Genomic DNA, 72,089 nt, shown 5'->3' with positions numbered 1-72,089 from the left:
AAAGACTTGGAATCTTGACATGCCAAGGGCAATAATCAAACTAAAAAAAAAAAAACCAATAGACCTAGATGGTTTTCACTTCATCTTGGCACATGGGACAGCCCAGACCCCAGACCTCTTAGGCACCTTCATCTTCTTGGCGTGGAGTTTCTCCTCCTTCAGGTGCTCACGAAGAATCTCCCGATGATTCACCTCCTGCTCTTGAGCAAACTCACAGAGCGTATAGCTGCGCACAGAGTTATGGCGCTGGGCCATGCCCAGAGAGCTACCACCCTGGCTGGGCACACTGGTGAAGCCCTGGCGCCGGGCAAAGTAGTATACAGTCACCTGGTCAAAGCGCACATTCTTCCTCCGCAACTGCTTCTGCCGCTTCAGGATGGATGTGGCTGAGAAGGGAACACAGCAGGTTTACTAACCCCGAGATGGCCGGTTTGGGGAACTTGTTCTTTCTCATCCATCTTGCCTCTCAGCTCTTCTCTAAAGGTGCTCCCTGTACCTAGAGACCTAATTCTCAAACCATAAATGCACAGGTGGAAGGGACCCTGAACGCTGGTCCACACCACTGCCTCCAGATTGACTTCGCCCAAACAGATGACCACAAAATCTATTTTTAGACATCAGCTGGGAAGAGGATCTCTAGGTAAACCTTTCAAGATATAACAATCTATATAGCTTCACTGTCCTGTACAGCAGCTACTAGCCACCTGTGGCAATTTAAATTTAAGTTAATTAAAATGAAATAAAATGTAAAACTCAGCTCCTCAGTTACACTAATCACATTTCAAGTGCTCAATAGCCACATATAGCTAATGGCTACCATAGTGGATGGTGCAGATATAGAACATTTCTATCATAACAGAAAATTCTACTAGACAGTGTTGTATAGCAGGAGATAGCAAACTTCTTCTGTAAAGGGCCAGATGGTAAATATTTTAGGCTTTGCAGGCCATGAGGGCTCTGTTGCAGCTACTCAACTCTGCCATTTTAGCATGAAAGCAAGCAGACAATGGGTGTGGCTGTGTTCCAATAAACTTTATTTACAAAAACAGGCAGTGAGCCATATCGGCCCACAGGCAACCCCTGATCTATAGTATCAGAAGTTCTTTCCAAGAAACTAACTGAGCCATGAGAATTAAGAAATCTGGAGTTGCCCCAGTTGTCCACAAACTCACAAACCATAGTACAAGTAAAATCAGCTAGAATATATCAGACTTAAGTCTAGGATATGAAAGCAATGAGGTCCTCCAAAGAGCAAGGTTGAGCTAAGAGTGGGAAAGGTTATGATTAAGGGCAAATCCCCTAACTGGACAGAAGCAGCTGTTTCAAGAGCTGCAATGGGCTCTGAAGCTCAGGGGCTGTGAGTGTGGGCGGGGAGGAAGCGGCTCACTCACGTGTGAAGCTGGCAGTTGTGGGAGGATTGAGGCTGTCACAGCTGTCAGCACTGTCACTGCTGGAGATCTCATCATCTGAGTTGGAAACTGAGGAGCCCACATCCACATCATCAAACTTCCTCTTGAGACCCGAGCCCGTGAATGCATCCATTGGTTTCAAAGGGGTTTTCTTGGGGAGCCCACCACGTTGGCCCCAAAGCCCCTGCTCACCACCAGTTAGCCAGGTGCATTAGGATTCTGCCCAGGGGAAAAGAGGAATCAGCATTCCTGTCCTCAGACAGACCCCTCCCAAGTCTATATACATGGCTCTCCAACTGAAGAAAGTAAGCCCATGAGCTAGCACTGATGTCCGGTCTCTCAAGACTAGGTCATTTCTCTACTGATTCCAGCCAACATTCTACTTTTATTTCCCCTCAGCCCCTTAGGCTCAGTCCCTCTTAGAATAATGAGATGAGTAACAACAGCACCTTCCCAGTGGAGTGAAGGCCTCTGGTTCCAAGCCAGCTGGGCTCTAGGCTTCATTAGCCCCGGGATAACAGTGGCTGCTCTTCTGATCACACAGGAGAGCTCTACAAGGGGCCAGTAGGAGGGACTGGGGATCAAAGGCAGAATTAAGCTGTGCCTAAACCTAGACTAGATCCAATTATTTTTCCTAGTGAAAATATAGCTTGGCATTTCCCAAAGTGTATATATTAAATAAACTAGTTCCATGGATATTAATAGCTTTTACATGGAAATAGGACTGCTGTGTCAAAATAGTGTACAAAATGCTTATGGGAAGATCTGTTAGAGGCTTTTAATCCACTAATGAGCATGATGAAGGACAGGAGAAAACACAGAATACAGAGTTTCACACACCTGATTATGGAACCCTTTGTTTTCCAGAGTATTTTAGGGGGCAAATAATCTTTGGAACACGCTTTGGGAAATACCGTTCTAGGCTCTCAATTTCAGAGTACATCAGCAGCCAGGGAAATGCTTTATCCAGATCTTCACAAATGTAAAGTGTCTCACCAGGCTCCTAAAAAGGTCAAACTTGGTTCTAAAGAATGGACTGAAGATTAGAATCTGCTCTGGCTTCAAAACCCAGAATCTCTCCCAATCTCATACTGCTCCAAAAATAGGGCTTGGCTGGTCTATCCACATCCTTTGTGCAAGGAAAACTTAGCTTTACAATCTTTGCCCTCTGTAAAGAGATGAGCAAGGGGAAAACACATAGCAAAAGAAGTGACACTTTACTCTGGTTACATCAATATGGGAGGCAGCGTTTTCAACATGCTGTCACACAACCAAGGAAGGAGTCTGGGATAGTCCATTTTCCAGGTGCGCATCTTTCTCCTTCTCCGTCTTTGGACTTAAATTCCCAAGGATATGAATCTGCTCGGCAGAAATGCTGTCAGAGCCAGAGCCACATGTGATGATACGAACCTCCCTGCTTTGCCTCAGTAATGCCAGAATCTCCCCAGACTATGATCTCACTAGTTGCTAATTATGCAGCAGGAATAACAACACTGCCCAGAAAGACAGGGCTGCATTACTGCAGAGCAGCTACCAGAATATACTGTGGTGTCAAGAGATGCCGGCTACAGAGCTGTTTTTCTGGACTGTGTCTCTTGGAAGGATTCTACATAGTCAACCAGACCTAATAAGTACTTTAGAAAAGATATTTCCTAATCTATCTATCCAGATCTCATCCAAATTCTGCATTCAAGTCACAAGATGTACTTAAGAAACCTCAGCCATCATAGGTCTCAGACAAGCACATTCCTGAAATAAATTTGGCCAGGGAGGAAAAAAATAATCAAGTATTTGATAAGAATTGTAATTAAATTTAAAAATGAGCCCTAAGTATCAATTCTGTTCTTCAGGTTACTGATCTTACCATCAGAGGTCACATTCCTAGGACATGGTAAGAAAGAATGGAGAGAGCCAAGGACTTTTTATGGGTTAAGATTTCAGCTAGGTTTAAAGATATCTATTAATTAACAAATTTCTCATTCCATTCTATTATTGGGGTGGGAGGGGAAGCTTTGCAATTGAGTGCTTATGTGGATGGGATTAAAAAAATAAGAATAGGGGCCAGCCCCGTGGCCTAGTGGTTAAGTTCGGCGTGCTCTGCTTCAGTGGCCTGGGTTTGGTTCCTGGGTGCAGACCTATACCACTCGTCAGTGGCCATGCTGTGCTGGCAATCCACATACAAAATAGAGGAAGACTGGCACAGATGTTAGCTCACGGTGACTCTTCCTCAGCAAAAAAAAAAAAAAAAAAAAAAAAGTTGACCACTAAATTTAATTTTTCCTCCCCACTTAAAAACCTTATCAACCACATGAGAACTCAGACTGAGCTAAAAATCTGCTTTCTGAGAAAGGGCGTAAGTCCAGCTTCAGTTTTAACTGAGGTCCATTAGTGTTGCTACTAGAAGAGTAGCTTTTTCCTCAGCCTGGAAGCACTCAGGGATTTATGATCAGAAGCAAACGTGCACTCCGGTTCTTTCCTCGGCTGTCCCGCTGCTTCTGGTAGTACAGGTTCCCTTTGAATATTTCTCTTTAAGACCTGCATGAGGTTGGGTCTGGTCCAAAACCATCTTTATTATCAAAATTCTCCACTGTGTCAACCCAGCTGCCCTCAGGGCTATCATTTGTCTTCGGGTTACTTTCTGTGCACTCTGGTGCAGCAAGGATTGCTGGCTGCTTGTTCCAGTCTCCTTCACCCTTTTTTCTATGTCTTCCCCACTTCCACGTCTAGAATAGTGGTTTCTGGGCAATGACAGGAGGTAGGTAAGAAAGAAAAAAGATGTGAAACCTAGGAGAAAAAAATTTTCTTTAACATGCCTGAGAATAATCTATGGCTATATATGTAAATAATGTGCACGCTCTCTTCACCCTACCCAGGATCTGTTAACATCACACTTTCTCTGACAGTAACTCCTTTATCTATTATCAACAAAACAAAACAAAATCATCAATTCTGTCCTGACAACCAAAATAAGTTTAAATTTCAACGCAGCTCTCCTTGTCCAACTCTCTGGTGTGAACGTGACTTGTTAGATAAAGACGTTCACTGGGCACCAAGAAACCTCCACCCACTTCCACAGTGGCCTGAAGAGATCTTTCTTTGCAACAGCAACAACTAGAATAGGTTCCGCACTTCCCAATTTATCAAATCAACTTCCTTTCAAACCATAATTAGAAATCAGTCATTCCCACCTCGCTCAACCATTCAGTGGCAGATGATCAATGCTTTTGTTCAAGAGAAACACTTATAAATTATACTCCCAGCACTTAAACCCTTACAGCAATAATCCAGGTGAGACTGGCGATACAGGACATAACTAACAGTTAACTCTCAAAATGACCAACTCAGACAACAAATGCTTTTGGAGAAAATAATGCAAACCTCTATAAAAGCTTTTAAACGCCAGTAAAATGAAAGGTCAGCTGACACTTTCTGGCTATATGCCTTACAGTCTTTTCTCAAGTGTTTCTAGTTGAACATTTCCCAAAGGTATGTGAAATAATTCAGATCCACAGTACATAGAAGATATTAGGCCAGCACCAAATAAAATAGATCTACAGCATATGTGTATTTTAGTACTAAATTAAGCCTTTTCAGGCCTGTGAGGATTCCTTCAATAACCCCAAACACAAAAAACCAGCATATGTGAGACTAGCAAAAGAGGGACTGCCCCCACCCCCCTTTTTGTGGATGCAGAATATATTTGCAAAGTTTAGGTAATAAAAGCCTCTCTCTTAAATGAGTCCAAAATAATAAGACAAGGTACATCTCACAGGAGAAAGCTTCTCCACTCAACTGGAACTCAACCTTCTGCTAAAGGTCAAGGGACCAGAATCTCTAGTAAGATCATGAGGGCTACCATCTGTAGCTGGGTTAGAGGAAGGAAGGCTTGCTGCTAAGTGTTACGATAAACCTGAATAAAATGACCTGTCCTTTCTCCTTTTATAAGACGTGGTTGATTCTCAAATACTATGAATTTCGTGGATCCATGTGTCCTTGTGATTACCAGGATCATGAACTTATAAAGCGCTCAAGTGAAAACATCCTGTTTAGGGGCCGGCCCCGTGGCTTAACGGTTAAGTGCACACACTCCGCTACTGGGGGTCTGGGTTCAGCTACTGGCGGCCCGGGGTTCAGATCCTGGGCACGCACCGACGCACCACTTCTCCGGCCATGCTGAGGCCGCGTCCCACATACAGCAGCTAGAAGGATGTGCAACTATGACATACAACTGTCTACTAGGGCTGTGGGGAAAAAAAGGAGGAGGATTGGCAGTGGATGTTAGCTCAGAGCCAGTATTCCTCAGCAAAAAGAGGAGGATTAGCATGGATGTTAGCTCAGGGCTGATCTTCCTCACAAAAAAAAAAAAGAAAACATCCTGTTTAAACCAAGTATTTCGAGGAAGCCCCCGCCAACCCTCACTCCCTGGTTTTTACCCATTCACTGACACAAGGTTAGAATCTGGGTTTCCATGTCTAAACTACCGTCATATGGAGGACACAAGATCTTTGTGGGAGAACTGGAACATGATGCTGCAGGAACCATTAACTCAAGGATATTCAGTCATTTATAACTCTGGCACACACCAACATCCTCCTGGCTTTGGAGATTTGCAAGATGGAAAGTCAGTAAAGAAAAGGAAAATCTGAATCAACTATAGATTTACCTTGAACTGAAAACAGCAGGACAAGGGGACACTGTGTCTCTCGGGGATAACTTCTAACATTTCATATTGAAGAACGGTTTGTGTGTCACACTGCCTCTCTAAACCCCTCTAAAAGGATGAATCAAGACCATGGCACTAAAAGGGATGGATGGCAGTCAGCTGCGTGTTTGGGCCTGTGAAAAAAATCAAGCTAGGAACCAGGGCAAGTGATGCTTTCGTTTTCCCACACAACGCCAGAAAAATGGGAGACATCAGGAACCTGAGCTGAAAGGACATGTGAAGTCACCAGTTCCCCTTAATGGACACCCCCCCGAACTCGTCAGCTGCCGGCCCATTTCTCTCTGATTCCTGCTAACCTTCCCGCTCATTCCAATCGTCTGCAGCCCCTGCCCAGCATTCCCATCCCTTCCTGCCTGCTACTCACAAATTCCCAACCACTCCTCCCACATTTTCCTCTATTCCCCCTCCCCTTCCTTCACTTCCCTCCATCCTACATCATCTCCACTCCATTCCGAACTCAGCCCTCATCCGCAATCCTGCCGGCTTCCAAGCCGCCCATCGGTCTCCCTCGAGCTGCCCCCGCAGTCTGGGCCCGCGTCCTCCGTGCCCCTCGCTCCCACGCTTCTCCCGACTCTTTCCCTTCCCAGCGGCGCCCTGGCTCCCCGCCCCCCGACCGCTCCCGTCCGAGCCTCCCTCATTTCTGACCCCTCCATCCGCGCGGCTCAGGGTTGACCACTCCTCCACAGCCGCCCGAGGGCCGATCCCGAGAAAGGACGAGGCGGCACCCTCCGCCCCGCACCCCCAGGCCCATTACCGGCCCCGCCGCAGCTGCCTCCTCCCGTGATGGTCTCTGCCGCCCCCGCTGCCGCCGCCGCCCTACCCCGGGTGGGAAGGAAGGAGGAGAGAGCGACTCCCAGGCCCGCGGCGACGGTCGGGGAGTTCCCAGGGCGGCAGGGCGCGGAGGGAAGGCGGGTGGGCAGGTCGGCCGGCAGGAGGCGGAGGGCGGGCAGCTCCAGCAACTCGGGCGCCCCTGGCAGCAGCCGCCCAGAACCGCCCCGGCTCCGGCTAACAATAGGCTCCGGCTGCAGCGCTCTGGCTCTTATAGGCGCCGGCACGTCCTGCCCGAGCCCCGGGGCAGGCTGGGAAATGGAGTCTACGTGCGGGCCCCACTCCCACCGGCATGCCGGGAGTTGGAGGCGGCGACCGGCGCAAAGCAGAAACTCGCCTGCGAGCAAGCTCAGGAAGCGATGTCTCTGATGCAGCGGACCCTGGGAAAGCGAGTTTAGCGCCGCTGCAGCCTTTTGAAGAGGAAGAGGGGGGACCCTCAGCAACAGATCTTCAATACTAAACGAATTCTCCTCTAAAGCTCCCCTTTTCCTTTCCCCAGGCCCCATCCCATGCCCCCTTATCCTCGTTCATGGGATCTTAAACAGCATGACGTGCTGCAGCCTGCCCAAGGTATACAGAAGAAAATACAAGCAATGTATTGAGCTATCTCAATATGTATTGACGCATTGATACAAGCGTTTTCTTTCAAAAACTTTTTTACATGATCTCTGATCTTCACAATTCTGCAACTCATTTTTAAGATGGAGAAAAAGAAGACTCAGAAGTCAAGTTATATGTTATTTGCCAAGGACACCCAGCCTTGGTTTCCTATCTCACTCAGAATAGAAGTACATGTCTCTCCCTTGACCTTATAAGGCCCTACAAGATATAGGTGTATCCTCTGGCCCCACCAACCCCCACCCTATCTGTCATCTTCTCTCCTACTTTTCCCCTCCCTTACTCTGCTTTAACTCTGGCCTCCTTGCAGTCCCTTCAACAGGACAATCATGCTCTTACCTCAGGGCCCTTTGCCTGGAACACTCTCACCAGCTAGCCACCTATTTACTCCCTCACTTAATAGTTGCTCCAATATCCCCTATTCAGAGACCTTCCCTAACCATATTTCTAAAATGGTGCTTCCCCTTAGTCTCTATCCCCTTGCCTTAATTTCTTCTTAGCACTTACCATCTGACATATATTTATTATTTGTTTTTCAGTCTTATCCCACATGACTAAATTCCATGAGAGCAAAATATAGGTTTACTGTATCCTGAGCACTCAGTACAAAGCCTGCTATTTGACATTTAGGATCTCAGTAGTTATTTACTAGATATTTATTGGATGCATGGATGGATGGCAGGATTTAAATTCAGCTTAGGTTGATTCCAAAGCCTAGTGCACTTTTCACTGGAACCAAAAACTATGGGGCAGATCTACTGGCTACCAAGTTATCCCTTTTAGAACTGAGAGGGTGGGTGGCTTAGAAAAAATGCCAAGAATCCCAGTCCTCTTCCCTGGGTGACATCAGAGACTCTAAGAGGCTAGGAAACAGCACTGCAAAATGAAAAAGCAGCAGATCACAAAAAAGCAATCCTTAGGGTACCATGCACTGATCATCTCCCTATCTGCTGCAAGTTAGGTGTGATACGACATGATCAAGAGCATGGATCCTGGAGCCAGACAGACTGAATATAAACCCCAACTGCTCCACTCAATGGTGATGTGACTCTTGGTAAGGTACGTAACTTCCTTGTGCCTTAGCTTCCTTGTCTGCAAAATGGATATCTCATAGGGGTTTGTGAAGATTAAATAGTTAATATAGTATAAAATGTTTACAACACAGTCAGTGCTATGTAAATGTTCATGATTCCATTTTTCTTGGACACACAGAAGACAAAAAGGAAGAGAAAGCCCCAGACCACTCGGTAGAATCAGTGGGCTGAGAAACCAAAAAACAGCCTAACCGCCATGTTGGGTAGACTCAGAAAGTGTCTCATATGCCTGCACATCCAGAGTTTGAGCAGTCATGGAAATTTAGCAGGGTACCATCAGCCTCAATGCCCAAGCTTTGTTGGTTAATGACACCAAACTAGAAGATGGCAAAAGCAAAGTCAGCACATCCTTTGAGAAGACAGCAGAATCCAATTTGGCAATAAGCTCTAGATCAGTCATGAGATCATCTGGACCTCTAAGAAACATCACAACTACTTATCATAAGGTCACTTATTCACCATATTTCATTGTCGTGATAGAATCTCTAGGTAACTTACTACAATGATGCCAGTTGGCCCATAATAACTGCAGTTCTGCCTCCAGCCTAAGCAGGGTCTATGGAGGGCAAATGCAGTAGAAGGCAAAGGAAGTTCAAGTGCAGTAGTATAGAAACTACAAAGAAAAGTCAAAAGAAATGCTAATAGTATTAATATGTAAATAATAACATTGGATGTCCAATTCTAAACTTTACTGCTTTGTTCCAGACCATACTGCAACATATGTATGGACCAGCTCAGAATGCACAAATCACGGATGGGTGGTTTGTTTTAGGGACAAAAAAGTCAAAGCAGAATAGGAAGAAAAGACATACAATCAAGAACAGCAGGCACAGATGAAAACCAAAGGTCATATTTCACGTCCTGGGCAGTGTTGACACATCTGTCTTGCAGTTAGGTCTACGTGTAGAGTGATCTTGTAGTCAGTAGTATCCTAAATTTATGGAGCAACTGAGTAAGTGTATTAAGTAAAAAACAACTGTTTTATACTCATTATCCTTTTTAATCTCCCCAATAACCCTATGAAATAAGTATTATCTCCTTTTTATGATGAGAAAGTTGAGGTTTGAAAGATTATTTTGTCCAAGGTCACATCCAAGAAGAGGAAGATCTGGGATTTGAACAGAGGCTTATCTGAGACCAAAGTATACACTGTGTCGACTACTCTTTACCAACAAGAGATAAAAGAATACACCCTCCATGGGGGTTGAAAATTAATACGTCAGAGGATACTATGTGCTGAGCTTCTTAGAGAGTTAAGATAAAAACTAAGACATTGTATTTGTTTTTCTGATACAGAACTTGTAGATTTAGCCCTGAAGTTGTATGTTACTTTACTAATTTACATTTAATTATAATCCATATCTAGAGAGACAGGCACCTCTTTGTGATTAATTCCACACTAACCAAAAGAGATCAGTGTGTGCAAATCTGAGAAAAAGCCACAGCAATTTAAAAGCACAAACGAAGAAGCTGTGTGAGTTCTATCACGGAAGGTTTCAAAAAGGACATATATAAATTAATCTATATATGTGTATAACACACACACGTACATACACACACACAACAAGGCAAAATAACAACCAGGTTTGAGGAGGCGAGTGCAGGGGTGAGTTTAGAGAGGACAAGCTTAATAAAGCCTAAAGGAAGTGAGTGAAAGCTTGAAGCAAAATTATAATAAGATCTCTAGGGAAAGATATTAACTAAATCCTTAAATGAAAAATCAGACATCAGAACTCAGAAAGAAAACAAGAATCTGCAGTGATTAAATTGAGGAATGTGTCTTGGGGCGGGCCCGGTGGCATAGCAGTTGGGTTTGCACACTCTGCTTTGGAGGCCTGGGGTTTGCGGGTTCGGATCCCAGGCACAGACCTCCACACTGCTTATCAAGCCATGCTGTGGCGGCGTCCCATATAAAGTAGAGGAAGATGGGCACAGATGTTAGCCCAGGGCCAATCTTCCTCAGCAAAAAGAGGAGGACTGGCAACAGATCTTAGCTCAGGGCTAATCTTCCTCAAACACACAAAAAATTGAGGAATGTGTACCTCATCTTATGCAAATATATGAAAACATAGATTCATATAATAGATAAGCTAGTTATTACTCATGTCCCAGAAGATCCCATACAGTACAAAATAGTATATAATACAATAAATAATAGAATTTAATTTTTTTTTTTTTTTTGGCTGAGTAACATTAGCTCTGAGCTAACATCTGTGCCAATATTCCTCTACTTTATATGTGGGTTGCCGCCACAGCATGGCTGACAAGTGGTGTAGGTCTGCACCTTGGATCTGAACCCGAGAACCTGGGCTGCCGAAGTGAAGCGTGCTGAACTTATCCACTAGGCCATGGGGCTGGCCCCCAACAATAGTATTTTTTTTAAATAGCAAGTTCCCTTATAATTGACTTTAATCCAATTGAAAAATTTAATTTATATACAACTTTTAAACCTCTGAATTTGAGAATGTAAATGCTAGACTTAGTTGCAGTTTCCAAGGTGACTTATTGAATAGGCCTATGTTCATAAGGAACAACACAGGAGATCTCGTAGTGAAGAGGAAAAATGAAGAAAAAAAAAGGGCATGGAAATTGATGGAAGTTTCAGGTCAAACGTAAAATACCAGGTCATTAAAAGAAACAAGAAGGAGAAATAAAGTATTAACAATAAAGAAAAAAAAAGGTGCTGAAGGCATTAATCTCAAGTCACATAGGGCATCTTTTCCAGCTCATTCCATTTTGCAGTGGTAGTAAATTCTGCCTCATTTAAGCCTTGGAGTTTGTATAATGAAACAAAAATTTAATCACAAACTAAAAATAAATATTCTAGCAGGACAAGCCTTAGCCGACAACTAAGAAAATAGAGCATTTTGGGGAGAAGCAGAAAAGACGTGCGATTACTCTATATGAATTAGTATATAAATGACGCAGCTAGGTGGGGCATTTGTGCCATGCCTGTTGAGATTTGAGATTGGAGTTCTCATAACAGACAGTAGAGGCCATAACAGATCAAATTCCTATTGAGGAACCGTCTATGGCCAAGGAAGCCAACCAACAATTCAGAAAAATGATAAAATGGCTCAACTTCAGCTCTCCGGTCCCAAACTATCTAGAATTGTCAGGTACTGGCCAGAGAAAAAAGCTACTGTGAAGAGGGAGCAGCTCAGTCCTAACTTCAAATATTTGCACCCCAAATTTCTGTTACCTTCAAAACTGAATGCTAAAGCTTCATTCAGTTCTTCATGGGAGTTTGCAAGACAGCCCCAATCTCTGCAGCAACCCTACACAAAAGACTTCCTCAGAATACTTGGGGATACAGAAGGTTTGCAGAACAATCCTTCCTTAGGCATAAATTAGAAATGGCTGGTTCCGGGCCGGCCCTATGGCTTAGCGGTTAAGTGCGCGCGCTGCGCAGCTGGCGGCCCGGGTTCAGATCCCGGGCGCGCACCGACGCGCCCCTTCTCCTGCCATGCTGAGGCCGCGTCCCACATACAAGCAACTAGAAGGATGTGCAACTATGACACACAACTATCTACTGGGGCTTTGGGGAAAATAAATAAATAAATAAATAAAATTAAGAAATGGCTGGTTCCATTATGCGAAGCCTTCTTCGCTTGCCAGTTTTCCCCATGCTCCCCCAACTCACAGTGGTGAGGTGATGCTCTACCCTCACCACGTGCCCAGTGCCTGACAGTGTCTGACTTCCAGGACTCAGCATGTCTGCGCCCTCATGTGGACCTCACTTTCTCAGGTCTTGCAGGCTCTAGTTGTCTTGTACTTGTTGCACTGTAATCTCTTTCCAGACAATATGACCTTCCCCCTTTCCCCTCCCTTTATGTGGCTTCTTAAATAAATCATTTATGTGAGCAAACATTCTTATTGGGTCATAATATTGCTCAATCTTATTACTTAATAGCCACATTTCATGTAGTGACTAGTACTCAATTCTTAAGAGTCCTGCAATGACCTCCCTCCTTTTATTTCCCAATAACTCTCTTATAACTATCAAGTCTTTATACTGCAGATTCTTCTAGATGGAACCTATTATACTCCAAGGGAACAGTACAGACAATGCTAAGTCAAATAGGCTACTACTCCACTTCTCAGGAGGGCCTAAGATCTAACCATTCTCCTTCTCATATACTCTCACTTTTTTTTTTTTTTTGGTGAGATCAGCCCTGTGCTAACATCTGCCAATCCTCCTCTTTTTTTTTATTTGCTAAGGAAGACTGGCCCTGGGCTAACATCCGTGCCCATCTTCCTCCACTTTATATGGGATGCTGCCACAGCATGGCTTGCCAAGCGGTGCATCTGTGCGCACCCGGGATCTGAACCAGTGAACCCTGGGCCGCTGCAGCAGAGCGCGCGCACTTAACCGCTTGCGCCACCGGGCCGGCCCCATATACTCTCACTCTAATGGAAACATTAAACCATCTACTATATTTTAAATATCAATGTTCACGTTGTTCAAAGGTAAAATCCAGCAAATTTTACTTCTAGGAATGTATGTTAGAGATACATGCAAAAAACTTACAAAGATGCATGCTCAAATGGACTTAACCTAAATGGCATCTATAGAGAATGGCCATTTTTTAAAAAAGAATGATGAGCTTAACTATAAATTCTAATATAGAAAGGTGTTTAAGATGTGTTAAAGAAAGAAAGCAAATTGCAGATCATTAGTATTACCTGAGCCCATCTGTGTGTGTGGGAGAGAGAGAGACAGAGAGATGGGGGAGAGAAATCTTTTTTGCAATGAATGCCTCTATAGAGTGGGACTAGGAGGTAAGCAGAAAAAGTATACCCTTCTTTACTGTTTGAATTTATCACTTTGTGTATTACTTTCATAATGAAAAACCTAGTTTAAAATTTCATTTAATTGAAAGGATCAATAGTGAACAGATGCAATTTTTTAAAACAAGTTGAATCGATCACAGTGTTCTATCACTATACCAATTCTTACCAATTATATAGTATTGGCACTATAAATATATTTTGGAGCTAAAGAAAGCCTAAGAGATTTTCTGGTTAATTTAAGGATCTGTGCTTACAAACTTGTATAAATTAATTTCTATAAATTTGAAGACTACCCTAAAAAAACCCCCAACTCCAAGTAAAAATTACTCAGTGTAAATTTATAGGAAATATATTAACAGAATTCTGTGTATCATTCGCAGTGAACAAGAGTCACAGAGTCAGATTTAGAAGGGACCTTAAAAGTCATCTAGTCCAACCCTCCTAACCTAACAGACAGAATAGGGGGTAAAAAAAATAGCAGCCTGCTGGGGAGACAGCCCACTTGCCTGAAGTCAAGAACAAGTCCTAGGAACTTAGTACAACTAGAAATGTCCCCCCCAAAAAGGGGACATCTGATAATCATTCACTAAAAAAGTATTTTGGTAAAATACGCCAAGTTGCCCAGGTCAGTTTTAAACAAGTCATTTGACTTATTTTTCCAGTTTCAAAGTTTTCAATTTGTTTCAAACCAAAACAAATCAGACCATATTGTAGGTTGATTTTAATGAACAAAAATCTCTGTATAAAAACATTTAAACTTTATCAAATGCTTTAAAAACACACACACAGATCCAAATCCAATACAGAATCTTTCAACATTATCTTTTTTCACCGCAACATAATGTGTAAAGGGATTTCTGGATAAAACTTTACATGTGAAAAAAGAAGACCCATAGTCACACACGCACACACACACACACACACACAATCATTCTTTTAAGGAAGAACAAAAATTTATGCTAAGAATGTGAATGAGATCGGAATGAAGTTCTTATAAAGCTTATATAAAAGAACACTACATGAGTAAAAGGAATTCCTATCCCAGGAGAAGATGCAGAGAGAGGAAAGAGAAAGCAGGGGTTAGCCTAATTCATTAATAAACAGTTTGAGAAGGTCATTGAAGAACAGTAAATTTGGTCATTCAGATAATACCTAGTTTTCACCACCTCAAATTCTGTGAATCTGATAACTGATGATGCTTAAAAAGCATCTATGTTTTCATTTTTTGTAGGTCTTGGTCTGTTCACCATTATTTACGTGCGGTCTGTCCCTCTCGGTGGCTGCTTCCTCGGTTCTCACTCAGTGTCATGTCCTATTCGCCAGGAGCGCCACAGTGAGAAAGGACGGCAGGCGCAGGGCACTGCAAGGCGGGCAGGAACGGATGGCGGATGAGAGCCAGACTGCCTGCGTTTGGATTTCAGCATCACTACCTGCTAGCTGCCTGTGACTGAGCAAGCTACTTAGCCACTGTATGTCTCCATTCCTTATCTTCAGTTAGGGATCATTATTACCTACTTCATATAGAATTATTTAGAGGATTTAAATAAGATAATCTATTTAAAGAATTTATCACACTGCCAGGCACAAGTAAATGCTCAATAAATAAATGTTAGCTAAAATTACTATTAGTCATAATAGTACAGGGGGACCACAAGAAAAATTCTATTCTATCTCTGTATTTCTCCTCTTTGATGAGGTTTTCAGGGGCCAATTGTGGCAAAAAGCCAGTATGTTTGATGCAAAAAAGACTGAGGATCTAGTCTTATGAATATAGATGTACACTTTTTATATTAGAAAAAAATTACATGGCTCCATATCACAAAATTTAACATCTTTCCATTAAACATCACACAATTCTCATCATCATTATGCCCTACATATTCCCTAACTGATGTGGAGTTTCTACTGATATTCAACAACAACAGGGTCCAGAAATTTTAACTAAGAAATAGCTGCAGAAATGCATGTTGGGCCGTAATCTGTGTGTGCCACAAGAGCTTAGGCCAACACAGATGGCCGGGATTCTGCCTCCATGGCCTGGACTCCTCCACACACAGTCAGATGGGTCAGGTTCCTGCAGACTCTCAAATCTCCATGCGAGACCCTCTGCAGGAGGGAGTTTCCAAGAGGTGAAGGAAGCAGCAGCCACTGAGCATGGAAAGCCCCACACCTACTTCAATATGATGTGATAGCTATCATTGGTTTCTGCTGTAAAAAAAAAAAAAAAAAAAAAAGAATAATCTTTAGTCACCTATAAAATATGGTAGGAGGAAAAAAATATAAGGTTCTTCTGAGAAGGAAAAAAAACAAAGCAGGACAAAGGGCAGTATACTTATTAATTATCACAATACTTATAATAAATATGCATTATAAAACAACATGCCTCAGTTTCCTCATTTGTCCATGGAAGGTAGAAGAGAATGGCAGAAAGTCATCACTTATTTTTTGTCTACTTTGAAAATAATATCCCTTTCTCTACCTCAAATTTGGTAGTTGATACTTTCCCTCTCTCGTCAAAGAAGTAAAGTATGGAAAAAGTGCTTAAACTCCTTAGAGAGAAACATTTATCTTACTATTTTACCTTTCATTGTGTCCAGAATAAAACAGGCTTCTTCCTGAAAGTTCTGTATCATCTGAAAAAAGCAAGAAAATTTGCTAATTACTAAAAATTCTGATTTGCTGCATGTATTTTGACTATGTGGCTTTTTATTATATTAGATTTAAGTGAAAAATAATCCTTTGTTTTGTTTTCTCCCCTGTTTAGTTTTTTTTCTAAAGATTTTATTTATTTTAAAAAATTTTTCCCCCCAAAGCCCCAGTGGATAGCTGTGTGTCGTAGCTGCACATCCTTCCAGTCGCTGCATGTGGGACTCGGCCCCAGGATGAACGGAGAAGTGGTGCCTTGATGCGCACCCGGGATCCGAACCCGGGTCACCAGCATCGCAGCGCGCGCACTTAACCACCAAGCCACAGGGCCGGCCCTCCCCTGTTTAGTTTTTAAGTTTTAAAAGCTAAGCAGTCTAAAACAGTGATCTTAAAATTATAGTATGCATTTTCCTGGGTTAACTCCAAGACTTTCCAAGGGGTACACAGACACGGATAGGCCCATATGGGAGAACTGACTTCTAGGTCTTCAACTTCCATATGTATTCTTTCCTAAAACTGCCTGACAACCTCTCCAGTTTTCCTTTCCCACTTTCCCTTCTCAAACTCCCTTTTCCCATTTTAGAAAATAAAGGCATGAGTTTCACCCTCCTGAAATCCTACCAGGATGCACTGCCCCAGGTATAAAAGCCTCCAGGTTGCTAAAGTGTAACTGCAAATGTGAACTCTACTGACAAGGTAACAAGCTCTTGTGTGAGTCACATGGGGCCAATTCTTTCCTTTCACCAGAACTGAAGAGTGACCTAATCACAAAATGTCAAATGACAGGTGATTCAACATAACGTTTTATAACATCACTGTGTAATTTTTGGCACATAACTCAGAAGTTCAGAAAAATCCAGTGATGCTGTTATAACAAAACTCGATCCAACGAAAAACTTGATGAGATGGACTTAATAGATATATACAGAGCACTCCATTCAAACACAGCAGATTATACATTCTTCTCAAAGGCGCATGGAACATTCTCAAGAATAGACTATATGCTGGGAAACAAGGCATGCTTATATAAATTTAAGAAGATTGAAATCAGGGGCCGGCCCCGTGGCATAGCGGTTAAGTGCACGTGCTCCACTGCTGGTGGCCCGGGTTTGGATCCCAGACACACACCCACGCGCCGCTTGTCAGGCCATGCTGTGGCGGTGTCCCACATAAAGTGGAGGAAGATCAGCACGGATGTTAGCTCAAGGCCAGCCTTTCTCAGCAAAAAGAGGAGGGTTGGCATGGATGTTAGCTCAGGGCTGATCTTCCTCACCAAAAAAAAGATGGAAATCATAACAAGCATCTTTTCTGACCATAATGCCATGAAGCTAGAAATCAACTACAAGAAAAAAACCGGGAAAGTGATAACGCTGTGGAGACTCAACAACATGCTACTAAACAACCAATGGATCATCAATGAAATTAAAAGAGAAATAAAATCATATATGGAGACAAATGAAAATGAAATACACCATACCAACTCATATGGGATGCAGCAAAAGTGGTCCTGAGAGGGAAACTCATAGCAATATAGGCCCACCTTAACAAACAAGAAAAAGCCCAAATAAGCAACCTCAAACTGCGCCTAACAGAATTAGAAAAAGAAGAACAAACAAAGTCTAAAGTCAGCAGAAGGAGGGAAATAATAAAAATCAGAGCAGAAATAAATGAAAATGAAATTTAAAAAAACAGTAGAAAGGATCAATGAAACTAAGAGCTGGTTCTTTGAGAAGATAAACAAAACTGACAAACCCTTAGCCAGACTCACCAAAAAAAAAAGAGAGAGGGCTCAAATAAATAAAATTAGAAATGAAAAAGGAGAAATTACAACAGATAACACAGAAATATAAAAGAGTATAAGAGGGGCCAGCCCCGTGGTATAGCGGTTAAGTGCATGCGCTCTGCTGCTGGTGGCCCAGGTTTGGATCCCAGGTGCACACTGATGCACCGCTTGTCAGGCCATGCTGTGGCAGCGTCCCACATAAAGTGGAGGAAGATCGGCACAGATGTTAGCTCAGGGCCAGTCTTCCTCAGCAAAAAGAGGAGCATTGGCATGGATGTTAGCTCAGGGCTGATCTTCCTTACAAAAAAATAAATAAATAAAAATAAAAGAGTATAAGAGAATACTATGAAAAACTATATGCCAACAAATCAGACAATCTAGAAGCAATGGATAAATCCTTAGACTCATATAACCTCCCAAAACTGAATCAAGAAGAAACAGAGAACCTGAATAGCCCAATCACAAGTAAAGAGATTGAAACAGTAATCAAAAACCTCCCAAAAAATAAAAGTCCAAGACCAGATTGCTTCTCTGGAGAATTTTACCAAACATTCAAAGAAGATTTAATACCTATCCTTCTCAAACTATTCCAAAAAACAGAGGAAGATGGAACACTTCCCAACACATTCTATGAGGCCAATGTCACTCTGATACCAAAGTTAGACAAAGACAATACTAAGAAGGAAAACTACAGACCAATATCCCTGATGAACACAGATGCAGAAATCCTCAACAAAATATTGGCCAACCGAATACAGCAATACATTAAAAAGATCATACACCATGATCAAGTGGGATTTATACCAGGGACACAGGGATGGTTCAGCATCTGCAAATTAATCAATGTGATATACCACATTAACAAAATGAGGAATAAAAACCATATAATCATCTCAATAGACACAGAGAGGGCATTTGACAAGATCCAACATCGATTTATGATAAAAACTCTCAACAAAATGGGTATAGGAGGAAAGTACCTTAACATAATAAAAGCCACATATGACAAACCCACAGCCATCATCATTCTCAACAGGGAAAAACTGAAAGCCATCCCTCTGAAAACAGGAACAAGGCAAGGGTGCCCACTGTCGCCACGCTTATTCAACACAGTACTGGAGGTTCCAGCCAGAGCAATTAGGCAAGAAAAAGGAATAAAAGGAATCCAAATGGGCAACGAAGAAGTGAAACTCTTGCTGTTTGCAGATGACATGATCTTATATATAGAAAACCCTAAAGAATCCACTGGAAAACGATCAGAAATAATCAACAACTACAGCAAAGTTGCAGGGTACAAAATCAACTTACAGAAATCATTTGCATTTCTATATACCAACAATGAACTAACAGAAAGACAACTCAAGAAGAAAATCCCATTTACAATTGCAACAAAAAGAATAAAATATCTAGGAATAAATTTAACCAAGGAAGTGAAAGACCTATACAATGAAAACTGTAAGACATTATTGAAAGAAATCAATGATCACATAAAGAAATGGAAAAATATTCCATGCACTTGGATTGGAAGAATAAACACAGTTAAAATGTCCATACTACCTAAAGCAATCCACAGATTCAATGCAATCCCAATCAGAATCCCAGGGGCATTCTTCAAGGAAATAGAACAAAGAATACTAAAATTCATATGGGGCAACAAAAGACCCCAAATAGCTAAAGCAATCCTGAGAGGGGCCGGCCCCGTGGCGTAGCAGTTAAGCGCTCACACTCCGCTGCTTGCGGCCTGGGTTCGGATCCCGGGCACACACCGACGCACTGCTTGTCAGGCCATGCTGTGGCGGCATCCCACATAAACTGGAGGAAGATCGGCATGGTTGTTAGCTCAGGGCCAGTCTTCCTCAGCAAAAAGAGGAGGACTGGCATGGATGTTAGCTCAAGGCTGATCTTCCTCACACACAAAAAATAAATAAATAAAGCAATCCTGAGAAAAAAGAACAAAGCTGGAGGCATCACAATCCCTGACTTCAAAACATACTACAAAGTGACAGTAATTAAAACAGCATGGTACTGGTACAAAAACAGACACACAGATCAATGGAACAGAATTGAAAGCCCAGAAATAAAACCTCACATCTACCAGCAGCTAATCTTTGACAAAGGAGCTAAGAACCTACAATGGAGAAAGGAAAGTTTCTTCAATAAATGGTGCTGGGAAAACTGGACAGCCATTTGCAAAAGAATGAAAGTAGACCATCTTCTTTCGCCATACACAAAAATTAACTCAAAATGGATCCAAGACCTGAAGGTGAGACCTGAAACTATAAAACTCCTGGAAGAAAACATAGGCAGTACACTATTCGTCATCGGCCATGAAGGGATCTTTTTGAATGCCATGTCTACTCGGACAAGGGAAACAAAAGAAAAAATAAACAAGTGGGACTTCATCAGATTAAAGAGCTTCTACAAGGCAAATGAAACTAGGATCAAAATGAACAGGCAACTACCAGCTGGGAAAAAATATAAACCATATATCTGACAAGGAATTAATCTCCATAATATATAAGAAACTCACGCAACTGAAGAACAAAAAAACAAACAAGCTGATCAAAAAATGGGCAGAGCGGGGGCTGGCTTGGTGGCGCAGCAGTTAAGTGCGTGCCCTCCACTTCGGCGGCCTGGGGTTCGAAGGTTCGGATCCCCGGTGCGCACCGATGCACTGCTTGTCAAGCCATGCTGTGCCAGTGTCCCATGTAAAGTAGAGGAAGATGGGCATGGATGTTGGCCCAGGGCCAATCTTCCTCAGCAAAAAGAGGAGGACTGGCATCAGATGTTAGCTCAGGGCTAGTCTTCCTCACAAAAAAAATGGGCCGAGGAAATGAACAGATACTTCTCCAAAGAAGACATACAGATAGCCAAAAGGCACATAAAAGATGCTCAACATCACTAATCATCAGGGAAATGCAAATCAAAACCACACTAAGATATCATCTTACACCCGTTAGAATGGCTATAATCACCAAAACAAAAAACAATAAATGCTGGAGAGGCTGTGGAGAAATGGAAACCCTAATCCACTGCTGGTGGGAATGCCAACTGGCATAGCCTCTACGGAAAACAGTATGGAGATTCCTCAAAAAATTAAAAATAGAAATACCTTATGATCCAGCTATCTCACGACTGGGTATCTACCCAATGAACCCGAAATCAACAATCCAAAGAGGCTTATGCACCCCATGTTCATCACAGCATTACTGTCCCTCAACTGATGAGTGGATAAAGAAGATGTGGTATATATACCATGGAGTACTACTCAGCCATAAAAAAAGACAAAATTTTCCCATTTCCAACATGGATGGACCTGGAGGGTATTACATTAAGCAAAATAAGCCAGAAAGAGAAAGACAAACACTGCGTGATTTCACTCATACGTGGAAGATAAACCAACACACGGACAGATAGAACTGTTTGGTGGCTACCAGGGGCTAGAGGGGTGGGCGGTGGGCACAAGGGGTGAAGGGATGCATTTATATGGTGACTGACAAACAATAATGTACAACAAAAATTTCACAATAAAAAAAAAAAGATTCCCCAAAACTCCATCCATTCCTGTCTAGCAAGTTATGTGAATCAGGTTCCACAACACTTTATATCTAGAGGAAAAAAGCAGGATGGAATTGATACTGAACTCTACTTCATTCTAGCAATCAATAGGCAGTACTCATCTACAGATGAATTAATTGTGTACAGAGATGATGGTAGGGAATCAAACAATCCCATTCATCTCATTAACAGATGCACTTCTAATAAGTTTTTCTCTTAATGTTTAATAATTAATAAAACATAATACATTTGTTGTTTTAAATGATTGTATAATTATGATGATAATTCTATTCAGAAGAAATAATTTTTACTGAAACAAATTTTTGTTTCAAAGAAATATGGTAGGGTAGTGCCGGCCCCATGGCCGAATGGTTCAAGTTCCGCATGCTCTGCTTTGGCAGCCCGGGTTCGTGGGTTTGGATCCCGGGCATGGAACTAATGCTGTGGAGGCATCTCACATACAAAATAGAGGAGGATTGGCAGGGATGTTAGCTCAGGGCTAGTCTTCCTCAAACGGGGCGGGGGGAGGGGGGGAGGGATATGATAGGATAATTAATAAAACATGTTTGAGCGTAAAAATAGGTTATGGTAAGATAAAATTCTACAGGAGAAGTGAATGGAAATATGAGTTCAAGGAAACAAAGAAATGATATAAAAATTCTTTAAAGAAAAGTATATTCATGTATTTTTTTAAACAGATGATGGTAGTATTAAATCACCCCTGTATCTAGGTTACATGGAATACAGTTAGAATAGCGAAGTCTTTAAATGTCTTTAAATGTCTTTAAATGTCAGATGCCCAGAAACAACATCTTTTGCAACTATTTAAACTTAAAAAATTTTAAGTCAGCCTAAAAATGTGCAAGTGGATACATGGTTTTTAAGAATTATTTTAGGAAGCAAGCAAGCAAAAACGTTTGAAAACCTCTGATCTAGAAAACAGAGCACTCTGCCCCAATAGAACTGCTCTTGCTCCTGTCACACGCCCTGACACATCAACTGTCCTCTGGTAATTCAGCTGCACTGAAAATCCACCTCATCACTAATGAGCACATGGATTCCTGTTGGCCCCTGCTTGTAGATCTGGCTGATCTGGCGAGGGGAAATGCTGAAAAGCTGAGCAATTTTTTCTGTCAGTTCCACAGCTGTCAGTTCTTCGAGATAGATGGCATGGTACACTGCAAAAGGGAGAGAGCAATGGCGTCAGTACAAAGTTTCTCTGCTCTTAAAGGTAATCTGATCACTAGGAATGCCCACTATTCTGGACTCAGAGTCCGACTGCTGGAGTTCAAATCCTGGCTCAGCCAGTTGCTAGCTGTGTGACCTGAGGCAAGTTATTTAACATCCCTAAGCCTCATTTTCCTCATCTAAATGTCGGCAATAACAATAAAATCTGCAAAGAGGAGATACTAGTGGTAAAAATTAAAGCCTGGCACATATGAGGAACTCGATGAATGTTAGCAATTGCCATTATTTCTAGTAAATGCTGAATCTGCTGTTTGATAAATTCCCATCACACACGCTCATAAGTCATCTCTGCACCTTTCTCCATATCTGTCCTGGCCAGTCCAGAACGACCTACCAAAGAAAGAGCCATTTGAGTCTCCATCCTCATGCTTCTGCTGCTGTTGCTGCTGCTGTTGCTGCTGCTCCCTCAGCTGCAAGGACTCCTGACAAACATAAATGGTTAGCCTTGGGCGCACCATCCTAAGGAGGAACAAAATGAGTGTTAGTCTTACATTTTTCATGTAAGCACATTTTAAGGGAGAACTTGTGTGTCTACATTAATACTATAGAGCAGGGGTTGAAAACTGGCAGCCCATGGGCCAATGCAGCTCATTTGCTATGTTTTATTAGCTCCTCATTGGTGTGTGTGTTATTTTTCTAATCTGAATTTATTCCAACAGAGGGTAGCATATAAACCTCTGAATTTTTGGCTTTTCTTGAAAAATCAGTCTGGCAATCCAAGGCCCTCATTCTTTTTTTTTTTTTTAAGATTTTATTTATTTATTTATTTTCCCCCCCAAGCCCCAGTAGATAGTTGTACGTCATAGCTGCACATCCTTCTAGTTGCTGTATGTGGGACGCGGCCTCAGCATGGCCGGAGAAGCAGTGTGTTGGTGCGCGCCTGGGATCCGAACCCGGGCCGCCAGCAGCAGAGCGTGAGCACTTAACCGCTAAGCCATGGGGCTGGCCCCAAGGCCCTCATTCTTACAAGAAAACAGTCAGCTGGTCTTCTTGCATGTTGCATGCATTCCTCAGTTCACCCCAGACTTGACTGTCACTCATTGACATGTGGCCTTTGTAGTCATTTGAGTTTGTGACCTTTGATGTAAAGGTTAGAAATATTCAAAATATGTGAGCTACTGTTTTATGGGTCAGGTTTAAGGTATACCTTTTACTTAAAAGCACCAATATAGTAAACTGGAGAATCTTACTGCCCTTGTTACCTTCTCCTAAATAGCCTAAGCCTTCATTCTGTACTTACTTCTTAGACAATGATATTCAATTACCTCTTGATCAGATCATCTTATTCCTTCCTATGTCTAAATGCTCTTTGGATAATACATGAAAAAATGAAAGATCCATTATTTTTTCCCCAAGTCATCAACCCCTGAATTTCACCTCTTTATTTAAAATTTTCCTAGATTACAGCCAACCAAGAGATACAATATCTCTTGTAATGTACCCAAACACAAATACTTCACTATCTGTTTCATTAGTTAGTCAATGATTTGGTTCTGTGGTATAAACCTGTACCTTTTTTCCATTAACATTACCATTACCTATTTAAAATGGTAAATCCCACATAGGAACTACAAATTACTCTGTATAACAAGTTAATATTTTTAAGCAGACACTTAAGAAATTCCTACCCAAACTTAAGAATGACGTCTTCTCCAGTTGAAACTGACTCAGGGACTTTGTACCTGTTATTTCTTCTGCCTAGAACACTCTTCCCTCACATGACCCCATAGCTTCCATCCTTCTCATAATTCAGTTTAAATATCCCCTCCTCAGAGAGGTCTTTCCTGACCATATTCTGGATACTCTATAGGGCACAACCCTGTTTTTATTTATTTGTTTGTTTTGTTTCCCTTCGGAGTACTTATCACTATCCAAAATACTTATTGTTCATATCTCTACCTCTCTCTGCATTAGAAAGTAAACTCCATGATAATAGGTACCTTGTCTGTTTTGCTCACCAATCTATCCCCAGAGCCTACAGTAGTACCTGGCTCATAATAGAGATAAATGAATATTTATTAAATGAAAAAGCTACCTGGAAATGAAAAATGGGATATCATGGGGAATTCCTTGGATCAAGCATAGGAAAAGATATTTTCCATCTTTGTTTATTTGGTACATAGCTGGCATTCATTCAAAAAGGATGTTTTGACAAGATGTATTTAGCTGTGCAAAAGAGTACTGTGAAGAGTTCCTGAATCCAAATCCATCTGAAATCCAACCTCACAGATATTTTAACACTAATTACATACCGGCCTTTTAATGCATTAAAAAGTCTGATTCCATCTGCAGGGCCACAGATTTGGATCACATCATCTCTAGTTAGTTTCAATAAATCTGCCCCTGGAATAAAATGGGTGATAAAGGCAAAGATTCTCTTGGTTAATGACTATTAAAATGGGCTCTGTTACAAGGACAATTCATTACTAGTATATTACAGTCCATAACCTTTTGCATGGTATATAAGGCTCTCCAAGACCTGGCCCCTGCTTCCTCTCCGACCTCAATTCCCACGCAATTAACTTCTCCATTTAACCCCGTGCTTTCATCATACTGACGATGTCTAATGAGCAAGCTGTTCTCCTGCCTGAAATATCCTTCCACTGTCTGACCAACGGACCCCTCCTCATCCCCCAAGATTTACCTCACGCGTCACACATTCCATAACCCCAGACCCTTCCACAAATGCCTCACTTTGTACACACTTACCTACTGTATCATAACTATTTATTTACCTTTTTTCAGGGTTTTATTTTAATTTGTTGGTTTATTTTTTTGATACTAGATGATGAATGATCAGGAAGTATGCCTTATCCATTTGTGTATTCCTACCACACCTGGTACACAGAGGTGCTAAATAAAAGTAGAAGGTGCAAACAAAATACAATATAGTGATATCAAGGGGAAAATTTCAGACTACCTGCATATGCCCCTTGATAAAATACTGTATGGAATACACATTTTAAAAAGTGTTGTACAGAATAAATATTTTAAAATTAAAGCGAGTTTAAACTAAGAAGTCTTTCTTTTTAAGTATTTCACAGCACAGATGCAGCAGCTGGTGAGAAAGTCTGAAGGGCTCAATGAAATTCATTTAATCAGAAAAATGCACTAAGATCACACACACACACACACACACACACACACACACACTGAGAGAGAGAGAGAAAACCTCACATGGATACCAGGAGGCCCTAGAATGTAAAGGAATATTTTGTGCTGGGGAAAACAAAAGGACAAGCAAATTTAACCTGAGAAGTTTGTAAAAAGCCTTGTGAATGTGGAAAAACGGTTTCGATGCAACCACTGCTGAGCTTCCTGAGGTGTGGTTGTTGGCAAGAGGTTCTGAAAGAGAGAAAGCATTTTTTTGGTAACTAAATAGATCCATCTGTTACATCATTAGGTAACACATAGCCAAACACACCCACACTCAGCACACCTTGTTTGCTTGGAAGTTGTTTATATCACATCAGTCTTCTTTCTCTAACCATACAAGATCCCCATGGAATTCCATCCTTATCTTTCCAACTAGACTGTAAGCTCCTTAAATGCAAGAGTCCTGCATTACTTGTTTCATATCTCCAGTCCCTAGCATAGTATCTGGTTCATTATCAAAATTCAATAAATATTTGTTTAATGAATAAATGAATAATATTCCCTAAAAGTTGATACAGTCATCAAAGTATTATTAGACATTGCAAATAACTGACATTTAACTTTAGACTTACATCTGTGACTGGAGGGGGCGGCTCTGGCTGGTGATTTGGTGAACCATTTCTAAAAAAACATTTAAAAATGCAAGGATGGGTACATGACACATACTAGGGTTCATCATCTCATTCTTCATCCTTATCATGAGTCTTACGCTAGAGATTTAAAGGAATCCATGCTCTCTCATAAAACATTCTTACTCTTGGACCCAATACTTCTATTATGTTACTTTAACAAAAAGAATTTGGGCGAGGGGTGGAGAGGGGCAGGGAACTATGCCATTTGCAACATTTCCCCCCCTACAAGACAGCTGGTTTTATTTTGCATAGCTATTATTATAAAGAAAAGTCATTTGAGAGGAAAAATTTGATTCTCAGATATCAGGTTCAATGACTCTGAAAATCAGATACTTAGAGGTGTTTATTTGCTTGCCTCTGTAACATTTTTTATTATTAGGGAAATTGAAAAAAACCCAACATTTCAATAAGTTGGGACTGATTAGATACATTATGGCATAAAGAACATTTAACATAAGAAATTTATTAGAATGGAAACTAAAAATATCAGAATTTAAAAGTAATCAATATATTACTACTATATTAAATATATAAATATACACACAAACATATACAGGAAAAATATTAGAAGAAAATTATGTAACGCAATGTGATCACACATTTTTATAAGGAAAAACACTTAATAATTATTTTTAAAGCAGCCTCAGAAATTGGTGCTGTCTGATTTGTGATCCAAGGGCTATCTCCACACCCTTGGTTTTTCCTTACACTTCCTTTTGCTCTACAGATTGTCCCTCTTCCCTAATGCTTACAGTTTTTATGGGAGAAAAATTTGAGCCTAATAATGAAGTAATAACAAAGAGAAGACAAAAATTTTAAAAACACAACTCTTAAATGCTGTATATTATTTAAAATTGCCTATAAGTAGACTGCATAATCCCGTATGAATGGTAAGAGATTTTTCTTCAAAAAAGATCTTCTTCTTCTTCTTCTACTTCCTTTTTTGACTTAGCTACAAAATTCAACTTCAGTATTCAAATGTAATAATTAACTTATCTCAGGGCCTAGTTATCTATTCCTTCTACAACTTCTACCTATTTTTATTCTTAATGATTACATTTTGAATATTTAAGTTACCTTGATTAAATACTTTTAGAAGTAGGTTGAACATAGAGCCTACATAAGTTCAAAAACAAACATTACAACCAAACAATGTACTCACAAATTTAGTAGCTTAACTATTTCAAATTTCAATATGGCCTATGTGGAATACGTGTTAAATGCTAAGACTATAAGACAACTTATTTTAACTGGAGTAGGCATCTGTACCAACTTTCAATTATCTCTCATGGTGAAAACCAATAAGGCAAGATTAAATGCATCCCATAGATAATTCCAAAACTTCATTTTAGCTATCACCTTCAACCTTCTTTCCCCAATTATCAAAGATTCATAATAATTAGGTGTCAGGATCATTCTTAACAAGTAACAAAACAGATTTTTAGTGTTTGTACAACTGTGTTTCAATTCCCCATGACCACTCACTGGTGAAAGTATTATCAGGAAGTGAAATAACACAAGATGAGCAGTAACAAGGAGAAGTGAAAAGCCTAGAAAATCAGTCCTTGAATCACTATAAACTTACCATAAAAGCTATCTTCTAATGGGAGAAAAAAAAGAAGAAGAAGAAGAGAAAGGGCTATATAAAACTCTCTCAGTTCTTCTGAAGAGAATCCAAACCTCAGTTAACATATAAATCCATCAAAGACTGACCAAATAGAAGAACTTACTGATTTGGAAAGATCTTGTTTATGGAAAAATAATGAAAGAATACATATTTAGGACAAACACAAGCTGATTTCATTTCCCAGACTTACCCTTCCCCAAGAGAAAAACTGCTGTGGGAACTGTTGAAGCCAGGTGATGGGGAGTTATTGACATATGTTATCTCGGGCCATGGAGAACACTAAAAACAAAGGACAACTTAGATACTCAAAAGTGCATTTGACTCTAGTGTGCCACCAAAACATTGTTACTTGAATAGCACATCTTAATTAGTAAATCTTAATTCCTCCGAGGCCCCCACAGGTAAGAGAGAATAGACACAGGACAAGTAAGTTCTGACCAGGCTGGAAGTGATGGTTTTATTTTTTTTAATTGAGATATAATTGACATTTAACATTGTATTAGCTGTAGGTGTACAACATAACGATTTGATATATGTATACATTGCAAAATGATTGGATTTTTCTTTTAAGACTAAAAAGTACTCACTGAAATTGTCACCAAAAGAAATCCTTTTACCTCTGTGAGTATAGTTGTCTCATAGGAAGGTTGATATTTCTCCTTTTCATGAGGTGTCCGTTTCTCCATTTTCTCCCTATCTGTTTTTTGCTTTCTGTCTGCACCTTTGGGCTGAAATGAAAAATATTTTGTTTTAAACTCAAGTACTGACCCTTTGACCCAACAATATTACTTATAAAAACTTCAAGAGTCACACATGAAGTGAAGATGGATGTATAATGATGTAAAAACAAGTGCATCATTGCATCTAAGTCTGAAAATAGGAAATTTAAATGTTTGATGGAGTTGAAAAAGAATAAGATCTACAGCTATTGACATGGAAAGATCTCTAAAGCACACAGTTAAGTGAAAAAAGCAAGCCTCAAAACAATTCATCAACAATTCCTATTTATGTTTCAAAGAAAATATGCATACACCTATGAACATGTGTATATAACAGCACAGAAGGGGACTAGAAGGATATATACTAAATTATGGCAGTGGTTACCTCTGGGGAGAGGCTGGGGAATCAGGGTAAGAGTGGCAAAGGGGGCTTCAGTGTCGTGCTCTGAATACTTCTGTATTAATGAATCTTTTGCAAAGAGAACACATTTATCCATGTGATAAAAATAAAGACCAAAATAAGGAATGAAAATCAAGTACAAATGTAACCAAAATGTTCAACTTTTCTTAATTTTTGTGAGCTTTTACAAGAGCTTATAACTTAGACAGGCTTTAAGAGCTTTCTATGAAAATCAATGTTTTTGCTTCTCACTCCCTTCTCCCACACCCATCCCTGTTTAAATTTCTTTACCAGACATCTCAGTAATTATTTCAGTGACTCTAGCTTAGACTGAGTCTTCACAGTTTTTGAAAAAAGACAAGGTGACCTCCTGACTTAGTGAATAATGTTAAAATCGAAAGATGAAGACAAAAATTCCAAGGACCAACACACTGCCCAGGAATACCTTGAAGACTTTGATCTGGCAGCTAGCTGAGTGTAAGTGCTCAGTATATTCCCCGTTCTCATTCTCCTTGAAGGTATCAATCTGTACTCGGAAGGGCACTCCCTTTTCTCCGCCATGTTTCCTCATAGTGAACTCTGTGCTAATACAGTGCACCTGAAAAGAACACAGCATCCGGGTTTGAGTACTGCTACATGGCCAAGCAGTCAGCAACATTTTTGACCAACTACTAACAGCAAAAACCTTTAAAAAGCATTATGAATGTCTACAAAAGAAGTTTTCCTCTCTTTTTTATCTTGAAGAATTTACACTCTAATGGAGGAAATGAGGAAAACTTAAATGCTTTACAAATGTAAACAAAATAAACGTAGAGATCTCATGCTAACAAAAGATACTGTGAGGCTCTAAATCCATTTACTGCTTCAGAGAATATAGAGTTAACATAAAAGAGAAATGATTTCTGTTTCCTGGATTTTAAAGTAGATTTTAGAAAGCAGAGGCACCAACCATGCTGGAAAATTAATAAATACAAAAGCTCACAGGCACTGGGGGGAAAAAGGTTCGCTTGGCTACTGCATAAAGTCTGAGACGTTGGTGAATCTTAGTAGTGGAACCTGGATCAACCACATACTAGTTTGGGTATGTTATTAACTTCTCTAAGCCTCAAGGACTATTCCTACGCTACAAGATTATTGTTGAAAGTCTTAAATAAAATTATGTACACATTATACAAATCATGTATAAAATCATGTTTACTCAATACAGTGACTATCTCATCAGAAGTACTCAATAAACTATTAGCTATCATTATGACAAACAGGAATTTTCAAGGAAGCTACCCAAAGGATATAACCAGATATGCAAATCAAATTTTAAGTATAAGGATGTTCAAAATAACTTTATGGATAATAGTGAAAAATTAGGACAATCTAAACGCTAAAAAATTGTTACGTTAAATTATGATACATTCAAAGAATAAAATATTGTGCAGCCACTAGCAAGCATTTTTGAGAGAAACAAATAAATAAATTGGAGAAATGAGAAAAGCAATTCAGAAACTCCTCATTGCTCTCAGACACGTGTTAAGGGGTCTGCACTTGATAGTCAGGCTGGAACCCTGTAAAGATTTTAAATTCAACATGTTTTATCCTTGAAGAAATAAATAGGGGGCCGGCCTGGTGGCACAGTGGTTAAGTTCGCGTGCTCTGCTTCGGCGGCCCGGGGTTCACAGGTTCAGATCTCAGGCGCGGACCTATGCACCTCTTGTGAAGCCATGCTGTGATGGCGTCCCATATAAAGTAGAGAAAAATGGGCACGGATGTTAGCCCAGGGCCAATCTTCCTCAGCAGAGGAGGACTGGCAACATATTTTAGCTCAGGGCTAATCTCCCTCACACACACACACACACAAAACATATAAAAAAGAAATAAAGTGGTAGTAAGAGATGTTCTTCATAACTAGAACCCCCTCTGCAATGCCTTACCTGAATAAACACCGATGTCCTCTTTGCAGGGTCCCACAGGAACTCCACTGTATTGAGTTGGGTTGGATTAGCCCTAGGATCGATTATACCCACAGACATTGGGATATCTGAGAAACAAATGGTAATCATTGAACAATTCTGAGTGCTACTGGGTTTAAATGAGAAAGCACTGATTCTTACATTATCAGTCCCTAATTACCAGGATTTTTGTGTATCCTAACCCTCTTTTTGCCAATAAAAAGGGTGTGATTATAGAGCTAAAATTGACCTAGGGACTTTCCTTTTGAGTATCTTTTTTCCACTAAAAAAAGTTTTTAAAATAAGACAATTTGAAAGCAGTTTGTTTTAATTTGCCAAAATTCCACTTAAAGATAGATTTAGTCTACACTTAGTCTAGCTCTAGTGTCATGAAAATTGTAATTTATAATCTGCTTCACTTACAGTTTTAAGATTAGTGTTCCTGCTAGCAGTACACTAAGAGGACTGCTACAGAAGGATAAAGCTGAGCATCTGAATAAAGGCAGAAAGCACTGTATCACAATAGTAGAAGTGGGAAAATTTTAATGTAAAGATTGATGCTGATTTATGAAGTCATCAAATAATCCTATTACACAGAGTGACAAATCTCATACTCAAGAAGGAAGCAAAAATGAATGGGCTTTAGTAGAACTTTGCTTTCCATTCCACATGTCATATACTCAAATATCATTTTCTGACTTCTATTATTATTCAGACTAGGGAGATAAGGCCAGGCTGATATTTATTACCATAACTGTGCTATACCTATACTACTGTTTTAGTATCAATGATTCAAACAAGAAAACATTAAGTGGATCCCACTCCACAGTGTTAGCTGTTTGAATTCATCTTAAAGTCAGTTCATCAAATGGACATCAGGATACCTATATGAGAACCAGTGTTTTCTCAGCTAAAACTAGTAGTACTTAGATTTGTTTAACAACTATATTTACCAATAGGAGATAATAATCAGTAAGAGATCAAAGACACAGATGCCAAGATTAAAAGTACATTCATGAAGAGAGACTGCATGTGTGTTTGTAAAGATCCTTCCTTTATGTCCTGTGATTTAAGAAAAACAAATTCTGGGCCGGCCCTGTGGCTTAGCAGTTAAGTGCACGCGCTCCGCTGCTGGCGGCCCGGGTTCGGATGCCGGGCGCGCACCGACGCACCGCTTCTCCGGCCATGCTGAGGCCGCGTCCCACGTACAGCAACTAGAAGGATGTGCAGCTATGACATACAACTATCTACTGTGGCTTCGGGGGAAAAAAATAAATAAAATTATTAAAAAAAAAAAGAAAGAAAAACAAATTCTATTCTGTGTAGCAAAGTAGTAGACAAAAAACCTGACCTGCAAACACAGAGACATAGATTCTAATCCCAGGTCTCTAACTTTAGGTAAAACAAACCACTAACCTGGCTCTCAGGTATTAGTAAAATAAAAGAATGTGCAGCATTTGGGGAAAAAACCTGGCCCCTTTTACATACTACTCAAAACAAAATATCACACTCTGACTAGCCAAAACAATCTTGAAAAATAACAAAGTTGGAGGTCTCATACTTTCTGATTGCAAAAGTTAAAGTTATCAAAACAGTGTGTTTAAAGATAGACTTACAGACAAATGTGTGAATAGACAGAATAGAGAACCCAGAAATAAACTCTCACATATATGATCAAATGATTTTCGACAAGGATGCCAAGAGCATTCAATGGGGAAAGAATAGTCTTTTCAACAAATAGTAACTGGATGTCCACATGCAAGGAATGAAGTTGGAGCCTTACTTTACACCATATACAAAAATTAACTAAAAAATGGATCAAAAACCTAAACGTAAGACTTAAAACTATAAAACTCTTAGAAGAAAATATACCAGGAAAAGCTTCATGACAGTGGATTCTGCCATGATTTCTTAGATGTGATACCAAAAGCACAGGAAATAAAAAAATAAATAAATTGGACTACATCAAAATTTAAAACTTCTGGGGCCAGTCCCGTGGCCTAGTGGATAAGTTCGGCACACTCTGCTTCGGTGGCCCAGAGTTTGGTTCCTGGGTGCAGACCTACACCATCTGTCAGTGGCCATGCTGTGGTGGTGACTCACATACAAAAACAGAGGAAGATTGGCACAGATGTTAGCTCAGGGCAAATCTTCCTCAGCAAAAAATAAAAATTAAAAAATTAAAAATTAAAACTTTTGTGCATCAAAAGACACTACCAATACTATCAAAAAGACAACCCACACAGAATGGGAGATGATATTGCAAATCATATATCTGATATGGGGTTAATGTCCAGAATCTAGAAAGAACTCTTACAACTCAACAACAACAACAAAAAACAAACAAACAGATTCAAAAATGGGCAAAGGACTTGAATACACCTTTCTCCAAAGAAGATATACAAATGACCAATAAGCACATGAAAAGATACCCAACATCATAGTCATTAGAGAAATGTAAATCAAAACCACAATGAGATACCACTTCACATCCATTAGGGTGGCTACTATCAAAAAAAATCAAAAATAAGTATTGGCAAGGAGGAGAGTAATTAGAACCCTTGTGCACTTCTGATGAAAATGTAAAATGTACAGCCACTGTGGAAAACAGTATGATAGTTCCTCAAAATAAAATTACTGTATGATCTAGCAATTACACTTCTGGGTATATACTCAAAAGAACTGAAAACAGAGACTCAAATAAATATTTGTACACTCACGTTCATAGCAGCATTATTCACAATAGCCAAAAGGTAGAATCAATCCAAGTGTCCACTGAGGGACACTTCATAAACAAAATGTGGTGTGTGTATCTATATAATATACATATAAAATAAATACATATATTTATATATATAAAATGGACTATATATAATGGAATAATATTCAGCCTTAAAAAGGAAGGAAATTCTGGGCCGGCCCCTGGCTTAGCAGTTAAGCGCGCACGCTCCGCTAATGGCGGCCCGGGTTAGGATCCCGGGCGCGCACCGACGCACCGCTTCTCTGGCCATGCTGAGGCCGCATCCCACATACAGCAACTACAATGATGTGCAACTGTGACATACAACTATCTACTAACTAAAAAAAAAAAAGGAGGAGGATTGGCAATAGATGTTAGCCCAGAGCCGGTCTTCCTCGGCAAAAAGAGGAGGATTAGCATGGATGTTAGCTCAGGGCTGATCTTCCTCACAAAAAAAAAAAAAGAAAAAAAAAAAAAAGGAAGGAAATTCTGACACATGCTACTACATGGATGAATCTTGAGGATTATGCTAAGTGAAATAAGCCAATCCAAAAAGACAAATACTGTATGATTTCACTTGTATGAGGTACCTAGAGTAGTCAAATTTATACAGACAAAAAGAAGAATGGTGGTTACCAGGGGCTGGGAAGAGGAGGGAATGGGGAGTTACTGTTTAATGGGAACAGAGTTTCAGTTTTGCAACATGAAAAAGGTTCTGGAGATGGATGGTGGTAATGGTGGTGACGATGATGACAACAATGTGAATGTATTTAACGCCACTGAACCATATATTTAAAAATGGTTAAGGGCCAGCCCTGTGGCTTAGCGGTTAAGTGCGCGCGCTCCGCTACTGGTGGCCCAGGTTCGGATCCCAGGCGTGCACCAACACACCGCTTCTCCGGCCATGCCCAGGCCGCATCCCAAGCAACTAGAAGGATGTGCAACTATGACATACAACTATCTCCTAGGGCTTTGGGGAAAAAGAAAGGAGGAGGATTGGCAATAGATGTTAGCTCAGAGCCGGTCTTCCTCAGCAAAAAGAGGAGGCTTGGCACGGATCTTAGCTCAGGGCTGATCTTCCTCACAAAAAAAAATAAATAAAAATGGTTAAAATGCCAAATTTTATGTTATGCATGTTTTACAACTAAATTAAAAAAACAAACAAAAAAATCACTCTGAAGTAATAGATGCAATGTTATGGAACTGAAGTGCCTACACTTCCAACTTCAATTTTATCATCATACAGGTAATTTTTTATGTTTAGTCAATAACCACTGCCAGGTTCATGCTAATTGAGCCCCTGAAGCATTCTGAATTAAGGTAAATATCAAGTAAAGAAAACCAACTCTCAGTCCATAGTTACAGGCATTTCCTGGGCAATAGATTCTCTTAACTCACCTATGTCAAGAATTCTGTCTCCAGGTCGGTTCCACCTCCAGCCCTCCAGCTGCTGATGTTCAGTGTATTGTAGCCGTCTGTCATGGAACACTACACGGAATATACTCTAAAAGAAAGCAACAAAATCAAATGATAACAAGATCCCTTAAAAATCAGTGCCAACAAAGGAAAACTAGCAGGGGTCACCCCCATGTGTTTTCTAGAATTATTATAATAATTATAATATAACATATATTATATATAATTATAATTATAAACCTATATAATATAAATTAAATATAAATATAATTATAATATTAAAATAAATTATTATAATAATTCTAAAATTATTTTTCTTAAGACCTGTTCACTCTAAAACCCATATCATGGGGGCGGGCTCGGTGGCGTAGCAGTTAAGTGCGCGCACGCCACATCAGTTCGCAGGTTCGGATCCCGGGCGCACATCGACCCACCGCTTGTCAAGCCATGCTGTGGCGGCGTCCCATATAAAGTACAGGAAGATGGGCACGGATGTTAGCCCAGGGCCAATCTTCCTCAGAAAAAGGAGGAGGATTGGCATTGGATGTTAGCTCAGGGCTAATCTTCCTCACAAAAAAAAAAAAAAAAAAAAGACTAAAAATAAAAATAAATAAATAAATAAAACCCATACCATACCAAGCTCTATTTCAGGGTAAATTTGATAATTGCTCAGACATAATCGTTATAGTTAACTGGTACCTTATTTAAAACTTGGCTTACACATCAGTCCTAATGGTAGCTAGGCATAAAGGACTCCCGTCAGAAGCATTTCTACATGCCTCTACTGTTAGTTACCAAGTAATGTCCAGCTCAGCTCTTCAGATGTATATGAAAAACTCACCAAGTCCCCTGCTTGCTAACCCACGATACAATCTGTAAACACCAAGGGGAGGTAGGGGCTGTTTCATCAACTCTCCTTTTGTTACTTTTACTTTGTGGAGGTGCCTATTAATATCCCTCTCACCACCTTTTACAGCACTGGCCAAACTCCTCTGTCCCAATTGTGCTGTGAAGTCTTAAAGTCATTAATGTCAGTCTAGACTAAGAAAACTGCTATTCATCAACAGTCACTTCTGTTGTCATTGCTTCTAGAGTAAGAATCCAAAGAGACACTGGAGCATCTCTAAAGATCTCAAGGAGATTACTTTATTCCACCCGAAAAGAACTTCACTGAGCCAGGAGACTACCCTGACATGAAGTGGTAAGCCTTCTGTTTCTGCAGCTCTGGAAAATCCATGTGAAAAGGGGGGCACACTATGACCCTAAAGAAATAACACATGAGTTTACCACTCTGCCAGCAAATTGTGGCCAGGAAGACATACCACCAAGCCCTTTATGGAGGCAAAAGAATATTATCCAAAAAGGGTCAGTAAAAAGATATGTGCAAAAGAATGATTTATTCATTTTCTTTTACCTTCACCAATTTGCCATTAATTTCTGGAAGTTCTCCAAGTTTCCTATTGTCTAGCATTCGGATTTCATAAGACTGCCCTAGAAGAAAAAGTAATTACATATTACATTCATCACAAATTAACTTTTGCAAGATTCAGAAAGAATTCAGTTGGTTGACTATACAAGAGTATAATATTATTAGTAACAACAACTAATTTCATACATATGTTTTTTTTTTTTTGAGGAAGATTGGCCGTGAGCTAACATCTGTTGCCTATCTTCCTCTTTTTCTTTTTTCTCCCTAACGCCCCAGTACATAGTTGTATGTCCTCGTTGTAGATCCTTCTAGTTCTTCTATGTGGGACGCTGCCTCAGCATGGCTTGATGAGTGGTGAGCAGGTCCATGCCCAGGATCTGAACTGGCAAACCCCAGGCCGCCGAAGCAGAATGCACAAACTTAACCACTACGCCACCAGGCTGGCCCCATACATTATATCATTTAATTGATATAATTCTCTAAGGTATTATCAATCCCATTTTAATTGAAACTTAAAGAATATAAGTAACTTGTCTAAGACCACAAAATTGGCAAATAATAGAGCTGGGTAGGGTAATACTTCTCAGACAGTAACCAATATCCAGTAATCCATGTCCAGGCAACATGGATTAGAAAGAAAGAGGGAGATGGGAACTAATAATGGGCAGATAGACAAAAGAAGCCAGTAATATATACATCAAATATGACATTAAACTCAAATCTCTGAAGTAAGGCTTTGACTGTGACAGGTCACACTAGAAAGATATACTTTTTACATGTAAGTGTACCTAATAAAATATGATGAATCCAGCAAGTCTGCAATAATACTAACAAATAAGGATGCATCTAACCTTGATTGAGATATGTCAGGGTTTCATCATGGAGTTTCACTGCTGGAGAGGTGGCAGCACAAAGCACATATTGGAAAGGTAATATTTTATTCTCATTATCAGGAGGCAAACTTGACTCTTCTTGCTTAAAAATGGGTAATGCGAGGACATCACTGAAATAAAAGAAACAAATGACTTACGTTAACATCTGACAATGGTGCAAGAGAAGACTTATGGTTGAAACAATTTAACAGCAATTTGCTTTGGGAAATCATAAACATTACTCACTTTGGTGGAGTTTCATCTGAACCATTCAGTTCAGATTACCTGCTGTGATGTCCCCCTGACCACAACAATGTGGGCAATGACAGATATTTACTGCTAAAACTACCTAAGTGTCCAAAGAGAACATTTCTAGGAATTATAAACTGGGGTTCCTAAAAGGGCTCTAAAAACTGTATGCAGAGTTCCAAAATGTCAATTTAAGACACTCAGAAACGTATCTGAGAAAAGCAGACTCAGAAAGGCACGAACTACAGTATCTTTATAACCACATCACCTGATCTAAGGACCAAAACACGAGTCAAAATTCCTAGAAGCTACATGAAAAGAACACATCAATGACAAGAATATATTTCAAGGTCAGCTTACATTCTGTGGAATACAACTAATATTGAGATATCACTACCAGCCACCTCCTCCAAGAAAAAGCTTCTATCAGTGTATCTAAACTTGCAAACCAAAGATACACATCCAATGAATTCTAGTACGTTACTCATTCCAAAGTTCTAGTGGAAGAGTACAGCAGTGCCCCCTTATCCATGGTTTCGCTTTCTGTGGTCTCAGTTACCCACGGTAAACTGCAGTCCAAAATTATTACATGGAAAATTCCAGAAATAATTCATAAGTTTTAAATTGTGCACCATTCTGAACAGCACGATGAAATCTTGCACTTTCCTGCTCCTTCCCGCCCTGGAGGTGAATCATCCTTTTGTCAAGCATAACTACACTGTATAGTTACCCACCCATTAGTCACTTAGTAGCGGTCTAGGTTATCAGATTGACTATCACGGTATCGCAGTGCTTGTGTTCAAGTAACCCTCAGTTTATTTAATAATGGCCCCAAAGCACAAGAGTAGTGATGCTGGCAATTCAGAGATGCCAAAGAGAAACTGTTGTTGTTAATCTCTTACAGTGTCTAATTTATAAATTAAACTTTATCAGAGGTATGTATGTATAGATAAAAACAGTATATATTGTGTTCAGTACTATCTGTGGTTTCAGGTATCCACTGGGAGTCTTGGAACGTATCCCCCATGGATAAGGAAGGACTACTATACTGGACTAGGTTAGAAGTCCTGGGTTTTAGTCCCTAAAACCATAGGCAAATCTTAGGCAAGCTCTCTTGAGTCATCATTCCTTCATCTATAAAATGGGAACCACATTTGCTGTCAAGAATAAATATACGACAAAATATTTTGGAAACCATAGGGGCTAAAACAGATGTAAAGGATTAGCAATAATTTTCCCTCATAAATTCTAGCCATAGATTAGTGAGGAAGAATATCCTGGGCCTTGGAGATCTACTGTCATGATCAGCATTCACCCCAGACCAAGCTTTAAAAAGATCTTAAGAGATGTACCAAATTAAAGAGTATTTCCAATTATCTCAAGACACACCACAAAATTCTCAAAATAAAATGTATTTTAATTTACTTTAAAGAATATGTATATGCACTCACTAGAACAGCTAAAATTAAAAAAAAGAATGACAACCCAAATGTTGGCAAGGATGTAGAACAATCAGAACTCTCATCCTTTGCCAGTAGGAATGTAAAATGATACAACCACTTTAGAAAAAGGGTTGGCAGTTTTCTTATGAAAGTAAATATACATCTGCCCTTTGATCCAGCAATTCCACTCATAGGTATTTATCCAAGAGAAATGAAAGTATAAGTCCACCCAAAGACATGTACATGAATGTTCACAGCATAAATTAAAAAACTGGAAAGAATCCAAATGTTCATAATTAAGACAACAGATGCACAACCTGTGGTAGATTCATACAATGGAAAACTACTTGGCAAAACAAAGAAATGCAACAACATGGATGAATCTCACAGACATGACACTGAACAAAAGAAGCTAGACGAACAGAATATATAATCTATGATTCCACTTATACAATGTTCTAAAACAGGCACAGTTAAGGAGAAGAGCAGTTTCCTGGCAGGGCAGGGATTGACTTGGAAGGTCTACAAGGGAACTTTCTAGGGAGATAAAAATGTTCTACACTATGTTAGCTGTGTGGGTTACATGGTCATAACTGTACAGCTGAAATTTGTGCATTTCAACATACATAAATTTTACCTTAAAAAAAAGAAATTATTGAGTGGAGGACGGTAAATGGTCTAAATGATAAAACAGTAGCAGCATGTTGTAATTTTTAAAGCTTGGGGATAGGTACAAAGCAGTTCTTTACACTATTCTGTTTATATATGTTTGAAATTTTCTATGACAAAAAATTTTTTTAAAATAGAAAAAATACGTATAGGCCACAAAGTACTTCCAGGCAGAAAAGAAAAGCAATAGATACATGAAATAAAATAAACAATTGAAATTTCCCCCAAAAGTTAGAGGTTAGGGATCTAGAGATTCTTGTCAATATTCCCCACATTCAAAATGAAATACACTCAAACCTTTACCTATAATTTAAAAATTATAATTACAATATAAAATAAAGAGACCAAAATCCATTTTACTATCCACAGATGAAAAGCAATTCCTGGGCCGGCCCCGTGGCTTAGCGGTTAAGTGCTCGCGCTCCGCTACTGGCGGCCTGGGTTTGGATCCCGGGCGCACACCAACGCACCGCTTCTCCGGCCATGCTGAGGCCGCGTCCCACATACAGCAACTAGAAGGATGTGCAGCCATGACATACAACTATCTACTGAGGCTTTGGGGGAAAAATAAATAAATAAAAATTATAAAAAAAAAAAAAAAAAGAAAAGCAATTCCTTATACACACTTATATCCCTCAGCAGGATACAAACACTCTCCCCAAATATTAGATTATAGGGTCATTACATTCAGGAAAAAAAAAACCATTGAGAGAAAAATGATTGCACTTGTGTGAATCTTACAGGCAACATTTTATAAATTTTTATTGGAAAACAATACAAGAAACAAATGTTCTGATCATTGGCCTAATAATCCACATAGAAATAATAAAAATCTAATGGCATGAATGCTAAAAAAAAAAAAAAAAAGAGTGGGGGAGAGAGAAAGAAAAGAAAGAAATTTCTCTTTCTGCTGATGTCTAAATAGCAAGGTTATATGTTATTAATTGAATCCAGGCAGCTGAGATGCAAACCAGTTTTTATGAAACACAAGTTTCTTTTTGCTAAAAAATATTTCAAAGGCCAGAAAAACAAAGAGTGCTTTCCTCTTCCTTAGGCCTGGAGGAGTGTGTGCTTTGCTCATATGGGTGGGGTTAAGAGTGCAAAAGGTGGGGAATCCTTCTTTCTGTCCATATTAATTTGTCAGGGGAAACATACTATTGTTCCCTTGAGATTATATGAAACTGTAGAAACACGGGGTTTTCTAGAAAAGTTCTCTGTCTCAGTGCTTCCACTTCTCAAAATCAGGAAACTACCATCTCTCCCACAGCAAATAGTATCAAAAATAAAGTAACACTCTACAAAACTTAAGAAACATGTTAGCCTTTGGGAGACTTCGTTGCCATATCATTCTCAAATACATCACATCTGATGATTCCTTGAAAGATTAGTGAAGATTACCAGGAATCAAGGCAAATCGGATTTTGCAACATAGCAACAGCTCAACCTTTACAAATGCAGGATTGTTTTTTTTCTTCTCAAATGTCAGTGCCTGGTGAGGGTAATATATGGCAACAGTTCCTAGTCTTCTCAACATAACGTGGCATTACACCTAACCCCTCATGACTAAGCAAAGGACTGTCATTTGAGGCTGGAATTCTAAAATTGATTCTAAAAGTCATCCCTAAAATTAACTCAGTACAGCCAAACCAAATACACAAAACTATATTTTCTCATCTGAGATTTTAAGTCTAAAAACCTCACATATATTTGAATTACTCATGTTCTTGCAACACTGCATTTCTTTTGCCCTGCTGTGGGAGCAAGAGTACCATTCAGTCCCATACTCCTAGAGACAGAAGCTAAAGGTCACTGGTGAATACAGCTCTGGGCCCTGCTTATAGCAAAACAATGACAAACAGATTCAGCAAGAAACAAATTTGGAGATACAGAAGTCTGCTCTTTCTCAGAGGCAAGCTGAGTATAGATTAGGAAAACCTACTCTGGCAGACTCTAAGTAGTTGCTACCAACGTATAATTTAGCATTTTACTATATTCTCTGATTGCTTCATGTATTTAATTCATTCCAATGAAACATAAGCTATTCGAAGGAATAACTTCTCTTTTATGTGCTTAGTAAATATTTGTTGGTATAATTTATATTTTTGTTTGTTTGCATTCTCCGGAATACTCAACCCTAATACACTGTGATCATTTTGGAATTCTCAACATCTCATAGTATCTCTGATTAAATATAAGGATATAGAAATCATACCTGTTAAACAGACAAATTAAGTATATGTTAAAAATGTGCACCGCTAAGTGGAAATCCACACCTGAGAGTGGAGGCATAGCAGAAAGCATCTGAGTGGAAGGAACAGAGGAACAGAAGCAGTATCAGGAGGGATCTTTCCTGTATGTAACTGGGATTCCATGAAGAGCTGCTTCATGGTCCCCTGAGGTATAAATTACTCTTCTGAGATAAGACAGCTTCCGAATGGTCTCTGTGAATTAACAGCTATTGTTTAGCCTTCTCCTTCAGGCCTACCAGCTGTTGAATGCCCTCCTCTAGTGAGAGCCTGGAACATAGAGAGGGAGAGATTTGATGAGCTCTACCTTGAGTAAGAAAGGCAAGCAGACAGGTGTCCATAGCATCTAAGGAAATTAGAAACTAACTTGAGATAATAACATATCACGAACTTCTAATTTCCCTAATTATAATCCTCATTTGGACTCCACCATGATGAAAATAAAACATTTGAAACAAAACAAGTCAATATCCCTATGTTAGTTACAGCATAAAAGAGCAAGAACTGAAGAGAGTACACCCTCCTTTGAGGTCTGCTTCAAAGGCAAAAAGTATCCAGTAAATAACTGGTCATAACATCTTAAAAAGGAGAGGAAAGTAGACTAATTTCCTTGGATTTGTGGGAAGGATAGAAGGGTAGATCAGGGAGGAGACCTGGCAAGAAGAGATGGCCCTGCAAGTTCTAATATGAAGCCAGTGAGATGCCCTGACTACCGAGTAATGGTGCAATTAGCTTACTTTCTTGGTAAGAGCCCTCTGTCACAAAGTGACAAAAGATTTGTGCTACCTGAACATCTAGTGAAAAATCTCACTCTACTAAAAAGCAGCATATATAATAAAAACTTTGCCTTGCTAATTATTCTATCACCCAGAAGGCAGAAGAAATGAGTGGAATTACTATTCTGAACCTAATTTGACCAATAAAAAGAAACTGATCAGAAAAGAGGAAGTAGTGGGAACCTCAAAAGAAAGCAACTAAGCCAGATAGGCAGGGAGAAGAACAAAGAACACAGCCAGACATAACTCCTGAAGAAGAACAAAGAACACAGCTAGACGTGACTCCTAGACTCTTAGAGAGCAGGCTTCAAACAGCGAAGAAGACAGGACCCAAGCCCATGGTCTAAGATGCTAAAAGGGAAGACAACAGGATTGAGGTTCTCAAAAATGAAATTCTGCCAATCTCACATTATCTGAGATAGAGGGAAAAAAGAGAGGAGGTACCTAAAGAGACTAGACAGAAAGCTCACCAATCAACTCAGAATTAGAAGGACATGCACAAGAAAAATATATATAAAAGGAAAGAAACTATTAAAAAAAAAGTGGCAGGGGCTGCCCGGTGGCACAGCGGTTAAGTGCATGTGCTCCGCTTCGCAGGTTCGGATCCCAGGCGGGCACCAACGCACTGCTTGTCAACCATGTTGTGGCGGCGTCCCATATAAAGTAGAGGAAGATGGGCACGGATGTTAGCCCAGGGCCAGTCTTCCTCAGCAAAAAGAGGAGGATTGGCATCGCATGTTAGCTCAGGGCTGATCTTCCTCACAAAAAAAGAAGAAGAAAAAGAAAAAAGAAAAAAAAAGTGGCACTGATACAGTAAATAAGAAGCAAGCTTGAGCTGAAGCCCACAATGTGCTGAGACTTGCAAAAAAGGTAAGGAAGGCACAGGCCCACTCTGTGATGTAAATGGCACATTACTAATTAATATAAAGCAGAGACAGAAGAAAATCTCAACTCCTGTTTCTCTTCTATCTTTTCTGTAAAGAAAAACCATCTTGAAAGTAGAAAGAGATGACCAAATATTGGAAAAGTAGATTAATGAAAAGATAAATAAGGAGACCATCAAAAACTGCCTGGGGGCCGGCCCAGTGGCATAGCGGTTAAATTCGTGCGTCCGCTTCTCACTACTTCGGATCCTGGGCACGGACCTACTCACCGCTCATCAAGCCATGCTGAGGTGGCATCCCACATAGAAGAACTAGAAGGCCCTACAACTAGGATATGCAACTATGTACTGGGGCTTTGGGGAGAAAAAAGAAGAAAAGAGGAAGATTGGCAACAGATGTTAGCTCAGGGCCAATCTTCCTCAAAAAAAGGAGCCTGGAATGAAATTAAATACCTGGATGAAATTATATAGCAGGAGAATTAAAGAATGTGCAGAAGAGATACATGAGTGACACTCTGTAAACTCAAACAATCTCATGATTCTGATAATGCCAAATATCACATTAGCTTTTTATGTCTGTAGCAGCAATTGTCAAAATGAGGAGAGAGTATATTCTCCATACCTTACACCTGAGTGACCTGACATGAAGTCCAGGCAAGACTGTAGAACAGGTTAGTAAAAGAATAATTTATGAGTCTTTAGGCAGGCCATCAAAGATCACTAGGAGCCATAACTAAACTAATTCATTTTCCTGTCTTTATGTGGTTTGACCAGGGAATGCCGTAAGCATAAATATTTCTGGATTTCAGCAATGCATAAAATAAAGTTTCTCTTGATATCTCTGTTCAAGGTGAAAAATATGAATTTTGTAAGAGTTAAATGGCTTTACAGATAACTATACAACTGTACCTAAAGAGTGCAGATAAGTCTACAAGAAGGTTTAGTGGCATGCCACAGGACCCCAGAGAAACTTGTCCTCTGCAACATTTTTTTTTAATGACTTGGATGAGGACACTGAAGAGGATGATGGTCAAATATGCAAACGACAGGAATCCGGGATGGAAAAGCAAATATCCTATATAATAAAATCAACTTTTAAAGTAATTCTAATTGGCTGGAACAGGAGGGTAAATCTAACAGGACAAGATTTAATAAGGATAAATATAAAGTCATGCACTTAGAAGTAAAATGACAACAAAATGGCCCAACATATGCAAGAAAGACTATGGTTTAAAAAAAATCCACTTCAATGAGACAAACGGTGTGGTACGGCTGCCAAAAATGCTGACATCAGGTTTCATTAAAAACAGACATTGTTTTTAATGAACTAATGTCTGTTTTTAATGAAACAGTCTGATGAGGGAAATGACATTCTTCTCTATGCAAATCAGACTACATTTGAGTACAGTACTGTGCTTAGTTTTGAGCGTAGAACTTTAAAAAGCGGACTTTAAAAATCTAAGGAAAGAGGGCCAGCCTGGTGGCGCAGTGGTTACGTTCACGTGCTCCGTTGCAGTGGCCCAGGGTTCGCAGGTTTGGATCCCGGGGGTGCACCGACGCACCGCTGGTCAAGCCATGCTGTGGCGGCATCCCATATAAAGTAGAGGAAGATGGGCACAGATGTTAGCCCAGGGCCAGTCTTTCTCAGAAAAAAGAGGAGGATTGGCAATAGATGTTAGCTCAGGGCTGATGTTCCTTACCACATGCATACACAAAAAAAAATCTAAAGAAAGAGATAAGAATAAGTGAGGGAAGCTAACATCATGTCATGTGAAGAGTAAGTGAAGGAAGTGAGGATGTTTGTCTGAAACAAAGAAGTCTTATTTAGTCTACTCTATAAAGAGATTCAATTAATCAGTTCGGGGTAGAACAGGTTGGCATCTTTAAAATGTCCTCCAAATCAATTCTATGATTTTATTACTCTAAAAGCACTAAATGCTTTGAGCCTTTTTGGTTTTAGAAGCTGCCTTGGGATAGGATCCCATGTATCATTAGAAAATACTAATAGGTGTATAGTGCCCTCTAGTAGACAGGAAATATCACTAGCTCACTGCTGTTGTAGTCCAAAACATATTCTTCGATAGCATTTGCTATAGAAGGCAGCAGCCAAATGATAACTATAAAAGCCTGTAGACTGGCTAGACCAACTGGCTTATAAACCTGTCTATATATTTTTTTTTAATTTTATTTCTACCTTCGTGTATTTGCCATGACAAAACAAGGACTAGACATATCATAACAAAGGCACAGATAACATCTAGGCATCCTAACCCTTCTATATACCAAATCCAGAAGACTCATCAGTGTAGTTTTTTCTAACACAGACAATCCCTAAAAATGATAGTCTCAATTAAAGTCAAGACATGAAAAAGTTTTCAGTTCTTGGAGTCTACATCTTATCCACTTGACCAAAGATGATTCTAATGAACTACGCTCTCAGAATACACTCTTCTAAACTATGTACGAACTGGCTAGTAAGTGGAATACAAGTTTCCTGAGGTATTGATAACTCAATTTTTAAAAAGAAAACTTCATTCATTCATTCAAATATTAATTGAGTACCTACTAGTGTCAGACTATTCTAAGTACCAAACCCACATATCAATTTTTAAAGATAAAATAATTTTCTTTTCCTTCTTTCCTCTTTTTTTTTCTTTCCTTTGGTCTTGCATGTTTCATCAGTAGTCAATAAATGGTATATCTTTTTAGTTCCTACTAATGTTTTTAACCTAAAGTTTCATTATGACATCATCTATTCCCCATTCTGTGCTCATTCCTCCCTAACCAACTTATACTTTTTTTTTTTTTAAAGATTTTTTTTATTTATTTTTTCCCCCCAAAGCCCCAGTAGATAGTTGCATGTCACAGCTGCACATCCTTCCAGCTGCTGTATGTGGGATGTGGCCTCAGCATGGCCAGAGAAGCGGTGCGTCGGTGCGCGCCCGGGATCCGAACCCGGGCCGCCAGCAGCGGAGTGCGCGCACTCAACCACTAAGCCACAGGGCCGGCCCGAACTTATACTTTACTAAGTTCTTTTTCATTTATGTCTAAGTTATAGCTAAATAGTTGCTAGACAGTTCCTACCTAACTGTAACAGGGCAAATGCCAAAACAGAGCTTGGGAAAAAAAATGAAAATTAATAAAATCTTGATAACCCAAATGTAACCTTAAGCTTTATATACCAGAAAAATTGCATGAGATGTCATAACTAGGTTGCTAAATATCCCTTTCGTAGATAATCTCCAAAGATGGCCTCTAATGATCCACGTCTCTTGGTATTCACACTCTTATGTGGCCCTCCTTCCACCTTGGATCTGGGCTGGTAATTTGCTTTAACAAAGACAATGCGGAGGAAATAGCGGTGTGCCAGTTCTGGCCTAGGGACTAATCTTTAAGAAGGATTGTTAGCTTTCACTTTTGTGTTGGGGAAACCTGAACTGCCAGGTAAAATGTCTGGCTACGCTGCTGGAGAGACCAGATGGAGTGGCTACATCATATATAGGGAGAGGCCCTGAGGTTACATAGAAAGAGAGACAGAGAGAGAGAGAGATCCAGCCATCCCAGTGTCCCTGCAGAGCCCAACATTAGACACATGAGTGAGCCATCCTGGACGTTCCAGCCCAGGGCCCCAGATGACTGCAGCCTCAGCTGACACCACATGAAGCAGATCTGCACAATCAATCCATAGATTCATGAGAAGTCATAAATTGTTGTTTCAAGCCACTACATTTTGGGGGTGGTTTGTTAAGTAATAAGATAGAAGAATAGGCTGTTATTCCAATGTTTCTAAAGAATTCTTTACAATAAAACTTAATAGTTGTGGTAAATATGTAAAGGAAGATATTAAATCATCCTTACTTAAAATAGCTCTATTAAAAAAACAAACAAAACACCTCACACACGCAGAAAAAACAAAAGGGTACATTCCAAAAGCCATTTCCTTATGTATTTAAGGAAAAATAAATAACAAAGCACATAACCATCTCAGAATACAGTATGACAACTCCATTCTATTTATATTACCTTTTAAAACAAGTTAATGCTATAAAAACTACATTGCCAATTAAACATACTTATTTTCACTCTCCAGGTAAAGAAACAATAGTAAAGAATCGGAACAATATGGCCAGATCCAAAGAGTAAGCAACTGCGTAAAAAACAAACACACAAAAAAACATGTGAGAGAGAAAACAAATGTGCGTAATCATCAGTCTGGCACCACTAAGGGAATGATAGGAAAACCACCTCTTTTCCTCCATCTGCTCACATGCTCTAGTCCTATGGCTTTCAAACCTCTTTGAATACCATTTATATTAAGTCAGTGATTTTTATATGAAGATCCAGTACACACAGACACATGTTTGGGTGTCTACAGAACTGAAACAAGTTTCATAAAATACTTATTAACTTCGGTATTTTCTATTTGACCTCATTTTTTTTTTTAATTTTATTTATTTATTTTTTCCCCCAAAGCCCCAGTAGATAGTTGTATGTCATAGTTGCACATCCCTCCAGTTGCTGTATGTGGGATGCAGCCTCAGCATGGCCGGAGAAGTGGTACGGTATTTGACCTCATTTTTAAAATGTTGACGACCACAACCTGCAATGTGACAAACAGTGCTCTAGTCTTTCCCTTAGAACTTTGCACTAAATTAAATCCAGTTTATGTACAGTATTCAAAACACTAACACAATTAAGACAAGTCTTTCAGATCAGACTATAATTCAGCTACTTAAGAAGAGGGATAGATAATTAAACAAATACTCACAGAGACTCACACGGAGAGTAAACACAGATGGTACTCAACAGAAAAGTGACTCTTCAACACATCCTTATTGAGTCCCTTTTGGCTCTCTCATTGTGAAACTCATACAGCACATCACTCTCCATTGCAAAGCAACAGAGAATGCTGCTAAATCTAACAGCCAACATATTCGTACTGAAGACTGTCTTAAAGACTGCAATCCAAATCCTGCTTTGGATTGTCAGAAAATATTTGGAAATAAAATAGTTTTCAAGTCATCTTCCGCTGTACTTGTAGACTGCATTACTAAATTAAAGGAGTCAGGTCTGTATGGAATACCAGTGGCTCTCAACCTTGGCTGCATATTAAGAATCACCTGGTGAGTTTTTAAAAATCCCTTCCAGGCCATATTGCATGCCAATTAAATCAGAACTGGTGGGGAGAGGCTGGTGACCTTAATTACTCAGTGCTGTGTTTTAATAAGCCAAGGTAATGGGTTTGATCTCTATGTCACCTAGGATGACCACCTTTCTATACCAAGACCTGATTTTCCAGAGGTGCCCAGTGAGCCATATTGAAGCATTAGGTCTAAGGGTAAGGGAGTTTGCTCAGGTCTATGCATATCTATCACCACTACTGGGGAAAACACTCAGCTTGACATTGGATCAGTAAATCCCTTCAAAACCATTTTTTCCCCCATTTATTCAGCAAATAGTCTTTCAGCACCTACTATGTTCCAGGCCCTATTTTAGGTGGCAGGGATATAGCAATAAACAAGTTATAGAAAAGGTCCCCTTATAGAGCAGAGCATCATTGTCATCTAAATTTCTATCTCTGCACAGCAACAAATCATCCTAAATAATTCTACAAACACCTATTGTTTTCCTACATTCTAGTTCATTGTCCTTACAGAATTATTAATACTCAAGGAAGCATAAATGTGTTACTTAAGAATATATAGTGAGGGGGCCGGCCCCGTGGCCTAGCGGTTAAGTGCGCGCGCTCCGCTACTGTTGGCCCGGGTTCGGATCCTGGGCGAGCACCGACGCACGGCTTCTCCTGCCATGCTGAGGCCATGTCGCACATACAGCAACTAGAAGGATGTGCAACTATGACATACAACTATCTACTGGGGCTTTGGGGAGAAAAAGTGAAAAAAAAGGAGGAGCATTGGCAATAGATGTTAGCTGAGAGCCGGTCTTCATCAGCAAAAAAAAAAAAAAAAAGAGGAGGATTGGCATAGATGTTAGCTCAGGGCTGATCTTCCTCGCCAAAAAAAAAAAAAAAAAAGAATATATAGTAAAAATAATGTAACTTGAAAGGGCCTAGTATGTTTCTAGTAGGTGTTTTATACAACTCTGCCCTGAGTAGCTTAACTCTACTCCCCTCCAGCTTCAAACCTGGAACATAGAATGGACTGTTGAGTATGACATCAAAACACAAGTGAGCAGTAGATAAACACCCCATATCTGGGTCTTATGCTGATGCTGCCCTTATAGAGATATCGGTCATCTGACAGTCTTTCTTTAGGAAGACTGTTTCTAGAACTTTTTTCCAGATCTCAATACTGGGCTTAATGTTCCTTAAGCACTTTAAGAAGTGCTTCTAGGTATCTGCTGTTGTTAGTGCCCTCAAGTGGATTCCGACTCCTAGTAACACTGTGCACAGCAGAGTAGAACCCTGCCCAGTCCCTGCACCATCCTCTCATCTTCCAGTGCTGTTATCAGACAAGGCTCAATGCTCTGTTGCTATTCGTAGGGTCTTCAGGGCCAGTTTTTTAGAAGTGAGTAGCCAGGTCCTTCTTCCTAGTCTGTCTAGTCTGGAAGCTCCGCTGTAACCTGTCTACCTTGGGTGAATGGCATAGTTTTCAGCATCACAGCAACACACAGCTGCCACAGTATGACAACCAGCAGACAGGGGGTGTGGTTCTCTGACTGGGGAAACAAACCCAGGCCACAGCAGTGAGAGCCCTGAATCTCAACCACTAGACCACCAGGGCTGGCTGCTTCCAAGTATAAACCATCCTATTTCTTCAGCACAGTTATGAGAGACCAGAGGTTTGAATAGTTGCCATTCATTATGTACATCTCAAAGTTTACCAAAAATTATGCTCATTTCTTCCCCCCACAAGTCTTTGAATGTCCCTCATTTCTACTCTGCTGAATTATTTGCCAATTACTACTTATTTACTTCCATAAGCAATGTGTTTTTTATTTTCCTGTAGCTTACAAAGTCACTAAAAACTTCTAATTTCAAATCTGTCTGCAAGCCCTACTTATTTTGGAAGCTGAAAAGTATCTGACCAATGTCAGATACAAATTTACTTCTAGAGGGCTTGTAAGATATTAAAAGTTTAATCAAAGAAATCTGAATCAGCAAAGCCCTACCTCAGGAGATTTGCCAGATATAGGCCTGCTTTCTCAGTTTTTTTCCTACATTACAGGATTAGCTCTTACCAGCCTACAAATCTCATTAAAACACTGCTAATTGAAAACATCACCTGTGGCATCATTAGTACCAGGCTCTTTTATTAAATTTCTGAAATCAGTGACTCTTCCCATTTAGGTGATGAATGGCAACCTGCAACAATATACATGGGTTATATATTCTGGGGAATCTGACAATTCTGATATAGAAAGTAGAACTCCCATTTCAGTATTCAAAGATCTGATACCTACCATCATACTATGACCTAACTGGGAAAACCACAACCGTTTTTTGTTTTTGTTTTCCTGTGACTAAGGGAAACTACATTTAGCCCCTTAGAGTGCTGTGCCTCAAAGCTTCTTTTCAGGTCCAAAATGTCTACCAGTTCATTCTTCTTTTTTTTTTGCAGTTAAGCTTCCTTCCGTCCCTCTTCACTGGCAAGCATCATTCACCACCACCTTTGGAGTTCTTCTGCCTTGCCCATTCCATCCCTGCTACCAAGCCTAGCTTCAAAGCCAGCAATCTCCCCAGTCCTCCATTCCTCTCTGCAATGAGAGACAAGCACAGACATTTTTCTGTTTTTTAAGGCTTTAACTGCGAATGACTTTTGGGAAAATCCTAAAAGTACCAAAGCACTAGTCCTATGAAATGGTAAAAAGGCTTTATCTGTCCCTTTCCCGTTTATGCTCACAGTGCCAGGGCTTATGAAAATGTCTCCTCCTCCTCCTCCTTCAGACCACATCTTTGATGAAGGCCCTTTCTTCTAAAATGGCCAACATATTCCTTGGAGATGTCCCAATTAGGCTTGATGAGGTAATCAAAGCAGAACTGTTATTTGCTCCCTTTCTTTTATAGAGAGATAGAGAATTAATTTGCATTTCTAAGGATATGCAGAACAGAAGATACCCAGTTCACTAAACTTCAACCCTTCTCAGGGATGATAACTAGCTTTTTATCATTACCCTCCAGTCTGCAGCCAGAGTAACCTTTAAAAATGTAAATCTAGGGGCTGGCCCAGTGGCTTAGTGGTTGGGTTTGACGTGCTCCACTTCGGCAGCCTGGGTTCACAGGTTTGGATCCTGGAGGCAGACATACACCGCTCATCAACCACGCTGTGGCAGCAACTCACATACAAAATAGAGGAAGATTGGCATAGATGTTGGCTCAGGGTGAGTCTTCCTCAAGCCAAAAGAGGAAGATTGGTGACAGATGTTAGCTCAGGGAGAAGCTTCCTTCCTTGCAAAAAAAAAAAAAAAAAAAAAGTAAATCTAAAATGTCACTACTCTGTTTAAAATGCTTCAGTGGCTTCCCAATGAAATCATGATAAACGGCTTGCTCCTCAACAGGGTTCCCAAGGCCCTTCCAAATTGGAGCCAGCTTGCCTCTTCGGTCTCATCTCTTGTATACTTCCCACCTCTCTTCTGTTTTTAAAAGTTCCAGCTGACAAACTGCAGTTCCTTTCCCTTGCTCTCCTCCACTCCCACTCAACTACTACCATTGATTTTTTACACATAAATTCGCATTTAACCCACACAATAATGCTAGGGGGTGGAAGGAATTATCTCCCCTCCTCGTTTGCCAGTTGAAGAAACTGAGGCTCAAGTAATGCGAGATGTTAAATAATTTGCCCAAGGTTACGCAGCTGGCAAACAGCAGATATAAATCCAAGTTTATTCATCCATTCGTTCAATAAATACTTTGTGAGCACTTATGTGTCTGGCACTGTTTTAGACAGTGGGGAAACAGTAAACAAATTTTATCCAAATTTTAGCCTTCTTTTCTACTAAGCAATGCCTGGCATAAAGCAGAAACTGTTCACAACATTCCTGAGGAAAAAAACGTAATTGAAAGTTCCCGTTCAACGCTCCAAAGATATTTTTGGAGGTGGTGCACTCCAGCACTTACACATGGCTATTGGTGCAATTCATACTAATAGAATGATAGTATCAATTAACTGATTCCACCAAAAGGACTCAAAGCTTTCGCAATGATTGATTCCCCTGCCCAGAAGTTCAATTTCCAGATTTCTACCTGCCTGGTTTTTTTCATCACTCAGATCTCTGCTCAATTGTCATGTCTACAGAGAGATGTTCCTGGTCACTCTACCTAAAGTAGATCCTATACATTTTCATCACAGCACTTGTTTCCGAAATTTCCTTGTCTGTCTATCTACCCGTCTATCTATCTATGTATCTATCTGTCTGTCTATCCACTACTCCTCCTCCCATAAGAATGCAAGCTCCAAGAGTACAAGGACCTCATTTGTCTTGTCACCGTAACATCAATAAAGCCTGGCCACAGTAAATACTCAATAAATATTGTTTAAATAAATGGTTAAAATAATAATAATAATAATATGCCCACTAGAAAATCTAGGTCTTTATAATTAGGCTACTCAGCAAACATGATTGGGTTATGCTTGTGGATGAACAGTCCAGAAAATGCTGCTATCATTTATCATCAAATCTGTACTGAGCACTTGGCTGTATACAATCCCTGCGAAGAGCTCCCGAGTATTTCCACGTTACTTGCAATTGCCTCTCCACATACAATTTAACTAATTAAACCTCTCATACAACATTTTTAAATATCTTTCATTACCAAACCTACAAACCTACCTACCCTTGAAACTGTCTTCTCTTTTGACCTGATACAATAAAGACAAAGTTCCTCCTCCTGGGAAAGGCTGATCCTTACCCATGGACTTGGAATCTGTCCGTTCTCAATTCCCAAGAACTTTACTCCCTTGATTGTCCCAATGGATGTAGCATCAATCTCCCTCTATTGGATTACACCCATTAGCAGATAATCATGTTTGAGTACTTTCCACCTTTTAAAAAAATCTTCCCACACCTCCCTTTAACTACTGCTCCACTCCTCTGTACCTTTCATAACCAAAAGTTTCTATATACACAGAGTTTCTATCTCCTCATCTCTGATTCATTCCTCAAACCATGCAATTAGGCTTTCACTCCACCACTCCACAGAAAGTGCTTGTCATGGTCACCAATGACTTCCATGTAGCCCAACTCAATGGTCACTTCTCAGGGCTCATCTCACTTCGACTCTCAGCAGCATCAACACAGCTACGACGCCTACATTTGCACACTCTCCTCCCTGGCCTCCTGAATACCCTTATCTGATTTTCTTCCTACCTCCCCAGCAGCATCTCCTCAACTCCCTGTGGCAACTCCTCTTCCTCTATAAAACCTCAGGACTTGATTTTGGCTTTTCTCTTTCTACCTCCCAGACGATCTCATTAATTCCCATACATTTAAATATCACCTTATCCTGATGATGCCCAAACATATCTACTAGGTCCAGAGTTCTATTTTGAACTCCAGATTTGCATATTTAAATACCTACCTAACACTGCCTCTTTGATGTCTCTCAGGGATAACAAATGGACTAGACCCAAAAGAGAACCCTTGATCTTCCTCCACACCTGCCCAGCCTATCTCCCACCATGTTCTCCAACCTTGTGTTGGATGGCAACACGATCCATCAAAATGCTCAAACTAGAACCCTGGGAGGCATCCCAGATTGATACGTTTCCCTTATCCTCACATCAACTAACAAGTCCTATGAATTTTTATCTACAAAATACATCTTGAGTTCATCTTCTTTTCAGTAGAGCATAGCATTTAAGAGGGCAGGCTCTGGAGTTAGGCTATCAGAATTTAAATCACAGCAATAATAATAGCTAGCATTTATTGAGCATTTACTGTTTGCCTGACACTGTCTTAATTATTTTACATATATTAACTCTTTTAATCTTCATAACAACCTCATGAGGTGAGTACTATTATTATTATCTCTATTTTAAATTAATGCAAGAGAGGTTAAGCAACTTGCCCACTTCTGATGGAACCAGAATTCAAACTCCTAAATCTGGTTCCAGAGCTCACTATGCTAGGCTGCCTCTTGGAAAAAGGAGACTAAAAATAGGGAGATCAGTCCAAAGCTAATGCAATAGTCCAAGTAAGAAATAACAAGAATCTGAACCAGCAAAAAGTAGGGATACAAAGGAGACAAATTCAAGAAATATTCAGATAAGACCTAAACAGAGAGTTGTATCATGTTCAAGGACTGAAAGACTGAATATTATAAAGATGTCACTTTTTCCCAAATTGATCTATAGATTCAATTCCAATCAATATCCCAAGAGATTCAACTTGACATGTTGATTCTACAATTCCTATCAATCAGCAAAGCCAAGAATAGCCAAGATACTCCTGAAGAAGAACAAGAGATTTACTCTGCCAGATATCAAGAATTATTTCAAAGCTTTAGTAATTAAGACAGCATGGTACTGACTTGGACAGACAAATTAACCTATATAACAGAACACAGAACCAATAAACTGACCCCACACAACAAAAATTTGATTTATGACGGAGCTGGTATTGCTGATCAGTGAATAAAGGATGGACTTTTCAATAAATAGTGTTGGAAAATCTGGATATCTATATGGGGAAAAAAAAGGAACTGGATCCTTACCAACACCCAATACAAAAATCAGTTTTTAAAAAAATCAATTCTAGGGGCCGGCCCTGTGGCTTAGCGGTTAAGTGTGCGCGCTCCGCTACCGGTGGCCCGGGTTCCGATCCCGGGCAAGCACCAACACACTGCTTGTCCGGCCATGCTGAGGTGGCGTCCCACATACAGCAACTAGAAGGATGTGCAACTATGACATACAACTATCTACTGGGGCTTTGGGGAGAAAATGGGGAAAAAAAAAAAGGAGGAGGATTGGCAAGAGATGTTAGCTCAGGGCCGGTCTTCCTCAGCAAAAAGAGGAGGATTGGCATGGATGTTAGCTCAGGGTTGATCTTCCTCAGGAAAAAAAAAATCAATTCTAAGTGGATTAAAGACTTAAGTGTGAAAAACAAAATGTAAAACTTGTAGAAGACAATATAGGAGAATAACTCTATGGCATTAGAGTAAGGAAGAATTTCTTAGACAAGACATAAAAATCATACACTATAAAGGAAAAGACTGATAAATTATAATACACTCAATTAAGAACTTTGGAACCAAAGATACATAAAGTGAAATGACAAGCCATAAACTGGGAGAAGATATGGACTACACACATAACTGACAAAAGATGAGTATCCAAAATATACTTAAAATTCCTATAAATTAATATGAAAAAGACCCCCCCCCCAACAAAAACTTGAATACTTCTCAGGAGAAAACATGAATGGCTAATAAACATATGAAAAGAAATAAGAAACTCATAAGAAACCAGGAAAATGCAAATTAAAACCACAATAAAATCCACACTCACTAGATTGACAGAAATTAAAACACTGACGAAATAACATATTGGCTAGGATGTACAACAACCAAAACACTTAAATGCCAAGTATACTAGGAAAAACAATTTAGCATCATCTTGTATGAAGATGCACAAACTTCATAATCCAGCAATTCCATTATTCCTATAATCCATCTGCCTGGAATATCCTCTTTCTCCATCTTAGCGTGGCCAAATCTTCCTCTTCTTTCAGATACCACATTCAGGAGGCAGAAGTAGTATTTCTACGTTCTGAACTCCTACAGCACTTCATCTGTGTTTTGAGCATATCATTTTCTAGTCTGCAACATACATTTTTATATACATACCAGTCTTGACTTGCTTACAATTTGGTAGAGAAGATGAGGACAAGAACCTGTTTGATTTGTCTTTTAATTGCACTAGACACAGCACCTGCACATGGAAGCATACAGTAAAGACTCAAAGCTACAGAATCAAGCTGTATAAAACCCAGCATGTAGTAGGCACTCAAATATTCACTGAATGAATGAATAAAAACCTGCTTAGCAGGGCCGGCCCAGTGGCACAGTGGTTGAGTTGTGTGCTCCACTTTGGCGGCCCAGAGTTCGCCAGTTCGGATGCGGAGCATGGACCTACACACCACTCATCAAGCCGTGCTATGGTGGCGTCCCACATACAAAATAGACAAAGACTGGCACAGATGTTAGCTCAGTGACAATCTTCCTCAAGCAAAAAGAGGAAGATTGGCAATAGATGTTAGCTCAGGGCCAGTCTTCCTCACCAAAAAAAAAAAAAAAAAATGCTTTGTGACTGAGTGAATCAACCAGGTCTTACTGTACATTCAAAACATGAACTAGTGGTAAAAGGAAAATCAGAACACCAACTTTGTATCCAAAGTCTCAAATGTGTATCCAAAGTCCCAAATTAATTTTTCTCCCAGATTCTAGCCTGATGACACATAGTACAAGTTAACTATCAGCTACAAATGGAAACTACTGTGAACAAAGCAGATAAAGAAAGAGGGCAGAATAGGAGGAGGTGGAAAAAGGAAAGAGAAGGCAACAAAGTGGGAGGAGAGAATGGCAACATTGTTGGATTGTAGGTCATCTTCCATAAGAACTATAAGAGGGCAAGAAAACTATAAGAAAGCAAAGAAAAATCTATGAACCTTCAGTAATAAAACAACGAATGACAGGACAACTTATTATTATGCAGTATTTCAGGCATATAGAGATAAAAACGTATAACAAATACCCATGTACACTCCACTGAGCTTAAGAAAGAGAGCACTAACAGTTGAAGCCCTCTGTATCCTTCCCCAGTTATATGCCCCTCCAAATCCCAGAGGCAACTGTATCCTCAATTTGAAGTTAAACATTCTTAAGCATTTTGTTATATTTTTACAGCAGTGCCATCTATTAAAAAGTAGTGAATAAACTTTGTGGCAAAGGGAAGAATACGCTGTCCATCACAAGAGACTCAAAACAAAAGGGAAAACAGAGGAACAGTCAGTAAAAACTGACCAACTCTAAGACAAAGAAAGAGATGAAGATTTGGAAGATGGATAAGTGATAGTTGAAGGGGAAAAAAGTGAAGGAAAACAGTACTGAAAAAGAAGCACAGCAAAAAAGAAACAACAAAAATCAGGTTTGATGAAGAGAAACAGTTGCCTCAAAAACTGCTATACTACTTGCCTTTGAAACAAAAAAGAGAGTGAGTGCAGTTCATTCACTCAACAATCAGCACAAACTATTTGTTAGGCACTATTCTAAGGCACTAGGGATACAGCAGAGAACAAAACAAAGTCCTGCATTCACCGACCATTTATTCTAGTTGGCGAAAGAGGCAAACAAGCAAATAACACATCAGATGCTGGGAAAAAGAGAAAGCAGAGTAGAGAAGGCAGAATGCTGGTGAGGAAAAGAGGTACTTGCTATTTGATGTGAAGGTGGTTAGAGAAGGCCTCTGTGATAAAGTGACATTTGAGCAGAAACCTAAAGCAAGTGAGGAATGCAGAAGACTATTTTAGGAAGAGTAACAGCAAATGCAAAGGCCTTGAGGTGGGAGTGCGCACAGCATTTGAGGAACTACAAGAAGGCCAGATGTTGCTGGGGCAGAGCAAGCCAGAAGAGTAGACACAAAAAGTAACACGATCTGATCCACATTTTAAATAAAGTGATCATATAATTTATCATTCAAACAGGAACACTTTGGTGAGTGAAGGAGGGTGCTATTAATAGTTACCTCGGAACAATAGGCATCAGCAAGACCTTAATTTTAAAAGGCTTCTGTGTGGAGCCAGCTTGAAGGGGTTCCTCTGGCCAAATCTGGAACAATCTGATCAAAATATACAGTGATAGTAAAAGATTATAACCTATTGAATACAGTAAGAATCTATGAGGCTACATTGATAAAAATAAATAAATAAGAAGGAAAAGCTCTTTCTTACAGTAGAAAGCCAACTAATAAATGTCAAAGGAAAGACATAATTAGAAAATCATCATTTTGCAACCATCATAAAGCTAACTGATTAGGGCAAGAATCAATAAATGCTAAAATTGGTGGATGAAAGTTTGAAAAGTAATAGGATATTTATATAGTCTCAAAGTATCTCCCCACAAGATACTTACTAATTACAAAAGGCAAAATAATAAATTTACAATGGAGAAAATTGGCATAAACCACCTTAACCAAATGGTCAAAGTTAACATTGCCAGTAACAGGACCAATCAATAGCAAGTGTATCCTAATATGATATACAGAGAAGAACTCAGCATCACTTCTTAGGTATTACAACACAAAGTGCATAATCTGAATCTAATCATGAGCAAACAACAAACTCAAATTGAGGGACCATCTGCAGAATAACTGGCCTGTACTCATCAAATTGTCAATGTCATAAAAATACAAAGATTCAGGAACTGTTCTAGATTAAGGGAGACAAAAGAGACATGACAACTAAATCAACACATGATCTTGGATATTCTTCTACTATAAAGGACAATATTGGGACAACTGGCAAAATCTGAGTAAGATCCATAGATTAGATAATAGTGTTGTGTCGGTGTTAAGTTCCTGATTTTGATCATTGTACTATGGTTATGCAAGAGAATTTCTTGTTTTTAAAAAATACACACTGGGGGCCAGCCCGGTGGCGCAAGTGGTTAAGTGCACGCGCTCCGCTGTGGCAGCCTAGGGTTCGCTGGTTCGGATCCCGGGCGCACTCTGACGCACTGCTTGTCAAGCCATGCTGTGGCGGCGTCCCATATAAAGTAGAGGAAGATGGGCATGCATGTTAGCCCAGGGCCAGTCTTCCTCAGGAAAAAGAGGAGGATTGGCGGATGTTAGCTCAGGGCCAATTTTCCTCACAAAAAAAAAAAAAAATACACACTGAAATATTTAGGTGTTAAGGGACATCACATCTGCAACTTACTCTTTAACATTCAGAGAAAAATAATCCTACACCACATGATTTCACTCATATGTGGTAGATGAACTAAAAGACGGACAGAGAGAACTGTTTGGTGGTTACCAGGGGCACAGGGGTTGAGGGATGGGCACAAGGGGTGAAGGGAGGCATTTATATGGTAATTGACAAACAATAATGTACAACTAAAATTTCACAATGTTATACACCATTAAGACATCAAAAAAAAAGAAATAGGCTTAAAAATAATAATAATAATAGTAATTCTAGGTGTGTGGAGAGAGAGGGAGAAAGATAAAGCAAATATAGTAAAATATTAACATTTGAGGAATATGGGTGAAGAATATTCACAAATTCTTTGTACTATTTTTGCAAATCTTCTGCAAATCTGCAATTATTTTTTAAATGAACAAAATACACACTCTTACAAAGATTTCTGTGTAGAGAATAGACTGGGGGCAGGTGAGTGCAGAAGTGGAAGCAGGACTGGACCAATAAACGGCTACCGTAGAGTAAGGACAGAGGTCACAGAAGAGAGCAGAGTAGGAAGCTCCAGGAATTGGTCTCTCCACCAAAACAACTACTGACCTGGCAAGAGATACTTGAAACAACTATTTTGGAATTCTGGAATCTAGTTGAACACTCTCAGGATCCAAAAGAGTGCTTGATGAAGACAGGCTGGCAAATTTTAGTGAATTTCAGCATTTGGCATAGCATCTATCATTCTCCAGCTCCCAGTCCCATGGCAGGCAGCTGTGGGGACAGTAGCTCAAGATTCTGTTGCAACTTGCTGGTGCCAGGGATCTTGTCCTCCAAAAATCAAAGTTACGTGTTTTGATCACTGCTTTTGATTGCTGAGGAGCTGGCACAGAGGCTGGCCATTGTTTCGACCCCCATGGCTGAAGTGGCTTCCCTAGCAGAGTCAGAAACAGCAATTTAAAGAAACAGAATACTCTTTTTTTCTTCTTTTCTTTTTATATTAGATCCAAGCATTTAAGGAAATCTCTGTCTAGTCACTTGTTGACCACGGACATAACAAAAGACACTTCAGTGACCACACACAACAAGGAATATACTCTGTGCAAAAACAGTTTGGAAAAGTCACTGAACAAATGGATGACTGCAGCTTTCATCAAGCAACAACAGTAATCTCTAGGGAGGGAGTAGATCTGATTTCCCACGTTACCACATTGCAATACTCAAAATTACAAAGCATACAAAGACACAGGAAAGTATGGCCCATTCACGGGAAAAAAAGAAATTGACAGAAACCATCCCTGAGCAAGCCCAGATACTAGACTTACTAGACAAAGACTTTAAATTAACTGTCTTAAATATGCTCAAAGAGCTAAAGGAAACCGTAATATAACTAAGGAAATCAGGAGAACAATGTATGAACAAGTAATCAACAGCAATAAAAAGACAGAAATTATAAAAAAGAACCAAATAGAAATTCTAGATAAAAAAGTATAATAGCTGGAATTAAAGATTCACTAGAGGGGTTCAACATCAAATTTGACTAGGCAGAAGAAAGGAATCAGTGAACTTGAAGATAGGACAACTGAAATTACTCAGGCTAAGGAGCAAAAAAAAGATGAACAGAGGCAAAGGGGCCTATGGTACACCATCAAGTGTACCAACATACACATTACGAGAGTCCCAGAAGGGGAAGAGGGAGAGCAAGAGCCAGAAAAAATATTTGAAGGAATAATGGTCAACAACTTTCCAAATTGATGAAAGACATAAATCTACACATCCAAGAGCTCAACACATTTCAACAGGATAAATTCAAAAAGATCCACACTGAGACACATTATATTCAAACTGTTGAAAAACAAAGAGAAAATCTTCAAAGCAGCAGAAAGTGACTTATCATACATGAGCGACTCTCAATGAGATTAATAGCCAATATCTTATCAGAAACCATGGAGGCCAGAAGGCAGTGGGATGATAATTTAAAGTGCTGAAAGTAAAAACTGTTGACCAAGAATTCTAAAATGAAGGAGAAATTAAGACCCTCCTCAACAAAAGCTAAGGGAGTTTATCTACTTAAGGGAGTTTATCATGAGTAGACCTGCCCTACAAGAAATGCTAAAGGGAATCCTTCAGGATGAAATGAAAGAACACTAGACAGTACTTCAAAGTCAAAAGAAGAAATAAAGATCTTAACTTGTAATCAATAATTCAAAGAGACTTATGCACCCCTATATTCACTGCAGCATTATTCACAATAGCCAAGACGTGGAAGCAACCCAAGTGTCCATCGACTGATGAATGGATGAAGATGATGTGGTATATATATATATATATATATACACACAATGGAATACTACTCAGCCATGGAAAAGACAAAATCGTCTCATTTGCAACAATGGATGGAACTTGAGGGTATTATGTTAAGCGAGATAAGCCAGTCAGAGAAAGACAAACACCATATGATTTCACTTATATGTGGAAGATAAACAAATAAATGGACAAAGAGAACAGATTAATGGTTACCTGAGGGGAAGGGAAGGAGGGGCATAATGGGTGAAGGGGCACATATATATGGTGACTAACAAATAATAATGTACAACTGAAATTTCACAATGTTATAAACTATTATGACCTCAATAAAATAAAAAAAACAAATAAAGATCTTACAAAGGTTAGGTAGGTAAATATAAAAGCTAGCATAGTGTATTTTTGGTGTTTAACTTCTCTTTTTGTTTCCTATATGATTTAAAGACAAGTGTATAAAACAATAATTATAAATCTATAGTTAACAGGCACACAATGTATAAAGATGTAATTGGTGACAATCACATCATAAAGAGGGGAACCAGCTGGATAGGAACAGAGTTAATGTATCTTCTTTTTTTTAATTGAGTTATAATTGACATATAACACTATATTAGTTTCAGGTATACAGTATAATGATTCAATATTTGTAAATATTGTAAAATGATCACCACAATAAGTCTAGTTTAATGTATGCTCTTACAGCTAAGTTGGCCTCAATTTGAATTGAATTAAACTGCTATAAACTTAGGATATTAACTGTAATCGCTATGGTAACCACTAAGAAAATAACTAAAAATATACACACAAAAAAAGCTTTCCCTCTAAGATCAGGAATAAGACAAGGATGCCCACTTTCACCACTGCTATTCAACATTACACTGGAAGTCTTAGCAAGAACAGTTAGGCAAGAAAAAGAAATAAAAGGCATACAAATTGGAAAAGAAGAAGAAAAACTATATTTATTTGCAAATGACATGATTCTACATACAGAAAATCCCATAGAATCCACAAAAAAACTACTAGAGCTAATAAATGAATTCAGCAGACTTGCAGAATATGAGATCAACACAAAAAAATCAGTTGTGTTTCTATACACCAGCAACGAACAATCCAAAAACAATATTAAGAAAACAATTCCATTTATAGTCGCATCCAAAAGAATAAAATATATAGGAATAAATTTAACCAAGGATGTGAAAGACTTGTACATTGAAACTACTAAACATTGCTGAAAGAAATTAAAGATGACATAAATAAATGGAAAGACATCCCATGTCCATGGATTGATAAACTTAATATTGTTTGGGCCGGCCCCGTGGCTTAGCGGTTAAGTGCACGCGCTCCGCAGCTGGCGGCCCGGGTTCAGATCCCAGGCGCACACTGACACACCGCTTGTCCAGCCATGCTGAGGCCACGTCCCACATACAGCAACTAGACGGATGTGCAGCTATGACATACAACTATCTACTGGAGCTTTGGGGGAAAAATAAATAAATAAAATTATAAAAAAAAAAACAAAAAAAAACACTTAATATTGTTAAGATGGTAATACCCCCAAAGCCATTTATAGATGCAATGAAATCCCTATTAAAATTCAATGGCCTGTTTTGCAGAAAGAGAAAAGACAATCCTCAAATTTGTATGGAACTACAAGAGGCCCTGAATAGCGAAAACAATACTGAAAAAGAAAAACAAAGTAGGAGGACTCACACTTCCCAATTTCAGAACTTATTAAAAAGCTATAGTAATCAAAACAGTGTGGTACTGGCAGAAGCACAGACATACCAACCAACAGAATAGAAATAAGAGTCCACAAATAAACCTTTACATCTGTGGCCACCTGATTTTCAATGAGGGTGCCAAGAACATTCAACGGCAAAGGACGAACAAATGGTGGCTGGGACAACTGGCTGGCCACATGCAAACAAATGAAGTTAGACCCCTATCTCACTCCATATACAAAAATTAACTCAAAATGGATCAACAACCTAAATATAAGAACTTTAACTGTAAAACTCTTAGAAGAAACCATAGGATAAATCTTCATGACCCTGGATTTGGCAACTGATTCTTAGAGTTGACACCAAAAGCGTGAGCAACAAAAGAAAAAATAGATAAACTGGACTTCATCAATATTAAACACTTTCGTGAGTCAAAGGACATTATCAAGAATGTGAAACAACAACCTACAGAATGGGAGAAAATATCTGCAAACCATATATCTGGTAATGGTCTAGTATCCAGGACATATAAAGAACTCTTACAACTCAACAACAAAAAGACAACAACCCAATTTAAAATTGGGCAAAGGACATGAATAGACACTTCTCCAAAAGAGACATACGAATGGCCAACAAGCAAATGAAAAGATTACGGTCAAGAAGGATACACAAAACAAAACCAGGATGAGGGGCCTGCCCAGTGGCGCAAGCGGTTAAGAGCGCACCCTCCGCTGCGGCGGCCCGGGGTTCGCAGGTTCGGATTCCGGGCGCGCACCGACGCACTGCTTGTCAAGCCATGCTGTGGCGGCATCCCATATAAAGTGGAAGAAGATGGGCATGGATGTTAGCCCAGGGCCAGTCTTCTTCAGCAAAAGAAAAAAAGAGGAGGATTGGCAGATGTTAGCACAGGGCTGATCTCCTCACACAAAAAACAAACAAACAAACAAACAAAAAAAACCAGGATGAGATACTACTTCACATTCACTAGGATAGCTTTAATTAAAAACAAACAAAAATAGGAATTAAGTGTTGGTGAGGATGCAGAGAAACAGGAACCCCTGAACGTTGCTGGTGAGAATGTAAAGTGGTTCAGCTATTGTGTAAAACAGCGTGGCAGTTCTTGAAAAAATTAACCATACACTACATATCTATTAGAATAGCCAAAATCCAGAAGATTGACAACAAATGCTGAAAAGGATGTGGAGCAAAAGGAACTCTCACTCATTGCTGGTGGGAATGCAAAATGGTACAGCCACTTTGGAGGACAGTTTGGTGGTTTCTTACAAAACTAAACATACTTTCACCATATGACCCAGCAAATTGCACTCCTTGGTATTTACCCCCAAATTTGAAAACTATCTCCACACAAAAACCTGCACATGGATGTTTATAACAGCCTTATTCATATTGCCAAAATTTGGAAGCAACCAAGATGTCCTTCAGTAGGTAAATGGATAAATAAACTGTGGTACATCCAGACAATGAAATATTCTTCAGCGCTAAACAGAAATGAGCTATCAAGCCATGAAAAGACACAGTGAAACGTTAAATGCATATTACTAAGTGAAAGAAGCCAATCTGAAAAGGCTACAGATCGTATATTGCAATTATATGACATTCTGGAAAAGGCAAAACTATGGAGACAGTAAAAAGATCAATGGTCGTCATGGATTAAGGTGGGTGTGGGGGAATATATAAGCAGAGCACATCAGATTTTTAGCACACTGAAAATACTCTGTATAACACTATAATGATGGAACATGTCATTATATATTTGTCCAAACCCACAGAATGTACAACACCAAGAGTGAACTCTAAGGTAAACTATAAACTTTGGGTGATTATGATGTGTCAATGTAGGTTCATCAATGTAGGTACAGAGTGTGTACCACTCCAGTGGGGGATGCTGATAACAGGGGAGGCTATGCATGTGTGGAGGCAGGGCATATATGGGAAATTTCTGTACACCTTCCTCTCAATATTGCTGTGAACCTAAAACTGCTCTAAAAAAACAGTCTTTGAATTATGGGGGGAAAAAAAAAAGCTAAGCATAGAATTACCATATGCCCCAGCAATTGCAAATCCTAGGTATACACCCAAGAGAAATGAAAATATATGTCTAGTACAGCATGGTGACTATAGTTAATAATACTGTATTGCATATTTGAAAGTTGCTAAGAGAGTAAATCTTAAAAGTTCTCTCATCACAACAAAAAAAAAATTTTGTAACTATGTATGATGACAGATGTTAATTAGACTTACTGTGATCATTTCATAATATATACAAATATCAAAACATTATGTTGTACCCCTGAAACTAATGCAATGTTAGTATTAACACTGTATTATATACTAATGTATAAAATGTATAAATAATTTATAACATATAAACTAATACAATTATACCTCAATAAAAAAATGTCTACACAGAAACTTGTACACAAATGTTTATAAACATTTCATGGTCACTTCTTTTATAAACATAATGCTATATTAACTTGATTCATAATAGTCAAAAAGTGGAAACAACCCAAATGTCCATCAAGGGATGAATGGATAAACAACTTGTGATATATACATACAATGGCATATTATTCAGCCATAAAAGAAGAATGAAGTACTAAAGTATTAATACATGCTACAACATGGATGAACCCTGAAAACGTACGCTAAGTGAAAGAAGCCAGACACAAAAGGTCACACATCACATGATTCCATTTACAGTAGTCCCTCCCTTATCCGCAGTTTCACTTTCCACAGTTTCAGTTACCTGTGGTCAATCATAGTCCGAAAATATTAAATGGAGACTTCCAGAAATAAACAATTCAAAAATTTTAAATTGCATGCCATTCTGAGTAGCATGATAAAATCTCACGCCATCCTGCCTGGGACGTGAATCATCCCTTTGTCCAGCGTAACCACACTGCATACACTACCCGCCTGTTAGTCACTTAGTAGCCTTCTTGCTTACCAGACCGACTGTCGTGGTATCACAGTGCTTGTGTTCAAGTAACCCTTATTTTACTTAATAATGGCCCCAACGGTAAGAGCAGTGATGCTGGGAATTCGGATCTGCCAAAGAGAAGCCGTAAAGCGCTTCCTTTAAGTGAAAAGGGGAAAGTTCTCAACTTAATAAGGAAAGAAAAAATCATATGCTGAGGTTGCTAAGATCTACAGTAAGAACAAATCTTCTATCAGTGAAATTGAGAAGAAGGAAAAAGAAATTCGTGCTAGTTTTGCTGTTGCACCTCAAGCTGCAAGTTATGGCCACAGTGTGATAAGTGCTTAGTTAAGATGGAAAAGAAATTATATTTGTGGGTGGAAGACACAAACAAAAAACATGTTCCAGGGGCCTGGCCGGTGGCATAGCAGTTAAGTTCGCACATTCCACTTTGGTGGCCCAGGGTTCGCAGGTTCAGATCCCAGGCGCCGACCAATGCACCGCTTGTCAGGCCATGCTGTGGCGGGATCCCATATAAAGTAGAGGAAGATGGGTACAGATGTTAGCCCAGGGCCAATCTTCCTCAGCAAAAAGGAGGATTGGCAACAGATGTTAGCTCACGGCTAATCTTCCTCTCAAAAAAAAAAAAGAAAGAAAGAAAACGTGTTCCAAATGGTGGTGACGTGTTGTGCCAGAAAGCACTGAGCCTATACGAAGACATCAGCAATGGATCCCCTGAAACGTGTGACACCAAGCCTCTTACTGCAAGAAAGGGACGGTTACACAGATTCAGGAATAGATTTGGATTGAAAGAGAGAGAGACCACATTCACATAACTTTTATTACAGTACAATAATTGTTCTATTTTATTATTAGTTATTGTTGTTAATCTCTTACTGTGAGTAACTTATAAATTAAACTTTATCGCAAGTATGTATATATAGGAAAAAACATAGTATAGGGTTTGGTACTATCCGCAGTTTCAGGCATCCACTGCGGGGTCTTGGAACGAACCCCCAGCTTATAAGGGGGGACCACTGTATATAATATATCCAGAATAGGTAAATCCATAGATACAGATTGCATATTAGTGATTAGCAGGAAGAGAGGGGAAGGGGAAATGGAGAGCAATTGCTTAACAGGTACAGGGTTTTCTTCCGGGGTGATGAAAATGTTTTGGAACTAGATAAGAGGTGGTGATTGCACAATATCGTGAACATACTAAATGCCACTGAATTGTTCACTTTAAAACGATTAATTCTACGTAATGTCAATTCCACCTCAACTTAAAAAAAAATGGAATGAGAGAAAGGGGAAAATTTTTAAAAAAAAAAAACACAAAATTTAATCTTTTTACTCTTTTTTTATAACAGTTCTATTGAGATACAATTTATATACCATACAATTCATCCATTTAAAGTGTGCAATTCAATTGTCTTTAGTGTGGTCACAGAGTTGTGCAACCATCATCACAATTTTAGAACATTTTTATCACCCCCCCCCCCCGAAAAAAAACCAGTACGCATTTGCAGTCATGCCCAGTCCCTCTTCCTCCACAGCTCTAGTCAACCACTAATCTACTTTCTGTCTCTATTGATTTGCCTATTCTAGACATTTCATAGAAATGAAATCAGATGTTATGCGATCTTTTGCGACTGGCTTCTTTCACTCAGCGTATTTTCAGGGCATTTCCTTTATTTTAACCATAAAGTTTGTGCCATGTATTAAAACATAAGGAAAAAAGTAAGGAGACTATTCAAGGACCACTTATGAAAAGAACTTTACTGAATACAATGGCGGATCAAGAATCAAAAACAGAAATCCAGTTCAGATGAATCTTCATCAAATATAAATCAACAGATATGAAGCGAAACTATTATACCATGTAGCAGAAAATAAGCAAACTAGGGTAAAATAAATACATTAAGGAAAATATTTTACAAAACAAATTGCTTGTCAAAGAGGACATCTTGCCTAAAAAAGGTGTAGCACAAGCGATCACAAGGTCTAATTACAAATTACAGGAAGAGCAAAGAATCACTGTCTTTGTGTCTAAAAACTGCTCCAGCCAGTGTTTCTCAAAACAGGGTCCCTGGACTACCTGCAGCAAAATCATCTAAGAACTTGTTTTACAAAAATCAGATTTCTGGTCTGTGCCCCAGTCACGGAAAATGGGGCCCTGGAAACTATTTTGAATAAGAACTCCAGATGATTCTCATGAATACTAAAGTTTGACAACTAATATCTAATTAACCCAAATCAATGCAAATGATTAAATGTATGTAAGAGTCAAGAGAAGTGACAAAAGCAAAATGGATGAAAAAGAGGAAGGTGAAAAAAATACTTAAAATTTTGGCACAGTGTGCTCTGGGGAAAACATAAAATCATATTTGAAAACTCACGCGGATTTGATGATGGAAAAAAATTCTAAATGTGTACATATGCAAGCCATTCTACTAATACCTGTGAAGGCCACTCAGGGTATGACACAGGAAAACACAAATGTAAGGTTGCGTGGTAGAGAGAGCACGTAGTAGATGAGCAAATGTTTGCTGACAATGTTAACTATTTTTATAACAAGTACAGTTATATTTAATTATCTCCAACCCAAAATCCAATAACCTAGACAAAACCAAACTTTTTGCTGTAGTAATCTTTACATGAACAGCATAAACTGTCAAATATTATGTCAGATAACTGACATGCAAGCTCAGGGCTGGGACATTTACTTTCAGACCAAGTTAATCTCTATTTTTATGGTCAGACTTACGTAAACAATGACAGGCAAAACCAGAGTTAAATTCCTCAAAACTAACAGCATTGCATGATAGAACTCAAATTTCCCCCAAAATCACGAAAATATGTATACAAGGAGAGCCTTTATTATCCTAACTGTAAGCAAAGATTTCTGAAGATGAACTATTAAGTTCTAACTCGTAATTTTACTTCAGTGAGGAAAGTAGACTTTGGTTTAGCAGGGATAAAGAAAGGAAGTTTCAATTACATAACTCTCAAAGGACCTCACTATCAGATGCAGAATTTGTCCTCCATAAAAAGCGTCTTTCCCCTATAAACCCACAAACTCAATTAAAGTGTTAAGTTGTAACATCTCTTTTGACTGACTTATTTAGATTAAGCCTTAAAATGCATTTGGAAACCCAATTATATTCCATCTAACCCTAAGATGCTGGTAATTCAACATTTCCAGACGTGATTCTTGCACATCCTATAAATGAAACAAACTGCTGGGGGAATGAAATAGCTAATGCATGCAAATAAATTACACGGGAAGTTATGCTGCTTTCAAAGGAGACTTTTATTTATTATCAGCATTTAGCTTGATACACGAAGGTCTAAGCATCTAAAAGTTCTCTATGACACTTTTTCATTTCACAGCTTATGTTTCAAAAATCAGAAACCCTAGAACTAAGTAAAGCCTTAAAGTAGGCTAAGATACGGATGGGTGAACTTCTTCACCAAGGTCTCACACTTCCTCACAAAAAGCAGTCAAACAATTTTCATTAAGCCTACCTCCCAACTCCCCAACTCCCTAGATTTCTCTCACATGCTCAGATTGGCCTCCTCTTCACACAAGTCCAGCCCAACCCATCCACACACACCATCAGTCTCCAAGTCTCCCACACCGGCACAACAGCCTCTCATCTGGTTGCTAATCCAGGGCCATTCTTTCTTCGATTTATCTTGCACAGACTTGACATGCCTACAATCTCTTGTTCCATTTCTTCCACAACACTCACTACTCAAAGCAACCTAAGAAACAAGTCCCTTTTCCCTACCCGCAGACAGCTTCTTTAACTCTATACACCTCTTTTTTTTTTTTTCCTTATTCTCTATCCTGCCTTTGTTATTCAGAAGGTGCAGGGTCTGGGAAAATCTCACTCACCTCATGCTATAGGCACCAGCACCCAGTTCCTGGCCGATCCCGGAGAGACTAGCATCAAAGTCCTGCACCAGCCCGGATTCAATCACTTCATCGGCCAGAGGCAGCTTCAGAGCCCAGGCCATCCTGGCTCCTTCGCTGCCCCAGGAGACACCGTTTTCTTGTACAAAGGCGAGTAGTGTGATTCTACCCACCAGGGGCAAGACTGTAGAAAACTCCAAACCAAGATCTCCCACACAGTACCTACCAGCCACCCCCAAGCCCAACCCGCACTGCCCGCACAATCTAACTAATTGCCCGTACCCTTGCCTCCTTGCTCTTGGCTGCCCCGACTGAAAACCCCTCCCACCCAGCTTTCTGGAGCCGCACGAGGGCCCCTTTGCTTAACTACTCCAGACTGCCCAGAGGCAGCCCTGGATTCCCATACTCCCACTCCTTGGGTTCGTGGTGGTCACACTGCTTTCCAAACAGACCAGCAGCGGCACGCGCTGCCTACCCGGCGCTCCCACTCCGCTCTCCCACCTTTCCCCCCGCCCCCTTCCACTGGGAGCCCCCTCCCTCCGGGGACCCGCTCTCCCTGTCCCCTCCAGGCCTGGCTTCCGGTCAGTCCCAAGATGACTTCCGGTCACCCCCGCTCAACCCCACGGCTCTTAGAACCAAATCCAGGTTTCCGCCGAGCCGACTCCCCTCCCTCTGCAGCCCCCCACGGCCTCGACACACGGAAGGGAAAAGTCCGACACCGGCGTGAAACCCAGACTCGCCGAGCTCCCCCACCGCCCGCGGCCCCAGCGCCAACCAATCATGGCGCCCTCTTCCTTTGCCGGTCCGGCGAACGTGACGTCACTCTGCCGCCCACCAATGGGGAAGAGACGTCGTCGGCCTCGGCAGTGATGATAGGCTAGCTACGACACGGCTTCCCGCCCCCCGGAGATGGGCTGGGCAATCCGGGAGAGGGCCCGGCGTGCGTCAGGTGTCCCGGTTTAAACGTCCCTCCTTGTGGCTACCTGAGTTTTGGCATCCGCTACTTACCGAGTCGGAACCCTAAGGCGTGGGTGGAGCTTTCGCTCTAGGTGTACCGAACCCACACCCAGTCCCGGCGGACGCGTGCTCGTTTCCTCCTGAGATACTCTCTGTCCTTAGACTCACTTCTTCGGAGGTCAAGACTGCTTAAATCCGATTTCCCTTGATCATTTTACTTTCTGCATTCTTCCTAGTGCATTTGAACAGGAAAGCATGAGATGGGTGAAAGTGTTGTGGTTTTTAAAAGGTAGTGGTCTGGGGGCCGGCCCCTGGCTTAGCGGTTAAGTGCGCGTGCTCCGCTGCTGGCGGCGGGTGTTTGGATCCCTGGGGGCGCACCAATGCACCACTTCTCCGGCCACGCTGAGGCCGCGTCCCACATACAGCAACTAGAACGATGTGCAGCTATGACATACAACTATCTACTGGGGCTTTGGGGGGAAA

The 72,089-nt window shown here is 39.8% G+C and overlaps 2 protein-coding genes across 15 annotated transcripts in view; both read right to left on the bottom strand.

Moving 5' to 3' along the window:
* The window catches only part of CSRNP2 (cysteine and serine rich nuclear protein 2), a 15,505-nt gene extending 8,359 nt beyond the window's left edge, over positions 1–7,146 (bottom strand). The window contains exons 1-3 of one of the 7 annotated variants that reach the window (XM_004429028.3): positions 6,887–7,146; positions 1,392–1,628; positions 127–386 (exon numbers count right to left, since the gene is read on the bottom strand). In XM_004429028.3, the coding sequence (XP_004429085.1) occupies positions 127–386; positions 1,392–1,542 (411 nt within the window). In that variant the 5' untranslated portion in view covers positions 1,543–1,628; positions 6,887–7,146. The other 6 variants (XM_004429029.3, XM_014786463.2, XM_087442401.1 and 3 more) reach the window with 6 other exon arrangements.
* Positions 7,147–14,169: 7,023 nt separating this feature from the next.
* On the bottom strand, positions 14,170–71,157 carry TFCP2 (transcription factor CP2). Of its 8 annotated transcripts, XM_087442400.1 has the most exons (18): positions 70,632–70,761; positions 60,371–60,695; positions 58,600–58,692; positions 37,615–37,766; positions 36,749–36,825; positions 35,317–35,422; positions 31,161–31,267; positions 29,681–29,833; positions 28,734–28,844; positions 28,307–28,395; positions 26,430–26,478; positions 25,953–26,046; positions 24,954–25,044; positions 23,036–23,160; positions 22,489–22,631; positions 17,590–17,652; positions 16,048–16,099; positions 14,170–15,674 (listed from the first exon to the last, which is right to left on the bottom strand). In XM_087442400.1, exons 3-18 carry the CDS (start codon positions 58,614–58,616, stop codon positions 15,637–15,639), a joined length of 1,467 nt encoding a protein of 488 aa, XP_087298526.1. In that variant the 5' UTR covers positions 58,617–58,692; positions 60,371–60,695; positions 70,632–70,761; the 3' UTR covers positions 14,170–15,636. The 8 variants fall into 8 exon arrangements, with proteins under 8 accessions (XP_087298526.1, XP_087298523.1, XP_087298524.1 ...); XM_087442397.1 differs by lacking the exon at positions 60,371–60,695 and having other exon boundaries at positions 70,632–71,157; XM_087442398.1 differs by lacking the exon at positions 60,371–60,695 and having other exon boundaries at positions 14,170–15,671; positions 70,632–71,157.
* Between the last annotated feature and the right edge of the window lie 932 nt (positions 71,158–72,089).

Source organism: Ceratotherium simum, chromosome 17 (assembly GCF_057802395.1).
Source record: "Ceratotherium simum simum isolate JZ-2026a chromosome 17, ASM5780239v1, whole genome shotgun sequence".
In the NCBI taxonomy this organism is placed as follows: Eukaryota; Metazoa; Chordata; class Mammalia; order Perissodactyla; family Rhinocerotidae; genus Ceratotherium; species Ceratotherium simum.
Note: the sequence above shows the minus strand (reverse complement) of the source record. Positions and strands in the feature narration are given on the sequence as shown.

Excerpts from the sequence above, each read along its gene's own strand:
- TFCP2 (XM_087442397.1), bottom strand. The coding sequence starts at position 70,753 with ATGGCCTGGGCTCTGAAGCTGCCTCTGGCCGATGAAGTGATTGAATCC. Across the intron at positions 26,479-28,306 it reads AGTTTTTCTCTTGGGGAAGG|AAATGGTTCACCAAATCACC; the intron begins GTAAGTCTGGGA and ends ATGTTTTTTTAG. Across the intron at positions 16,100-17,589 it reads GCTGCATCCCATATGAGTTG|ATGATACAGAACTTTCAGGA; the intron begins GTATGGTGTATT and ends TGCTTTTTTCAG.